The following is a 72,089-nucleotide window of genomic DNA, read 5'->3' on the forward strand; positions in this document are numbered from 1 at the left end:
AGAGAGACCCCCAGAATTTTTTTAGGGGGGGGCTCACGACGTCGGGGCAGCAGGAGGCCGCGATAGAGCGGTCCAGCGGGTTGGCAGAGGAGGCCGCCAGGTTACGGGGGCCACTGGTCGAAGAGGGGATAGAAGGTGTAGAGGCACGGCGAGAGGTACTGGGGTGTGTTACCAGTCCGGTCCGGCCCGTTCCAGATCCCGGTGTAGGGCCAGTGGTGTGTGTCCCCAGTACGGTCCGGTCTGTTCCTGCTCCCCGCACCAAGTCAGTGGTGCGCTTCGTCAGCCCGGCTCGGCCCGTTCCTGCTCTCCGCACCAAGTCAGTGGTGCGTCCGTCAGCCCGGCTCGGCCCGTTCCTGCTCCCGCACCAAGTCAGTGGTGCGCCGTCCAGCCCGGCTCGGCCCGTTCCTGCTCCCCGCACTAAGTCAGTGGTGCGCCCGTCAGCCCGGCTCGGCCCGTTCCTGCTCCCGCACCAAGTCAGTGGTGCGCCGTCAGCTCGGCTCGGCCCGTTCCTGCTCCCCGCACCAAGTCAGTGGTGCGTTTCGTCAGCCCGGTTCGGCTCACTCCTGCTCCTCACACCAAGCCAGTGGTGTGCGTTGTCAGTCCAGCACGGCCCGTGCCTGTTCTCCACACCAAGCCAGTGGTGGGCGTCGTCAGTCCGGCACGGCCCGTGCCTGTTCCACTGGTGCCTGGTTCGGCACTGGTCAGATGTTTTACGCCGGAGCTAGAGCAATCCGCTCCATCAGTGTGCAGTCCAGCTCCGGCCAGCGGGGCCAGACCGGACCAGGGGTACTTTGGGGGGTTGGAGAGGGAGCGGGGATCAGGCCCGGAGCCAGATCCGCCGCCTAGGCGGAGTGCCCACCCGGTCCCTCCCCTGTGGTATTTGGTTGACGCGGTCGGAGTCCGCGCCTTTAGGGGGGGGTACTGTCACGCCCTGGCTCTGGGGACACTGTTATGTTGAGCCAGGGTGTGTAGATCAATGTGTTTTGTTTCTATGGGTGCTATTTCTATGTTGGCCAGAGTGGCTCCCAATCAGAGGCAACGAGTGTCAGGTGTTGCTGGTTGTCTCTGATTGGGAGCCATATTTAAACAGTCTGTTTTTCATTCGTGTTTGTGGGATTTTGTTTCTAGTCGGTTGTGTTAGACCGTGAACTGTCACGTTATCGTTTTGTTGTTTTTTGATCGTGTCTCTAATAAAGAGTATGTTTGCCTGCAACGCTGCGCCTTGGTCCTCATCTGTTCCTGACGATCGTGACAGACATGCTCAACTGGAAGGCCTTGGACTTCCAGACTACAAGCAGAACAGGCAGTCAGACTGTAACCATTATCACTCAAACAAATAATAATCAAGTCTCTATTATGCTATCTGGTAACTTTCCATAATTGTGTAAATTGAAAAGGCCACATCACTATATGTCTTTCAGTTTTGCTGACAGTATACCATAAGAAACTGACAATGTAAATAAACAGTGAGTTTACAGTACGTACTGTGTCGGTTGCGTGATTTTGCTGTCAGTGGTTCTATTATACTAGGATAAATATAACCTTGTTTCGGATGTCAGGGCTGCTCTAAGGCGTGAAATTAAACATTAGTGCTGAGGCAGGATGTAAGCCAGTGTGTTTCACAGTATTACTGGTGTTATTACAACTTAATGCCTTCCTGAAGATATGCACTGATATCTCATTTTGTAGATCAGCGTTCACCAATGCCCTACACACACACACACACACACACACAGAGAGAGAGAGAGAAATCAGAACCATTGACAGCCACATCATATTTAGCTTACTTTGATTGGACTAAATAGTTTTTGGTATCTTTTAGTTGTCACTGTTTTAGACTAAGCAGAGGTGATTTGATGATGTTGAAACGTTGAAGTTGAAATGGTGCTGGAATAGTGGAGGCAGCTCCTGTTTTCTTTGCAACTTGCGGTAACTCTCTGTGGTTCTAAATCAATAGTAGTTTAGTAATCCGAAAATATCGGAAACATTAACTTACTTGACCATGCTTTAGGCCACGTAACTGTTTGTTACATATGCTTTGTGGACTTAACCAGACAGAGGTTGCTCTCCGGTTTTGTGATGAAACAAAGGTGTGGTTGAATTTATTCTGCCACTGTGTCATCTTATTGTCTCGGCCTCAGGCCTATATATCACGGTCGCAAGGCATATGACCTAACAGGTTAGAGAACAAACAACACAAATATTACAACACATACAGTGGGGAGAACAAGTATTTGATACACTGCTGATTTTGCAGGTTTTCCTACTTGCAAAGCATGTAGTGGTCTGTAATTTTTATCATAGGTACACTTCAACTGTGAGAGACGGAATCTAAAACAAAAATCAAAAAAAATCACATGGTTTGATTTTTAAATAATTAATTTGCATTTTATTGCATGACATAAGTATTTGATCACCTACCAACCAGTAAGAATTCCGGCTCTCACAGACCTGTTAGTTTTTCTTTAAGAAGCCCTCCTGTTCTCCACTCATTACCTGTGTTAACTGCACCTGTTTGAACTCGTTACCTGTATAAAAGACACCTGTCCACACACTCAATCAAACAGACTCCAACCTCTACACAATGGCCAAGACCAGAGAGCTGTGTAAGGACATCAGGGATAAAATTGTAGACCTGCACAAGGCTGGGATGGGCTACAGGACAATAGGTAAGCAGCTTGGTGAGAAGGCAACAACTGTTGGCGCAATTATTATAAAATGGAAGAAGTTCAAGATGACGGTCAATCACCCTCGGTCTGGGGCTCCATGCAAGATCTCACCTCGTGGGGCATCAATGATCATGAGGAAGGTGAGGGATCAGCCCAGAACTACACGGCAGGACCTGGTCAATGACCTGAAGAGAGCTGGGACCACAGTCTCGAAGAAAATCATTAGTAACACACTACGCCGTCATGGATTAAAATCCTGCAGCGCACGCAAGGTCCCCCTGCTCAAGCCAGAGCATGTCCAGGCCCGTCTGAAGTTTGCCAATGACCATCTGGGTGATCCAGAGGAGGAATGGGAGAAGGTCATGTGGTCTGATGAGACAAAAATAGAGCTTTTTGGTCTAAACTCCACTCGCCGTGTTTGGAGGAAGAAGATGGATGAGTACAACCCCAAGAACACCATCCCAACCGTGAAGAATGGAGGTGGAAACATAATTCTTTGGGGATGCTTTTCTGCAAAGGGGAGAGGACGACTGCACCGTATTGAGGGGAGGATGGATGGGGCCATGTATCGCGAGATCTTGGCCAACAACCTCCTTCCCTCAGTAAGAGCATTGAAGATGGGTCGTGGCTGGGTCTTCCAGCATGACAACGACCCGAAACACACAGCCAGGGCAACTAAGGAGTGGCTCCGTAAGAAGCATCTCAAGGTCCTGGAGTGGACTAGCCAGTCTCCAGACCTGAACCCAATAGAAAATCTTTGGAGGGAGCTGAAAGTCCGTATTGCCCAGCGACAGCCCCGAAACCTGAAGGATCTGGAGAAGGTCTGTATGGAGGAGTGGGCCAAAATCTCTGCTGCAGTGTGTGCAAACCTGGTCAAGAACTACAGGAAACGTATGATCTCTGTAATTGCAAACAAAGGTTTCTGTACCAAATATTAAGTTCTGCTTTTCTGATGTATCAAATACTTATGTCATGCAATAAAATGCAAATGAATTACTTAAAAATCATACAATGTGATTTTCTGGATTTTTGTTTTAGATTCCGTCTCTCACAGTTGAAGTGTACCTATGATAAAAATGACAGACCTCTACTGTCACACCCTGGCTATGGGACTCTAGTTGTTGAGCCAGGGTGTGTTTGTTCTATGTGGTGTGTTTCTATGTTGGGGGTTCTAGTTCGTCTATTTCTATGTTTTGCCTGAGTGACTCCCAATCAGAGGCAACGAGTGTCAGCTGTTGGCTGGTTGTCTCTGATTGGGAGCCATATTTAAACTGTCTGTTTTCCCTTTGTGTTTGTGGGTTTTTGTTCCAGTGTGGTTTTGTGTTAGACCGTGGACATCACGTTATCGTTTATTGTTTTGTTAGTATTCACTATCGCTAAATAAAGAATATGTTTGCCTTCAACGCTGCGCCTTGGTCTCTCCCTGACGATCGTGACAGAAAAACCCACCAAAACTGGACCAAGCAGCGTGAAGAGGAGAGAGGAAGGACTTGGGATCGATGGAGTAGGGGTCTCGACTGGGCTAAGCCGAGTGAAGAGCAGAGAGGGTGGACTTGGGAACAGTGGAGGAAGAGTCTCGACTGGGTCAAGCCTAATGAAGAGCAGAATGGCTGGAGTTGGAGGCAGAAGAGCGAGAGTTGGGCGAAAACTATAGAGGCCTGGCCCACGGGGAGGAGAGACCCCCAGAAAAATTTTAGGGGGGGGCTCACGACGTCGGGGCAGCAGGAGGCCGCGATAGAGCGGTCCAGCGGGTTGGCAGAGGAGGCCGCCATGTTAAGGTCACTAAGGGGAAGGAAAGTGTGGAGGCACGGCGAGAGGTACTGGGGTGTGTTACCAGTCCGGTCCGGCCCGTTCCTGATCCCCGCGTAGGGCCAGGGGTGTGTGTCCCCAGTGCGGTCCGGTCTGTTCCTGTTCCTCGCATCGAGCCTGTGGTGCGCGTCGCCAGCCCGGTCCGGCCTGTTCCTGCTCCCCGCATCGAGCCTGTGGTACGCTTCGCCAGCCCGGTCCGGTCCGTTCCTGCTCCCCGCACCAAGTCAGTAGTGCGCTTCGTCAGCCCGGTCCGGCCCGTTCCTGCTCCCCGCACCAAGTCAGTGGTGCGCTTCGTCAGTCCGGCACGGCCCGTGCCTGCTCCCCGCACCAAGCCTACGGTGTGCGTCGCCAGCCCGGCCCGGCCTGTTCCTGCCCCCTGCCCCTCGCACCAAGCCTACGGTGCGCATCGCCAGCCCGGTAAGGCCCGTTGCTGCTCCACGCACCAAGCCTACGGTGCACGTCGCCAGCCCGGCCCGGCCTGTTCCTGCCACTCGCACCAAGTCTACGGTGCGCGTCGCCGGCCCGGCCTGTTCCTGCCACTCGCACCAAATCTACGGTGCGAGTCGTCAGCCTGGTCCAGCCCGTTCCTGCGACTCGCACCAAGCCAGGGGTGCGAGTCGTCAGCCTGGTCCAGCCCGTTCCGGCCACTCGCACCAAGCCAGGGGTGCGAGTCGTCAGTCCAGTGAGGCCCGTTGCTGCTCCACGCACCAAGCCAGGGGTGCGACGTCAGCCAGGTCCGGTCCTTTCCTGCCTCACGCACCAAGCCAGGGGTGCGCGTCGTCTGTCCGGCACAACCCGTGCCTGGGTCACCGGTGCCTAACCAGGTACCGGTCCACGGCTCCACTACGGAGTTGAAGCTAACCGCTCCTGCTACGTCCAGTCCAGCTCTAGCCAGCGGGGCCAGACCGGACCAGGGGCGCTATGGGGGGTTTGTTGGAGGGTGGTGGGCAAGCCCGGAGCCAGAACCGCCGCCGAGGAGGTATGCCCACCCAGCCCTCCCCTGTTTTGCTCTTTTTGAGGCGCGGTCACAGTCCGCGCCTTTAGGGGGGGGTACTGTCACACCCTGGCTATGGGACTCTAGTTGTTGAGCCAGGGTGTGTTTGTTCTATGTGGTGTGTTTCTATGTTGGGGGTTCTAGTTCGTCTATTTCTATGTTTTGCCTGAGTGACTCCCAATCAGAGGCAACGAGTGTCAGCTGTTGGCTGGTTGTCTCTGATTGGGAGCCATATTTAAACTGTCTGTTTTCCCTTTGTGTTTGTGGGTTTTTGTTCCAGTGTGGTTTTGTGTTAGACCGTGGACATCACGTTATCGTTTATTGTTTTGTTAGTATTCACTATCGCTAAATAAAGAATATGTTTGCCTTCAACGCTGCGCCTTGGTCTCTCCCTGACGATCGTGACATCTACATGCTTTGTAAGTAGGAAAACCTGCAAAATCGGCAGTGTATCAAATACTTGTTCTCCCCACTGTAGGTTGTAATATGGCTTTTTTTCTGGCTTAGCTTCCCCAGTGATTTTACCCATGCAGTTACTGGTTTACTGTAAACTAAGCCCAGTCTAGAGCTTGGGTTCACTAATTCTACTGTGCTCTGACACCAATTCAAGCATTTAGATTTTTCTTGCCTTGATGAAACCAGTGTTTCAAGCCACATTTAACCTGCTGTATTTGGGAAACACTGTTCATGGTGATGTGACACATTTCTTCTGGTATTTCACATTCTGTGCTTTGTGGAGTTACAAGCTTATTGTTGCACACAATGGAATGTTGTCACATCTTTGAGCAAAAGCCATCTGAGGTAAGGCAGCTTATGAAGACGGTAGTATTACAACAAACCAAAGTGCAGCTGCTGTTGTGTTATTGTCCTGAACTGTGAAAGGACCTGTGCTTGTGTGAACCCAGAAAGACCACAGTGATCTGGCATCTCTCCCGGTCTGGTATTCCACTATTATGTAATTCCCTGCTTCCCAGAAACCACTGACCTCTCCTCAGAGACACTACAGAGTGAGTGCCATGGGCTTTCCTGCACACACACACACACACACACACACACACACACACAAATGCACAAGCAAAAACACACCCTTCCTCTTCGAACAGAGTTTCCAGCTTGGCAGAGAGACTACTTCCTTCCCTCCTCCCTCCAGGAGCGTGCCCAGACATAAATAGACAGTCAGTAGTGTCTCAGTCAGACATTCATCTTGATAACTCAGAGGAGCTGCTCCAACTCTGAAGACTATTGTTTTGGGACATGTAATGCAGAGAACCTTTCATTGCAGGAGTTCAACTACAGTAAGCTGTCCTAGCATTGATTGACAGTGCTCTGTCTGGACTGTAAGACTCCGTCTAGAGGAGGTGTCTGCTGAAAAACTTTGCGAAGTGAAAGGGACATTCATCCTGTGAGCTCCATTTATGTGGATGTGCTTTTTCTGTAATTGCAACTTCAGGAAGGTATTTTAAACTCTTTGGTCTTTCTGACACTTTCTGTTGACTCTACCTACGACTCAAGGAGATCTTTGCCTGTCTCTGTTCAGGCATGACGGGTCAGGAGAGGAGTGAGAAGAGTGAGTGTGTGTCCCTGTCACTGATGAGGGAGGCTGTCCCTGCCCCACCGGAGTATGAGAGGGTGTGTGTGTTTGGGACGGGGGACATGGGGCGCTCTCTGGGCCTGCGTCTGCTGCAGGCGGGGTATGGGTTGGTGTTCGGCAGCCGACGGCCCCACAGCAGCAGCCTCCTACCACACGGAGCACAGGTACAAAATAAAGTAGATCTGGTTTCATATGATATGTTAAATGTGGATATGTGTTTTTACTGAGTTGTAAATGTATTTGAATATGTTTGTTTATGTTTGAAGGAGTATATGTGAATATACTGTATGTGTGTTTGTGTGTATCAATATGTTGATGATGTATATGCAGGTCCTGGGCCATGCTGCAGCTGCCCAGTCAGCCCGTCTGATCTTCATCGCTGTCCAGAGAGAACACTACGACTTCCTGGTACCACTGGCCAATCAGCTAAAGGGGAAGGTAGCATATATATTTTATTACTTCTGCTATATGTATGAATGTCTGCTTTGTCAATATGTAACTGTATAGTTGAATTGCAGGTGTTGGTGGACCTCAGTAATAACCTGAGGAAGAATCAGTACCCAGAGGCCAATGCGGAGTACCTGCAAAGGTGAGAACTATACAGTGTGTTGTTGTTATTATGTGTATGTTTTTTTGTTAATTAGAAATGTTTTTATATGTTGATGTGTATCTACAGTATGTGTATGTTGCTGTACTGTAAATGTGGTTATATGTACCTGAGCAGTCTGGTCCCTGGAGCTGAGGTGGTTAAAGGATTCAACACCCTGTCTGCCTGGGCTTTGCAGAATGGACCTTCAGATGCCAACAGACAGGTACACAAATGAGGTTCAAGCCATGTCCATGAAACCAATTGACTACTAGATTAAAGTATATATACACTTCATGAACAAAAGTATGTGGACACCTGCTCGTTGAACATCTGATTCCAAAATCATGGGCATTAATATGGAGTTGGTCCCCCCCTTTGCTGCTATAACAGCCTCCACTCTTCTGGGAAGGCTTTCCACTAGATGTTGGAACATTGCAGCGGGGACTTGCTAACATTCAGCCACAAGAGCATTAGTGAGGTCGGACACTGATGTTGGGCAATTAGGCCTGGCTCGCAGTCGGTGTTCCAATTCACCCCAAAGGTGTTCAATGGGGTTAAGGTCAGGGCTCTGTGCAGGCCAGTCATGTTCTTCCACACTGATCTCCACAAACCATTTCTGTATGGACCTCGCTTTGTGCACAGGGACATTGTCATCCTGAAACAGGAAAGGGCCACAAAGTTGGAAGCACAGAATCGGTTGGAATGTCATTGTATGCTGTAGCGTTAAGAATTCCCTTCACTGGATCTAAGGGGCCTAGCGCGAACCGTGAAAAACAGCCCCAGACCATTATTCCTCCTCCACCAAACTTTACAGTTGGAACTATGCATTGGGGCAGGTAGCATTTTCCTGGCATCCGCCAAACCCAGATTTGTTTGTCGGACTGCCAGATGGTGAAGCGTGATTCATCACTCCAGAGAACGCTCCAGAGTCCAATCGCAGCAAGGTTTACACCACTCCAGCCGACGCTTGGCATTGCGCATGATGATCTTAGGCATTTGTGCGGCTGCTCGGCCATGAAAACCCATTTCATAAAGCTCCCGACGAACAGTTATTATGCTGATGTTGCTTCCAGAGGCAGTTTGCAACCGAAGACAGATGATTTTTACGCGCTACGCACTTCAGCACTCAGTGGTCCCATTCTGTGAGCTTGTGTGGCCTACCACGTTGCGGCAGCTCTAGCTGGGCAGACATTTCACGAACTGACTTGTTGGATAGATGGCATCCAAACGCGGTGCCACTTTGAGAGTCACTGAGCTCTTCAGTAAGGCCATTCTACTGCCAATGTTTGTCTATGGAGATTGCATGGCTGTGTGCTCGATTTTATACGCCTGTCAGCAATGGGTGAGGCTGAAATAGCCGAATCCACTCATTTGAAGGGGTGTCCACATACTTTTGTATATGTCGTTTATACACAGTGCCTTCAGAAAGTATTCACAAACCTTGACTTTTTCCACATTTTGTTGTGTTACAGCCTGAATGTAAAATGTATTACATTTAGATTCTCTCACACTGGCCTACACACAATACCCCATAATGTCAAAGTGGAATTATGTTTTTCAAACATTTTACAAATTAATAAAAAATGAAAAGCTTAAATATCTTGAGTCAATAAGTATGTAGGGACTGGGTGTATTTATACACCATCCAAAGTGTAATTAATAACTTCACCATGCTCAAAGGGATATTCAATATCTGCTTTTTTTTAACCCATCTACCAACAGGTGCCCTTCTTTGCGAGGCATTGGAAAACCTCCCTGGTCTTTGTGGTTGAATCTGTGTTTGAAATTCACTGCTCGACTCAGGGACCTGACAGATAATTGTATGTGTGTGGTACAGAGATGAGGTAGTAATTCAAAAATCATGTTAAACACTATTATTGAGTCCATGCAACCTATTATGTGACTTGTTAAGCATATTTTTACTTGTTTAGGGTTGCCATAACAAAGGGGTTGAATACTTATTGACTCAACACATTTCAGCTTTTCAATTTGTATAAACTTTTTAACATTTCTAAAAAACATAATTCTACTTTGACATTATGGGGTTTTGTGTGTAGGCCAGTGACACATAATCTCCATTTAATCCATTATAAATGTAGGTTGTAACACAACAAAATGGGGTCAAAGTCAAGGGGTGTGAATACATTCTGAATCCACTGTACATGTTGACTGTCAACATGTTGATTTTACTTTCTTTCCTCTGTGCTGAATAAGAACAGCTTCATTCTGGAGCTACAAACCTGTACTGTGCATCCTCTGTAAAGAGAAGCATATAAAAGCATGCACACACACACACACACACACACACACACCAGACCTGAGCAAATGTTTTTGTATTTTATTTGAAAATACCAACTTTTCAAATACTTTGTAGTTGAATATTGAGTTTTCAAACTTTCGTTATTGACCAAATACTTATTTTCCACCATAATTTGCAAATAAATTCATTAAAAATCCTACAATGTGATTTTCTGGATATTTTTTCCTCATTTTGTCTGTCATAGTTGACGTGTACAGTGGGGGAAAAAAGTATTTAGTCAGCCAACAATTGTGCAAGGTCTCCCACTTAAAAAGATGAGAGAGGCCTGTAATTTTCATCATAGGTACACGTCAACTATGACAGACAAAATGAGAATTTATTTTCCAGACAATCACATTGTAGGATTTGTAATGAATTTATTTGCAAATTATGGTGGAAAATAAGTATTTGGTCAATAACAAAAGTTTCTCAATACTTTGTTATATACCCTTTGTTGGCAATGACACAGGTCAAACGTTTTCTGTAAGTCTTCACAAGGTTTTCACACACTGTTGCTGGTATTTTGGCCCATTCCTCCATGCAGATCTCCTCTAGAGCAGTGATGTTTTGGGGCTGTCGCTGGGCAGCACGGACTTTCAACTCCCTCCAAAGATTTTCTATGGGGTTGAGATCTGGAGACTGGCTAGGCCACTCCAGGACCTTGAAATGCTTCTTACGAAGCCACTCCTTCGTTGCCCGGGCGGTGTGTTTGGGATCATTGTCATGCTGAAAGACCCAGCCACGTTTAATCTTCAATGCCCTTGCGGATGGAAGGAGGTTTTCACTCAATCTCACGATACATGGCCCCATTCATTCTTTCCTTTACACGGATCAGTCGTCCTGGTCCCTTTGCAGAAAAACAGCCCCAAAGCATGATGTTTCCACCCCCATGCTTCACAGTAGGTATGGTGTTCTTTGGATGCAACTCAGCATTCTTTGTCCTCCAAACACGACGAGTTGAGTTTTTACCAAAAAGTTATATTTTGGTTTCATCTGACCATATGACATTCTCCCAATCCTCTTCTGGATCATCCAAATGCACTCTAGCAAACTTCAGACGGGCCTGGACATGTACTGGCTTAAGCAGGGGGACACGTCTGGCACTGCAGGATTTGAGTCCCTGGCGGCGTAGTGTGTTACTGATGGTAGGCTTTGTTACTTTGGTCCCAGCTCTCTGCAGGTCATTCACTAGGTCCCCCCGTGTGATTCTGGGATTTTTGCTCACCGTTCTTGTGATCATTTTGACCCCACGGGGTGAGATCTTGCGTGGAGCCCCAGATCGAGGGAGATTATCAGTGGTCTTGTATGTCTTCCATTTCCTAATAATTGCTCCCACAGTTGATTTCTTCAAACCAAGCTGCTTACCTATTGCAGATTCAGTCTTCCCAGCCTGGTGCAGGTCTACAATTTTGTTTCTGGTGTCCTTTGACAGCTCTTTGGTCTTGGCCATAGTGGAGTTTGGAGTGTGACTGTTTGAGGTTGTGGACAGGTGTCTTTTATACTGATAACAAGTTCAAACAGGTGCCATTAATACAGGTAACGAGTGGAGGACAGAGGAGCCTCTTAAAGAAGAAGTTACAGGTCTGTGAGAGCCAGAAATCTTGCTTGTTTGTAGGTGACCAAATACTTATTTTCCACCATAATTTGCAATTAAATTCATTAAAAATCCTACAATGTGATTTTCTGGGCGGGATTTTTTTTCTCAATTTGTCTGTCATAGTTGACGTGTACCTATGATGAAAATTACAGGCCTCTCTCATCTTTAAGTGGGAGAACTTGCACAATTGGTGGCTGACTAAATACTTTTTTCCCCCACTTTACCTATGGTGAAAATTACAGGCCTCTCATTTTTTTAAGTGGGAGAACTTGCACAATTGGTGGCTGACTAAATACTTTTTTCCCCCACTTTACCTATGGTGAAAATTACAGGCCTCTCATCTTTTTAAGTGGGAGAACTTGCACAATTGGTGGCTGACTAAATACTTTTTTTCCCCACTGTAGCTGGCTAGCCAGTTCAAATAATGACCATATCATATACAGTGCCTTGCAAAAGTATTTTATTTTTTCCTATTTTGTTGCATTATAACCTGTAATTTTAATGGATTTTTATTTGGATTTCATGTAATGGACATACACAAAATAGTCCAAATTGGTGAAGTGAAAATAAATAAATAACTTGTTTCAAAAAATTAATAACGGAAAAGTGGTGCGTGATTATGTATTCACCCCCTTTGCTATGAAGCCCCTAAATAAGATCTGGTGCAACCAATTACCTTCAGAAGTCACATAATTAGTTAAATAAAGTCCACCTGTGTGCAATCTAAGTGTCACATGATCTGTCACATGATCTCAGTATATATACACACCTGTTCTGAAAGGCCCCAGAGTCTGCAACACCACTAAGCAAGGGGCACCACCAAGCAAGCGGCACCATGAAGACCAAGGAGCTCTCCAAACAGGTCAGGGACAAAGATGTGGAGAAGTATAGATCAGGGCAGGGTTATAAAAAAATATCCTTAACTTTGAACATCCCACAGAGCACCATTAAATCCATTATTAAAAAATTGAAAGAATATGGCACCGCAACAAATCTGCCAAGAGAGGGCCGCCCACCAAAACTCACGGACCAGGCAAGGAGGGCATTAATCAGAGAGGCAACAAAGAGACCAAAGATAACCCTGAAGGAACTGCAAAGCTCCACAGCGGAGATTGGAGTATCTGTCCATAGGACCACATTAAGCCGTACACTCCACAGAGCTGGGCTTTACAGAAGAGTAGCCAGAAAAAAGCCATTGCTTAAAGAAATAAATAAGCAAACACATTTGGTGTTCGCCAAAAGGAATGTGGGAGACTCCCCAAACATATGGAAGAAGGTACTCTGGTCTGATTAGACTAAAATTTAGCTTTTTGGCCATCAAGGAAAACGCTATGTCATCACCCCGAGAACACCATCCCCACAGTGAAGCATGGTGGTGGCAGCATCATGCTGTGGGGATGTTTTTCCATCGGCAGGGACTGGGAAACTGGTCAGAATTGAAGGAATGATTGATGGCGCTAAATACAGGGAAATTCTTGAGGGAAACCTGTTTCAGTCTTCCAGAGATTTGAGACTGTGACAGAGGTTCTCCTTCCAGCAGGACAATGACCCTAAGCATACTGCTAAAGCAACACTCGAGTGGTTTAAGGGGAAACATTTAAATGCCTTGGAATGGCCTAGTCAAAGCCCAGACCTCAATCCAATTGAGAATCTGTGGTATGACTTAAAGATTGTTGTACACCAGCGGAACACCAGCGGAACCCATTCAACTTGAAGGAGCTGGAGCAGTTTTGCCTTGAAGAATGGCCAAAAATCCCAGTGGCTAGATGTGCCAAGCTTATAGAGACATACCCCAAGAGACTTACAGCTGTAATTGCTGCAAAAGGTGGCTCTAAAAATAATTGACTTTTGGGGGGGTGAATAGTTATGCATGCTCAAGTTCTGATTTTTTGTCTTATTTCTTGTTTGTTTCACCCCAAAAAATATTTAGCATCTTCAAAGTGGTATGCATGTTGTGTAAATCAAATGATACAAACCCAAAAAAAATCCATTTTAATTCCAGGTTGTAAGGCAACAAAATAGGAAAAATGCCAAGGGGGGTGAATACTTTCGCAAGCCGCTGTAGCTGACAACATCTTCACTTTAGCTCATTTGTCTTCATTATTACAGGAAAATAAACTCACAACAAGATCTTTATTTACAAGTTAATGGTGAGCCAATTACAGAAAATAGCTCACGGTTGTGAGTGTGACTAAATAAAAGCAGGGCATTCTACCGGAGCATTTTAGAACTTCGACAATGTCTCGTTGGCCTAACATTATACCCTAAGTTGACTTTGGTGTAGGTCATGTTCTTCACATTACCGTCTCTGGTAAACACATACTATATCAAATAAAATCAAAGTTTATTTGTCACATGCACAGGATACAGAAGGTGTAGTGAAATGTTTACTTGCATAGTGGAGTCTTTTGTTTAGACATGTAGCTAGCTAACTAAACATTGAACCATAATCCCAACTCATAACGTCACTACCCTGCATGAATCTGCAGGTAGCTAACCAACCAGGTTCAATGTTAGCTAGCTAGCTAACGTTAGGCTATAACTAGCAATGCAAATGGATCTGAGATACGAATAATATTACTACACAGATCATACACGTAACGTTAGCTAGCTAGCGAGGCAGCCAGCTAACGTTAGCTAGCTATCTAACAGTACACTTTAACTTGAAATAAAAACGACTTTCTGACAGGCCCTGTAGCCCCCAGTATCACTCCCACTCCCCAGGCGCTATCAATTGTTGACTTCTGTAACCGTAAAAGCCTTGGTTTCTTGCATGTTAACATCAGAAGCCTCCTCCCTAAGTTTGAGTTACTCACTGCGTTAGCACACTCCGCCAACCCTGATGTTCTAGCAGTGTCTGAATCCTGGCTTAGGAAGGTGACCAAAAATTCAGAAATGTGCATACCCAACTACAATATTTTCCATCTAGATAGAACTGCCAAAGGGGGTGGAGTTGCAATCTACTGTAGAGATAGCCTGCAGAGCTCTATCATACTATCCAGGTCTGTGCCCAAACAGTTTGAGCTTCTACTTCTAATAATCCACCAAGTCTCTCACTGTTGTCACTTGCTACAGCCCCCCCTCAGCCCCCAGCTGTGCCCTGGACACCATATGTGAATTGATTGCCCCCCATCTATCCTCAGAGTTCGTACTGCTTGGTGACCTAAACTGGGATATGCTTAACACCCCGGACGTCCTACAATCTAAACTAGATGCCCTCAATCTCACACAAATTATCAAGGAACCTACCAGGTACAACCCTAAATCCGTAAACATGGGCAACCTCATAGATATTATCCTGACTAATTTACCCTCTAAATACACCTCCGCTGTCTTCAACCAGGATCTCAGCGATCACTGCCTCATTGCCTGCATCCGTAATGGGTCCGCGGTCAAACGACCAACCCTCATCACTGTCAAACGCTTCCTAAAACACTTTAGCGAGCAGGCCTTTCTAATTGACCTGGCCCGGGTATCCTGGATGGATATTGACCTCATTCCGTCAGTAGAGGATGCCTGGTTGTTCTTTAAAAGTGCTTTCCTCTCCATCTTGAATAAGCATGCCCCATTCAAAAAAGTCAGAACTAAGAACAGATATAGCCCCTGGTTCACCCCAGACTTGACTGCCCTTGACCAGCACAAAAACATCCTGTGGCGTACTGCATTAGCATCGAACAGCCCCCGCGATATGCAACTTTTCAGGGAAATCAGGAACCAATATACACAATCAGTTAGGAAAGCAAAGGCTAGCTTTTTCAAACAGAAATGTGCATCCTGTAGCACTAACTCCAAAAAGTTTTGGGACACTAATGTCCATGGAGAATAAGAGCACCTCCTCCCAGCTGCCCACTGCACTGAGGCTAGGAAACACTGTCACCACTGATAAATCTACGATAATCGAGAATTTCAACAAGCATTTTGCTACAGCTGGCCATGCTTTCCACCTGGCTACCCCTCCCCGGCCACCAACTCTGCACCCTGTGCTGCAACTTGCCAATGCCCCCCGCTTCTCCTTCACCCAAATTCAGACAGCTGATGTTCTGAAAGTGCTGAAAAATCTGGACCCCTACAAATCAGCTGGGCTAGACAATCTGGACCCTTTCTTTCTAAAATTAGCCGCCGAAATTGTCGCAGCCCCTATTACTAGCCTGTTCAATCTCTCTTTCGTATCGTCTGAGATCCCCAGAGATTGGAAAGCTGCCGCGGTTATCCCCCTCTTCAAAGGGGGTGACACTCTAGATCCAAACTGTTACAGACCAATATCCATCCTGCCCTGCCTTTCGAAAGTATTTGAAAGCCAAGTTAACAAACAGATCACCGACCATTTCGAATCCCACCGTACCTTCTCCGCTATGCAATCTGGTTTCCGAGCTGGTCATGGGTGCACCTCAGCCACGCTCAAGGTCCTAAGCGATATTATAACCGCAATCGATCAAAAAAACTGTACTGTGCAGCCGTCTGCATCGACCTGGCCAAGGCTTTCGACTCTGTCAATCACCACATTCTTGTTGGCATACTAGATAGCCTTGGTTTCTCAAATGACTGCCTCGCCTGGTTCACCAACTACTTCTCAGATAGAGTTCAATGTGTCAAATTGGAGGGCCTGTTTTCTGGACCTATGGCAGTCTCTATGGGGGTGCCACAGGGTTCAATTCTCGGGCCGACTCTATTCTCTGTATATATTAATGATGTTGCTCTTGCTGCTGGTGACTCTCAGATCCACCTCTATGCAGACGACACCATTTTGTATACATCTGGCACTTCATTGGACACGGTGTTAACAAACCTCCAAACAAGCTTCAATGCCATACAACACTCCTTCTGTGGCCTCCAACTGCTCTTATACGCTAGTAAAACTAAATGCATACTCTTCAATCGAACGCTGCTTGCACCCGCCTGCCCGACTAGAATCACTACTCTCGGCGGGTCTGACTTGTGTGGACAACTACAAATACCTAGGTGTCTGGTTAGACCATAAACTCTCCTTCCAGACTCACATTAAGCATCTCCAATCCAAAGTTAAATCTAGAATCTGCTTCCTATTTCGCAACAAAGCCTCCTTCACTCATGCTGCCAAACATGCCCTCGTAAAACCGACTATCCTACCGATCCTTGACTTCGGCGATGTCATTTACAAAATAGCCTTCAACACTCTACTCAGCAATTTGGATGTAGTCTATCACAGTGCCATCCGTTTTGTCACCAAAGCCCCATATACTACCCACCATTGTGACCGGTACACTCTCGTTGGCTGGCCCTCACTACATATTAGTCGCCAAACCCACTGGCTCCAGGTCATCTCTAAATCACTGCTAGGCAAATCCCAGCCTTATCTTAGCTCATTGGTCACCATAGCAACACCCATCCGTAGTATGCGCTCTAGCAGGTATATCTCACTGGTCATCCCCAAAGCCAACACCTCCTTTGGTCGCCATTCCTTACAGTTCTCTGCTGCCAATGACTGGAACAAACTGCAAAAATCTCTGAAGCTGGAGACTTATCTCCCTTTCTAACTTTAAGCATCAGTTGTCATAGCAGCTTACCGATCACTGCAGCTGTACACAGCCCATCTGTAATTAGCCCACCCAACTACCTCATCCCCATATTGTTATTTATTTTGCTTATTTGCACTCCAGTATCTCTATTTGCACATCATCTTCTGCACATCTATCACTCCAGTGTTAATACTAAATTGTAATTATTTTGCACTATGGCCTATTTATTGCCTTACCTCCATAACTTACTACATTTGCACACACTGTATATAGGTTTTCTAATGTGTTTTTGACTGTACGTTTTGTTTATCCCATATGTAACTCGTTGTTGTTGTTTTTAATCGCACTGCTTTGCTTTATCTTGGCCAGGTCGCAGTTGTAAATGAGAACTTGTTCTCAACTGGCTTACCTGGTTAAATAAAGGTTAAAAAAAAGAAAGAAAAAAAAGAAACGTATAACATCTGAAAATGTAGCTAGCTAGACTATCTTACCCGTATACATGGATGGACGCTTCTCCCTGTCTGTCACGGATGCCATGGTTGTCCTTAGTTTGAAGATGTAATCCGGAGACAGGTGTTTTATACAACAGCCTTCTGGGTGTTCTCTTTTCGACTCCCTCTGCATATTTGCAATCAAACGCCAGAATTTCTTCTTAGCTATCATTATTTAATTCCACCAGGCACATTCCACTGATTTCAAAACTCAGTCCTCCAGAAAGGAGAAAACAACACTTTTGCAGTTCTACTACGTGATATATTTCAAAAAAGCAGCGTTAGAAAGGATTACCTACACATACTGGCCAGCTCATGTTATAGACAGAAGCGTGCTACATGGCAACCAATCCGAACTCATCTCTCGGCATGTCCAGCCCATCCATTATCTCAGCCAATCATGGCTAGCGGGAAGGTTCCTGTCTTTTTCCGTACCTAAACCAACTTGGCTCGTAATTTAACAATTGTATTTGTATTTACAGATGGCATACAAGTTTGTTATTAAGGCACATGAAAGTTCACATGTTCCAGAAGGCATTTCTGCCAGAAAACTAATATTATTTATTTATTTTTGTTTACATTCAAATGCCTCTCCTGTGAAGTAGTGACGTATGCCTAGTGTCCTGAAACGAGTCAAATATTTAACAGTGGATTTTAAGTACTTTTCTGCATATGCTTCTGTTTTTCAACACCAAATCTACAACTGGCGTGCTCTATTTTCATGTCATCTGACAAAAGCACCTGTACCAATCAAAGTGCCAATGCCATTTTGCAAACTCCAGGCATTTACATTTTTCTAAAATGTTAGAAAAAGGCTGTGTCGTTATCCTCGCAAAGTGAGGTATTGAAAGGTATTGAAAACGGGGGTGTCAATAATTTTGACCCCTACCTTTTAAAGATTTTTGTATTACTTGTTGAATAAAATATATTTCTCTGGGCACTTGTATTAGTATAAAATAATATAATTTCCCAAATTTCTGGAGCATACAATATAGCTCAGTATTTTAAAAATATTATTTTATACAGGCATTTTTGCTCATCTTTATCAAGGGTGTCAATAATTTCAGACCCCACTGTATGTGCATGCATATACAGTGGGGAGAACAAGTATTTGATACACTGCCGATTTTGCAGGTTTTCCTACTTACAAAAATCCAGAAAATCACATTGTATGATTTTTAAGTAATTAATTTGCATTTTATTGCATGACATACGTATTTGATCACCTACCAACCAGTAAGAATTCTCACAGACCTGTTAGTTTTTCTTTAAGAAGCCCTCCTGTTCTCCACTCATTACCTATATTAACTGCACCTGTTTGAACTCGTTACCTGTATAAAAGACACCTGTCCACACACTCAATCAAACAGACTCCAACCTCTCCACAACGGCCAAGACCAGAGAGCTGTGTAAGGACATCAGGGATAAAATTGTAGACCTGCACAAGGCTGGGATGGGCTACAGGACAATAGGCAAGCAGCTTGGTGAGAAGGCAACAACTGTTGGCGCAATTATTAGAAAATGGAAGAAGTTCAAGATGACGGTCAATCACCCTCGGTCTGGGGCTCCATGCAAGATCTCACCTCGTGGGGCATCAATGATCATGAGGAAGGTGAGGGATCAGCCCAGAACTACACGGCAGGACCTGGTCAATGACCTGAAGAGAGCTGGGACCACAGTCTCAAAGAAAACCATTAGTAACACCCTACGCCGTCATGGATTAAAATCCTGCAGCGCACGCAAGGTCCCCCTGCTCAAGCCAGCGCATGTCCAGGCCTGTCTGAAGTTTGCCAATGACCATCTGGATGATCCAGAGGAGGAATGGGAGAAGGTAATGTGGTCTGATGAGACAAAAATAGAGCTTTTTGGTCTAAACTCCACTCGCCGTGTTAGGAGGAAGAAGAAGGATGAGTACAACCCCAAGAACACCATCCCAACCGTGAAGCATGGAGGTGGAAACATCCTTCTTTGGGGATGCTTTTCTGCAAAGGGGATAGGACGACTGCACCGTATTGAGGGGAGGATGGATGGGGCCATATATCGCGAGATCTTGGCCAACAACCTCCTTCCCTCAGTAAGAGCATTGAAGATGGGTCGTGGCTGGGTCTTCCAGCATGACAACGACCCGAAACACACAGCCAGGGCAACTAAGGAGTGGCTCCGTAAGAAGCATCTCAAGGTCCTGGAGTGGCCTAGCCAGTCTCCAGACCTGAACCCAATAGAAAATCTTTGGAGGGAGCTGAAAGTCTGTATTGCCCAGCGACAGCCCCCGAAACCTGAAGGATCTGGAGAAGGTCTGTATGGAGGAGTGGGCCAAAATCCCTGCTGCAGTGTGTGCAAACCTGGTCAAGACCTACAGGAAACGTATGATCTCTGTAATTGCAAACAAAGGTTTCTGTACCAAATATTAAGTTCTGCTTTTCTGATGTATCAAATACTTATGTCATGCAATAAAATGCAAATGAATTACTTAAAAATCATACAATGTGATTTTCTGGATTTTTTTTTTAGATTCCGTCTCTCACAGTTGAAGTGTACCTATGATAAAAATTACAGACCTCTACATGCTTTGTAAGTAGGAAAACCTGCAAAATCGGCAGTGTATCAAATACTTGTTCTCCCCACTGTATGTCAGGTGTATATCTGCGGGGAAAGTGCAGAGGCCAAGCAGGTGGTGATGGTGGTAGCCACCAAGCTGGGTTTCAGTGCCCTGGACCGGGGCTCTCTCTCAGCAGCCCGGGAACTGGAGGACTTCCCCTTGCAGCTGTTCCCCCAGTGGAGGCTCCCACTGCGCATCGCCATCGGCCTCAGTGCTGCCTTCTTCTTCTACTTGCTGATCAGAGACATCATCTACTCATACGTCACCCAGGGCAAAGACATTTCCTTCAGAATCATGGTCTCACTGGCAAACAAGGTACTGGCCCACAGGCCCTCTGAGTGTTTGTGTTCTGTTTGTTTCTGTGTGTGTTACCAGCTGTTCAAGGTGTGTGTGTGTGTGTGTTCTCTCCAGGTGTGTCCCATCGTGTCTCTGATCATGCTGTCTCTCTGTTACCTGCCTAGTGTCCTGGCTTCCTTCCTGCAGCTCTACAGGGGCACCAAGTACAGGTCAGACGTGTGTGTGTGTGTGTGTATGTATGGGAGTGTGTTTGCATACAATGTTGCGTACGTATGTACACTACATGACCAAATTTATGTGGAAACCTGCTTGTTGAACATCTCAATCCAAAATCATGGTCATTAATATGGAGTTGGTCCCACCTATGCTGCTATAACAGCCTCCAATCTTCTGGGAAGGCTTTCCACTAGATGTTGGAACATTGCTGCGGGGACTTGCTTCCATTCAGCCACAAGAGCATTAGTGAGGTCGTCACTGATGTTGGGCGATTAGGCCTGGCTAGCAGTCAGCGTTCCAATTCATCCCAAAGGTGTTCCATGAGGTTAAGATCAGGGCTCTGTGCAGGCCAGTCAAGTTCTTCCACACCGATCTCGACAAACCATTTCTGTATGGACCTCGCTTTGTGCACAGGGGCATTGTCATGCTGAAACAGGAAAGGGCCTTCCCCAAACTGTTGCCACAACGTTGGAAGCAGATGTAATTGTATGCTGTAGCGTTAAGATTTTCCTTCACTGGAACTAAGGGGCCTAGCCCGAACCATGAAAAACAGCCCTAGACCATTATTCCTACTCCACCTAACTTTATAGTTGGCGCTATGCAGTCGGGCAGGTAGCGTTCTCCTGGCATCCGCCAAACCCAGATTTGTTCGTCGGACTGCCAGATGGTAAAGCGTGATTCATCACTCCAGAGAATGCATTTCCACTGCTCCAGAGTTCAATGGCGGCAAGCTTTACACCACTCCAGCCGACGCTTGGCATTGCAAATGGCTTCAGCACTCGGCGGTCCCATACTGTGAGCTTGTGTGGCCTACCATGTCGCGGCTGAGCCATGTTGCTCCTAGACATTTCCAATTCACAATAACAGCACTTAAAGTTGACTGGGGCAGCTCAAGCAGGGCATATATTTGACTAACTGACTTGTTGGAAACGTGGCATCCTATGTAAGTGCCACGTTGAAAGTCACTGAGATCTTCAGTAAGGCCATTCTGCTGCCAATGTTTGTCTATGGAGATTGCATAGCTGTGTGCTCGATTTTATACACCTGTCAGCAAAGGGTGTGGCTGAAATAGCCAAATCCACTAATTTGAAGGGGTGTCCACATACTTTTGTATATATATTGTATTTATGTTGATTATAAGTGTTTGTGTGTTTAACATCAGGCGCTTCCCTGATTGGCTGGACCGCTGGATGCTGTGCAGGAAACAGCTGGGTCTACTGGCGCTGGGGTTCGCCTTTCTGCACGTGCTCTATACACTGATCATACCCATACGGTCAGTGGAGCACATACACAAATGTACACAAACACGCATGCGCGCACACACACAGTGAAATGTATCTTCCTTTGGTTTTAGTAAAGAAAGTATTGATTTTGTTCCCAGGTACTATGTGAGGTTCAAGTCCACTGAACGCACTGTCTCTCTGGTAAGAACACCTACCCAGCTTTAAGGCCAAAGTAAACACTTTCAAAACAGTGAACATTGGATAGACAAAATTGTGTATAAATCTTAATTTGATCGCTCTGTTGTCACTGAAAATGTTCCTGTATTGCAGGATTGACATAAATTCATGCTAATACATGGTTATATTAAAGAGATTCTCCTGAACTTTTGTGTACGTTTTAGGCAGTAGTTCTGAAAGTAGCACTCATCAGCCAAAAGTGGTCCCCGAAAACGCATACTATGTCACATATGTGCAGCTTATCATTGCTTACTCTCTGTCTCTGCTGTGACCACTGAACCATTAGGCCCACCCTGCAACCTCATTGGTTAATGCTGGGCAGGCCACTTGCTAACTGTCACTCAAATCCGAGGGGCTGAAGCTTTTTGGCTAGAACTCAAATTGCTAGGGGGCTGGTCCACATGGGGGAAATGTAGGGAAAATGGTGTGGCACAGCTTCAAGAAAACAGTCACTTTCAAACTAAGTATTTCATGGCTAATCAAGGTAAGAAAGTAATTATTCTCATAGATTATGAATGTATGAACTACACATTGAGATATCCAGCCCAAAGCAGGAGGTTTAAAAAATATTTTCTTAGTCGCCAATGCACCAGAGCATATCTTAACAGTATTGCACTTTTAATGTAGCCTAATTTTGGCCAGCTAATAGCCTAACCACCAATCAAGTAACATTACATCGCCAGAAATGTGTGAATGGACTAAACTTTCAAATGCTGCTGCTGCAGGATTATTTTGCTGTGACACAATACTGGTCATATTAAGATCAAACATCTGTACATTGGACACACACCTACAGTATATAGCAGGATTCAGGCACTGGTTTTGAATATAAACACTGGTTTACACCTCTCTTGCTCTCACTCTCCTTTTCTCTCTCTTTCTCTCTCAGATCAGAGAGAACAGGACCACTGAGTTTGATACCACAATGGCCTGGCGTGGCGACTCCTACTTATCCCTGGGAATTCTGGGATTTGGCCTGTACGTCCTGTTAGGAATCACATCTCTTCCCTCCGTCAGTAACGCTCTCAGCTGGAGGGAGTTCAGCTTCGTACAGGTGGGATCACCAGGACTGGACACACTGATGCTTAGACCAGACACTAATTCTAGGCACTAATTTTCTGCCCATTTTTACTAGCGATGGGGGAATAAATCGATACAGTTACATATCGCAATATTATTTTGGACGATATTATATTGATACTTTGACTCCCAAGTATCGATTTGTAAAAAAAAACGTGTTAAATTTTTTTTGCCAGGTAGCGTTAACTAGCGCTAGTTGGCTGCAGTGGCGGTTCTAGACCATTTCAACTGGGGGGGCCAGGCTGGGGCCAGTTACATTAGACATTATTGTTGTCATATTGTTTTCTTCACTGCATTGCAGGCATTAATAGGCAAAATACCATGTTTATAATCATTCAACAAATGTTTATTTGCATTTACATTATTTTTACATTTGCATTACATATTCAGTATCAGTTACATCAACTGTATTCTACGGTTTTTGTGGTTTCTTGCAAAAAGATCAGCAAATTCATCTAGATTCAAGGCCTTTGCCTTCCTTGACTCAATACACCTAAATTGCTTAATCTCTCATCTGACATTGTGGACCTAAGATACGTTTTCACCAGCTTTAGTGCAGAAAAACTCTTCACAAGAAGCGGTACTAACAGGGATTGAAACAGCTATTTTGCACAGTTTAAAGAGCTCAAAGAAAACTTCTTTATGAGGCTCAATGAATAATGCTAGCTCTACTACACTGGAGGGTCTGCATGCCACTCTGTACTTTCCTTTGTAACAATCTTCTGAATTTATGTAGTTCATGCCCCAAGTCCTCAATATTTGATTCATACATTCTAGCAAATGGAAACAGGGACTTCTCTTTGAGACATGCATCACTTTTGGGGTTTAAAGTTTGGATGCCATTCATTGTCACAGTTTTTGCTAGAGAACCATCTGTTAAGCTCATTGAGCATCTGATCTAAGACAGGGTAGAAAAAGGTTGTAAGAAAACTGTCTTTATCTATTTCTGAATCTGACGACCTGTACTGAGTACACAGTCTCCATTAAATTGAGAGCTTAGCTTTTTTGGTCATTTGCAGGGGGCTGTATTGCAGTATCACATTGCTCAGCTGTGTTCAACACTTTATTCCATAGGTCATTAAAAAATGACTCATCCCTGTAGTCATTCAAAGTTTGAACTAAGGCTTCAACTAAATCAACAGCCTTTGACAGGTCAAGTGATGAAGACTGTAGCATAGCTGATAGAAATGTTGCTTCTCCAAAAACTTGATGGAGCGTAACAAGACACACAATGAATTGTAAATCCATCTGTGCAAGCAGACATCGTGCCTCAACAGATCTGTCACCGTTGTGTTCTTGGACTATGTCTTGCAGGACTCGCTTAATGGCAGGCAATCTATCCATAATAGTATGTAGAGCCATATATTGACATGCCCAGCGAGTGTCACTTAGTCTCTGAAGCTCTCTAGGTGCACCTAGGTACATCTCTCTTTGTACACTAAGCCATTTTTGATGCACATATGACCCAGATGTGAAGACATACAGTCTTTCTAGTAAGGAGAAGAACTGTCCTACCTCAGGGACAGCTTTGACTGTATCCACTAAAACTAAGTTTAGACAGTGTGCACTGCAGTGGATGTAAAAAACATGTGTTGCTTGTTCTTTAATGCGTGCCTGGATGCCTGAATGCTTGCCACTCATAACTGAAGCACCTTCATATGCTTGGCCTACTAGGTTGTTTTTGTATTGAAGACCATGACTTTCTAATATGTGTATGATTTTGTCAGTAAGCCCTGCTGCATCTAGTCGATCAGCCGATTCAAAGTGGAGAAAGCTCTCATGGACAGCTCCACTGAAATAGTACCTGAGTACTAGAGATATCTTCTCCTTTTTTTTTGTCTGCCATTATGCTAAAGATCTCACTGTCTTTCACTTCTTCTATAATTTTTGTTCGAACCATGTCTGCCAAACAACTCAGAACCTCATTCTGAATCCCTTTGCTTGTGTATTTTGCATTTTGCATTGGACCTCCTTGTGGGGGCCACAAGGAGGTCCAAGCTTGTTGTCACAGGGGCACTGGCCCCCCCAAAACCGCTAGTGGTCGGCTGTGCCTCTGGTATTTTTCATCCTATAGCTTGTTCTCCATCTTCTTTTTAAATAGTGAGCCAATGTTTTCAGCACTTTTATTTTCATGACTGATAAAAAAAACTATTTTTCTCATGCTCTCTCTTGTCTCTCTGCAGCAGACATACTGTATAGTTGAACAATATTTTTGGAACATCAAATCCCAATAAAATCAAAGTATCAAATCACAATACATATAGAATCGTGGGAATTGCCATACATACCGTATCGCACCTAAGTATCGTGATAATATCGTATTGTGAGGTCCCTGGCCATTCCCAGCCCTAATTTGTACACTTATCTCCTTCAGTGTTTCCCCTACTGACATATTCATGCGGGTTGCAGAGCCAACATCCAGGACAGAATGCAATAATACTCCAGGAAAGTAATCAGATTTTCAGCAGACAAGCCAGAGGTTATGCGCTGGGGATATGAAGCTTTATTCCCATCACTACAGGGAGCACACACACTCATTCATAAATGTAACTGGGTCAGGAGAAACTCCGGCTCATTCTCTAATTCATTCATTACCCTCAAATTGATGCAGTGATTTAAATGTTAAGTTATTCATCAGATGTAATTTAGAAGGAATATATTAGAACAGGCCAGGAGAATTCACCTAGAGATCCTGTGTGTGTGTGTGTGTGTGTGTGTGTGCAAGGGCGTCATGCACCCTAAAAAATATGGGGGCACAAGGTACGTGAGGATGGCTGGGTGATGGCTAGGCCCCCCGTCTGGAAGTTGGAGAATTTGGCATTTGTCAAACACCTTAATTATATGTAAAAAAAAAATATATATATATATATACAGTGGGGGAAAAAAGTATTTAGTCAGCCACCAATTGTGCAAGTTCTCCCACTTAAAAAGATGAGAGAGGCCTGTAATTTTCATCATGGTACACGTCAACTATGACAGACAAATTGAGAAAAAAAAATCCCGCCCAGAAAATCACATTGTAGGATTTTTTATGAATTTATTTGCAAATTATGGTGGAAAATAAGTATTTGGTCACCTACAAACAAGCAAGATTTCTGGCTCTCACAGACCTGTAACTTCTTCTTTAAGAGGCTCCTCTGTCCTCCACTCGTTACCTGTATTAATGGCACCTGTTTGAACTTGTTATCAGTATAAAAGACACCTGTCCACAACCTCAAACAGTCACACTCCAAACTCCACTATGGCCAAGACCAAAGAGCTGTCAAAGGACACCAGAAACAAAATTGTAGACCTGCACCAGGCTGGGAAGACTGAATCTGCAATAGGTAAGCAGCTTGGTTTGAAGAAATCAACTGTGGGAGCAATTATTAGGAAATGGAAGACATACAAGACCACTGATAATCTCCTTCGATCTGGGGCTCCACGCAAGATCTCACCCCGTGGGGTCAAAATGATCACAAGAATGGTGAGCAAAAATCCCAGAACCACACGGGGGACCTAGTGAATGACCTGCAGAGAGCTGGGACCAAAGTAACAAAGCCTACCATCAGTAACACACTACGCCGCCAGGGACTCAAATCCTGCAGTGCCAGACGTGTCCCCCTGCTTAAGCCAGTACATGTCCAGGCCCGTCTGAAGTTTGCTAGAGTGCATTTGGATGATCCAGAAGAGGATTGGGAGAATGTCATATGGTCAGATGAAACCAAAATATAACTTTTTTGGTAAAAACTCAACTCGTCGTGTTTGGAGGACAAAGAATGCTGAGTTGCATCCAAAGAACACCATACCTACTGTGAAGCATGGGGGTGGAAACATCATGCTTTGGGGCTGTTTTTCTGCAAAGGGACCAGGACGACTGATCCGTGTAAAGGAAAGAATGAATGGGGCCATGTATCGTGAGATTTTGAGTGAAAACCTTCTTCCATCAGCAAGGGCATTGAAGATTAAACGTGGCTGGGTCTTTCAGCATGACAATGATCCCAAACACACCGCCAGGGCAACGAAGGAGTGGCTTCGTAAGAAGCATTTCAAGGTCCTGGAGTGGCCTAGCCAGTCTCCAGATCTCAACCCCATAGAAAATCTTTGGAGGGAGTTGAAAGTCCGTGTTGCCCAGCGACAGCCCCAAAACATCACTGCTCTAGAGGAGATCTGCATGGAGGAATGGGCCAAAATACCAGCAACAGTGTGTGAAAACCTTGTGAAGACTTACAGAAAACGTTTGACCTGTGTCATTGCCAACAAAGGGTATATAACAAAGTATTGAGAAACTTTTGTTATTGACCAAATACTTATTTTCCACCATAATTTGCAAATAAATTCATTACAAATCCTACAATGTGATTTTCTGGATTTTTTTTTCTCATTTTGTCTGTCATAGTTGACGTGTACCTATGATGAAAATTACAGGCCTCTCTCATTTTAAGTGGGAGACCTTGCACAATTGGTGGCTGACTAAATACTTTTTTTTCCCCCACTGTGTATATATATATATATATATTGTGATGCCACGAGAGGCTACACAGCTTCCAGCGGGATTGCCCAAGTAGTGCAAGGAGACCAGGTTCAACCAAAACAAGGATTTTATTCAAGGTCTTCGGCAACTAACGAAATTATAACACAATTCTCTTCTTCCCAGAGCCCACCCTCCAGACCGTGTCTCTTCCCTTCAAACCAACTCCAGCCCATCAGCCCCTCATTGGTTTCAGCTGCGTGGGAAGATTGGCCACAGAGGGTTGGAGTTCCCGACCATACCAGCAGATGGAGCCATAGCTGTCTGGGTTTGCAGCCATCTCAGGGGGATGTAACGTCCCTCCAGGACACAGCCTCTCGTGACATCACACATCCCCCTCCTCGGGACCGACGTCCTCGTCGGGGTAAAGGCAGCGAAGAAGGCATCACGCCGGGCGAGGGCGTCCGCATTGCCGTGGTGCTTGCCAGCCTGCTCTCTCTTCAACTCCTCCACCTCTAGGACCAGGGACTCAGCCTCCTGTTGTCTCTCCCTGAGTTTCTTACTGAACGCATCAGCCTTGGTTTTAGCAGAGTTTAGCTTCTGTTGAGCAGCTTTCAGTTCCTTCTCTCTCTCTGCCTCCGCATTCTTCATCTTGTTCTCCAACACCTTGTACTTCTCCTCTGCCTTCTTCTGGACCTCCTTACTACTGCGCAGGGTCTCCTCACACTCCTCGATGGTCCTGCGCAGCCTCTCCAGCTCCTCCTGTTGCTTAGGGAAGGAGCTCTGTTGGAGTTTAGCCTGGAGGATATCTAACTCTTCTGTCTTCATGTCTAACTGTTGCTTTAACAAACGATACCTCTCAGCGGTCCCCTTCAGACCAGACAGTTCTTTGTCCAGATTCTGTAGCTCCGTCTCTGTGTCGGTCTGGGCACCTGCCATCCCTATCAGAGCCCGGGCGGGAGTGAGTAACTCAGAGGATTTCACCGGAGCCTTCCCAGGATGAGTCTTGCCTCTCCGTTTCCGAGGTACTCGGGTTATCCTCTCCTGAGACTCTCTCCAGAGTGGGTAAAAGGCTGGGCAGTCTCGTCCAATTAGGACAGGGACGGGGAGGGAATCAACCACCCCCGCCGTCGTGTGTATGGTTCCCCGTGTGCTGGTCATTGTAAGTTCAGTAATGGGGTATTCTCTGGTGTCCCCATGGACACAGGAAACTGGGAGGACTTTCCCCGGGGTCAGACACGTTGGGCCCACCAAATCCTTACGCACCAGGGTGGCCCGGCTACCAGAATCCAGTAAGGCCTCCACATCATGGTGATTCACAGTTACCGGGCAGGTGGGGGGGGTCGATCTGGGCCGCCATCTACGACTCCCAAGAGCGAGGCAAAACGGTGTGTGGGTGCTGAGCTGGAGGACTCCGCAGTGGGCATAGGTTCATCGGCTGGTTTCCCACACTGCCAGGGAGATATGTCCCATCTCCCCACACCGGTAACACTGTCGAGTTTCCCCCCTCCTGGTGTACTCTTCTTGGACCCGCCTGGTTTCTGGCTCCCCCTGGAGCCGGGATAAGTCCTGACGTGGCTGGGTTCGAGACCTTGGGGTCCTTTGGACGGGTCCTTCCCATTTGTGGTGGGGCCGCACTCCTGGGGTCTTTTTCGGGAAGCATTCAGCATCTCCGCTGTGGCCTGGTACTTTTCCACAGCTTCCACGGTCAGATCAGCCGTGGTCAAGGCCTGTTGACTGATGAACCGTTTTGCCTCATAAGGCAGGGCGCGTAGGTAACGATCCACCACAACGGCCTCCACCACCGCCGCTGCTGTATTCCTCTGCGGATCCAGCCATTTCCTTGCGATTCGGACAAGTTCATGCATCTGCGCCCGAGGAGGTTGGTCTGGTTGGAAGGTCCAGCTGTGAAAGCGCTGGGCCATACCAAGCTTTGTGAGTCCATATCTGCTGAGGATCTCAGACTTCAGGGCATCATAGTCAGTAACCTGGTCAGGGCCCAGGTCCCGGACAGCATTCAGCGATTCCCCGGTTAGAAAGGGGGCTAACAGACCAACCCACTGTTGCTTGGGCCAGGCTTCCCTAGTGGCCGTGGCCTCAAATGCATGCAGGTATGCCTCAATGTCATCGGTAGCTCCCATCTTAGATATAAAGTCACTTGCCTTTATTGGGCGGGTATTTTGGACCACCCTCTGTCTCTGCAACTGCAATTCCTCTGCCTTCAGAAGGTTGGCTTTCTTTTGCTCCTCCAAGAGAGCCACGTTTGCTTGCATCTGGGCTTGCTGGCCAGCAACAAGGGCTTTCAATATGTCCTCCATATCAGTCGACGGGGAGCCTACGGCCAACTTGGAAAACTGGGTGATCAAACCTTCGGTATCCTCCTCCGACATGCACTATCAACGCTTGAGCGTGCCTGTATTCTCCACCATCTGTGATGCCACGAGAGGCTACACAGCTTCCAGCGGGATTGCCCAAGTAGTGCAAGGAGACCAGGTTCAACCAAAACAAGGATTTTATTCAAGGTCTTCGGCAACTAACGAAATTATAACACAATTCTCTTCTTCCCAGAGCCCACCCTCCAGACCGTGTCTCTTCCCTTCAAACCAACTCCAGCCCATCAGCCCCTCATTGGTTTCAGCTGCGTGGGAAGATTGGCCACAGAGGGTTGGAGTTCCCGACCATACCAGCAGATGGAGCCATAGCTGTCTGGGTTTGCAGCCATCTCAGGGGGATGTAACGTCCCTCCAGGACACAGCCTCTCGTGACATCACAATATATATATATATATATATATATATACACTATTTTTCTGCATATCTAAGCAAACCTCTTGAGCTGTCTGTATCCTCCTGACTGGTGGTTCTTTTTTAAAGAAACTAAATATTATTCTCTGCATCTCTGCTAAAATCTGGGTAAAAGATTGAAAGGAATGTGAGTCTTATTTAGTACATTTCGTTATTGCTTGCTTTTCTAAAGTCTACCAACCTTGCCAGCAGGCATGCCAGCTAAGACAGTTCAATAAGCTAGCTACTCTAACTTGATTGATAGCCTGACATGGCTTCTTGGCAGCTAGGGAGGGGAAACTTTCCAATATATATTTTTTAGAAATTAGCTAGTTTGATGGGCAATTAATTTAAATAACAATAGAGAAAATAGACACATTGTAACAAAGAAGTTTCATTTCTCATAGGAGGGCAAAAGGGCAGGTGCTCAGGCACCCTTAGACCTCTATCTGTGCATGAGACTGGCGCGTGTGCGTGGTTCATGTGTTTATGTGTTATTTTCTCCCCCACCAGTCCAAGCTGGGTCACCTGACTCTGCTGTTGTGTACGGCTCACACCTACCTGTATGGCTGGAACAGGTTCCTGCGTTCCTCCACCTACAAGTGGTACACCCCACCGGGCTACATGCTGTGTCTGGTGCTTCCCTCTGTGGTGCTGCTGCTCAAGCTGCTGCTCATCACCCCCTGTGTGGACCGAACCATCACCCGCATACGCCAGGGCTGGGAGAGGGGGGCAGACTGGAGGAACCCTAAAGACAGCCAACCACTGATCCCTTAGAGGACACAAATACACACACAGACACACACACAGAGACACACACACACAGACACAAAATAACACCCTCAGTGTGATGACAGCTTTGTCATCGAGGCATGAACTCTTGTTTCTTTGTTCTGGCTATTATACCCTCAGATGTTGGCTACCATTCAATCATCGGTTGCCATGTTTCTGGGATCAAAAACCAACAATATAATTTAATTGATATGCATTTGTATTTCTTTTTGTATTACACTGTAAACATTGTTGCATTTTAATAGAAATATTTTCAACCGTACGTAAACCAGACACTAGTTTTCACTTGGTGAAACAAGTTGTCTCTCTTATGTAAAGAGAATGGTGAAAACTCTCTCTCTCTCTCTCTCTCTCTCTCTCTCTCTCTCTCTCTCTCTCTCTCTCTCTCTCTCTCTCTCTCTCTCTCTCTCTCTCTCTTCTTTGACTGACTGTATAGTTATCCCTGGATGAAATACAGGTTTCATATATTTTGTGTCTGTCTGATACATCTCCAGGGGCAGGTCAGACACATAAAAACATATATTATATCAATGTGATCCTCTCTGGGGCAGAGTGTTGATATTTCCTCCAGAAAACAGACTCTCTGAATCCCACCAACAGGCTTCCCTTTCATCACTAGATAGACAGAGTGGCCCACAGTGTCTTCTGTTATGGGGAGCACTTCCATTTGTTCATGTGGCAAAAGTGACACACCATCAGTGGCGACCCATCATTCAGGGCAGAGCCCCACCCGTTTTTTGTTGTTGCCTGTTTTGCATGTTATTTTGGCATTTATACGTGTCACATATCAGTTTGAGTTAATAAAGCCACATACAAACATGGTCTCTTTTTTGCTTTCTTGAATAAGGCAGCTCCAAAATGTAGGTGTTTCAGCCTAGCTCAGTGCTTTCTGTGGTGGTGGGGCAGCCAGCGGAAAATACGGAGTGTAGGGGTTGGTAATGTTCTCTAGTTGCACCGTGATTGGCTCAGTGTTCTGTCACTCATGGGGACACTACGTCACCGCAAAATATATGGGGAGAGCTCGAAAATTCAAGCCCCTTGGGTGCTGTCATAGATTTACATTAGATGTGCCCATCCAAGAAGCCTCAAGGTCATCCTCACTTATCCTCTGCAGCAGAGGTAACTCTGGGTCTTCCTTTCCTGTGGTGGTCCTCATGAGAGCCAGTTTCATCATAGAGCTTGATGGTTATTGCAACTGCACTTGAAGAAACTTTTAAAGTTCTTGAAATGTTCCGTATTGACTGACCTTCATGTCTTAAAGTAATAATGGACTGTTGTTTCTCTTTGCTTATTTGAGCTGTTCTTGCCATAATATGGACATGGTCTTTTACCAAATAGGGCTATCTTCTGTATAGCCCCCCTCCCTACCTTGTCACAACACAACTGATTGGCTCAAACGCATTAAGAAGGAAAGAAATTCCACAAATTAACTTTTAAGAAGGCAATCCTATTAATTGAAATGCATTCCAGGTGACTATCTCATGAAGCTGGATGAGAGAATGCCAAGAGTGTGCAAAGCTGTCATCAAGGCAAAGGGTGGCTTTTTGAAGAATCTCAAATATAAAATATGTTTTGATTTGTTTAACACTTTTTTGGTTACTACATGATTCTATGTGTGTTATTTTGTAGTTTTGATGTCTTCACTATTATTCTACAATGTAGAAAATAGTAAAAATAAAGAAAAACCCTTGAATGAGTAGATGTGTCCAAACTTTTGACTGGTACTGTATACTTTACTTGCATAAAAAGGTTGGATGGAAACCTGGTTTATGAGGAAACAAAAAATGCACAGGTGAATAATGCAGGCTATTTAAATGTTTAAAATGGACCATACTGTTTAAATTTACCTTTTAATTTGTTGATGCTCAAAAAAGTTTGTTTCCACATTGTAGTGGGTGATGAGGACAGAGTCAGGCACAGGAGGTGTGAATCACAGAATATGGTTTATTCGTCCAATGCAGCAGTTCGCAGCAATGCGAAAACCAAATACAGTGCCACTTCAATGCGCACTGGGAAAACAAAACACATGGGTGAATATCCCGGCGACAAAAGTAACATGAATGCTCAACCGAGCTAGCCACACCTCCACACCTCCACATAGAAACAATAACATACAAAGACATTGGGAGCAGAGGGAATACTTATACAGAGACTGATGAGGGGATATGAACCAGGTGTTTGTGAAAAACAAGACAAAACAAATGGAATGATGAAAAGAGGAGCGGCTGTGGCTAGAAGGCCAGTGAAGACAAAAGCCGAAGCCTGCCCGAACAAGGAGAGGAGGCAGCTTCGGAGGAAGTCGTGACAGTAAACCCCCCCCCCGACGAGCAGCTCAAGGAGCGTGCCGACACCGGCCTCGGGGACGGCCTCGGGGACGGCCAGGAGGACGCGGAGCAGGGCGATCCGGATGGCAATGGTGGAAATTCCGCAACAGGGAGGGATCGAGGACATCCTTCACCGGGACTCAGCACCGCTCCTCCGGACCGTGCCCCTCCCACTCCACGAGGTACTGAAGGCCCCCCACCCGATGCCTCGAATCCAGGATGGGACGGAGTATGCCGGGGCCCCCTCGATGTCCAAAGGGGGCGGAGGGACCTCCCGCACCTCAGACTCCTGGAGCGGACCAGCCACCACCGGCCTGAGGAGAGACACATGAAACGAGGGGTTAATACGGTAATCAGGAGGGAGCAGCAACCTACACGTAACCTTGTTCACTCTCCTCAGGACTTTGAACGGCCCCACAAACCGCGGGCTCAGCTTCCGGCAGGGCAGGCGGAGGGGCAGGTTCCGGGTCGAGAGCCAAACCCGATCCCCCGTTACAAAGACCGGGGCCTCACTGCGGTGGCGGTCAGCGTTGGCCTTCTGGCGACGCACGGTGCGCTGGAGGTGGACGTTGGCGGCGTTCCACATCTCCTTCATGCGCCAAAATTAGTCGTCCACCGCAGGAGCTTCAGTTTGGCTCTGATGCCACGGTGCCAGGACCGGCTGATACCCAAAACACATTGAAAGGGTGACAGGTTAGTGGAGGAGTGGCGGAGAGAGTCCTGGGCATATTCGGCCCATGGCAAGAACACCGACCACTCCCCCGGCAGGTCCTGGCAGTAGGACCGCAGGAACCTACCCACATCCTGATTCACCCGTTCCACCTGCCCATTAGATTCGGAGTGAAACCCAGAGGTCAGGCTGACCGAGACAACTAGACGTCCCATGAATGCCTTCCAGACCCTAGATGTAAACTGGGGACCCCGGTCAGACACTATGTCCTCTGGCACACCGTAGTGCTGGAAGATGTGAGTAAAGAGGGCTTCCGCAGTTTGCAGGGCCGTGGGGAGACCAGGAAGAGGAAGGAGGCGGCAGGCTTTAGAGAAGCGGTCCACAACGACCAGGATGGTGGTGTTACCCTGAGAGAGGGTAAGATCAGTTAGAAAATCGATCGATAAGTGGGACCATGACCGTTGTGGTACTGGTAAGGGATATAACTTACCCGCTGGAAGGTGCCTAGGTGCCTTACTCTGGGGGCGCACACCGAGCAGGAGGAGACATACACCCTCACGTCCTTAGCCAAGGTAGGCCACCAGTACTTCCTGGTCTGGCAGCACACTGTAAGCCCGATGCCTGGGTGACCAGAGGATGGGGACGTGTGTGCCCAATAGATAAGATGATCACGGACAATAGACGGCACTTATAGAAGCCCAGCTGGCCACTGAGGTGGAGAGGGCTCTGTGCGTTAGGCCCGCTCTATGTCCGCGTCCATCGTCCACACCACCGGCGCCACAATGCAAGAGGCCGGGAGTATGGGGGTGTTGTCAATGGGCCTCTCCTCTGTGTCATACAGCCGTGACAGTACGTCTGCCTTCACGTTCTTAGTGCCTGGTATATAGGACAGCGTGAAATCAAACCGGGTGAAGAACAAGGCCCACCTGGCCTGGCGAGGGTTCAGCCTCCTCGCTGCCCGGATGTATTCCAGGTTACGGCCAGTACCGGGGCTGAGGTGAACAGAGCCCTCAGGTTACTGAAAGACCTGTCAGCCTCAGCAGACCAGTGGAGCCGGAACGGCTCACCCTTCAACAGAGAGGTGATGGGGGCTGTGACCTTGCCAAAGCCCTGGATAAACCTCTGATAGTAATTGGCAAAGCCAATGAAGCGCTGCACCTCCTTTACCGAGGTTGGAGTCGGCCAATTACGAACGGCTGAAATGTGGTCTCCCGCCATCTCCACACCTGAGGTGGTGATGTCGTATCCGTGGAAGGAGACTGATTGTTGGAAGAACAGAAATGTTTCTGCCTTGGCATACAGGTCATACTCCAGCAGTCGGCCAAGCACTCTGCGAACCAGGGACACATGCTCGGCATGCGTGGTGGAATACACCAAGATGTCATCGATGTAGACCACCACACCGCGACCAAGCATGTCCCGAAACACCTCTTTCACAAAGGACTGGAAGACTGGTGGAGCATTCATCAACATGTACGGCATCACCAGGTATTCATAATGGCCCGTGGTTGTGCTAACTGCTGTCTTCCATTCGTCCCCTTCCCGGACACGCACCAGGTTGTACGCACTCCTGAGATCTAATTTCGGGAAGAAGCGCGCCCCATGCATTAATTCGATCACAGAGGAAATTAGGGGTAGCTATAGCGAATGGTAGTTTTATTAAGTGCACGGTAATCAATGCAAGGGCACAGACCCCAGTCTTTCTTCTTCACGAAAAATAAACTAGAGGAGGCGGGTGAAGTGGAGGGACATATGAACCCCTGACGTAGGGACTTGGAGACGTATGTCTCCATAGCCTCCGTTTCAGCCTGCGACAGGGGATATACATGACTCCTGGGCGGCACAGCGTCTAACCTGAGGTTTATCACGCAATCCCCCACCCGTTGGGGTGGTAATTTGGTCATCTGCGTTTTGGAAAAAGCGTACGCCAAGTCGAGGTATTCGGGGGGAATGCACACAGTGGAGGCAGTGTTTGTACTTTTCCACCGTGGTCGCACCAACGGAAACAGCTAGACACCTACCCTGACACTCTCGCGACCACCCCGTGAGAACCCTCTGCGGCCATGAAAAGGTGGGGTCGTGTAGTGCTAGCCAGGGAAGGCTCAACACAACAGGGAAATCAGGGGACTCAATAATATGAAAGGTGATTTGCTCTTTATGGGTCTTCTGCGTAATCATAGTGACTGGTGCTGTAACCTCCCTAACAAAACCTGACCCTAATGGTCGACTGTCAAGTGCTTTGATGGGCAATGGAATGGACAGGGGAACCAATGTAATACGTAGACTAAGAGCTAACGACCTGTCCATAAAGTTCCCAGCTGCGCCTGAATCTACCAGCACCTTACACTGGGGACCTACCGTGTAATCAGGGAAGTTGACGTGGATGGTTAAATGTGCAGCAGAGGGCTCTGAACGAGTGTGGGTTTGCACTACCTGGGGTGACGCGAGAGTGCCCTGCCTGCTGCCTCCAGAACCAGAAGAACTCTGATGACATTGTGCAGCAGAATGTCTTCTTGTGTCACAAGAGTGACACTGGATCTGTCGTCCTCCGTTCTCCCGGAACGCTGCACCACCCAGCTCCATCGGAACGTGAGCCAAGGTGAGAGGGGGGGGTGAAACGGGCAGGCCCCTTCCAGGACGTCCTCTCGAAGCCAGCAGGTTGTCCAACTGGATGGCCATGTCCACCAGTTGGTTGAAGGTCAGAGTGGTATCCCGGCAGGCTATCTCCCTTCAGATGTCCTCACGCAGGCTGCATCGGAAATGGTCGATGAGGGACCGAACTCCGAAGCCTGCCCGAACAAGGAGAAGAGGCAGCATCGGAGGAAGTCGTGACACATATTTTAAATGTTCTGTCGATTTGTTTGATTCCTTTTCTGTTGTTTTAGCCTCATCTCCCTTTCTTTCATTGTATGTACTTGGTATAATGCTATTTTTATGAATGTGTTTTGTTAGTGCTTGTAAAGTACTTAGGGCTGCACGTTTATCAATGTTATATCAAAACTGGTCACTGCTATTGTTCATCTGGGTCAAATAAATGTTTATATTTTTATGTTCTTCAATACATATCTACAGTATTAATGAAAACCATGATGTGGAATTCACTGTTTAGGAATAATTTCTAGAAGAAATCAAAAAATGGTAAGAACTTTTCAAGTTGCAAAAGTCTCTATTATGCTGATGTTTCCTCATGTGTCAGTATTTCTATGAGGAAGGGAACTGGTAAATAATAATACCTGTTTTTGTCAATAATACCTGTCATGTTTGTATAATATACCTGTTTCCTTTTTGTGTCATAACTGCTGATGATAGAAATGAATGAGGAAACAAGTAGAAGATAAATATTCAGCTCTCTCCCTCACATACACCAACAAGGCACTCTGACAACCCACAAGGTAAGATAATATATTTTTACAAATTGATGTTAAACCATTGCCCTGTGTAGGGTGCCATCTTTCGGATGGGACGTCAAACCTATGTGAGAATACTATTCATTGACTACAGCTCAGTGTTCAACAACATAGTGCCCTCAAAGCTCATCACTAAGCTAAGGACCCTTGGACTAAACACCTCCCTCTGCAACTGGATCCTGGACTTCCTGACTGGCCGCCCCCAGGTGGTAAGGGTAGGTAACAACACATCCGCCACGCTGATCCTCAACACGGATGCCCCTCAGGGGTGCGTGCTCAATCCCCTCCTGTACTCCTGTCTGCATGGCCAGGTAGGTACGACTCCAACACCATCATTAAGTTTGCCAATGACACAACAGTGGTAGACCTGATCACCGACAACAACGAGACAGCCTATAGGGAGGAGGTCAGAGACCTGGCCGTGTGGTGCCAGGACAACAACCTTTCCCTCAATGTGATCAAGACAAAGGAGATGATTGTGGACTACAGGAAAAAGAAGAGGACCGAGCACGCCCCCATTCTCATCGACGGGGCTGTAGTGGAGCAGGTTGAGAGCTTCAAGTTCCTTGGTGTCCACATTACCAACAAACTAACATGGTCCAAGCACACCAAGACAGTTGTGAAGAGGGCATGACAAAACCTATTCCCCCTAAGGAGACTGAAAAGGGCAAGGGTCCTCAGATCCTCAAAAGGTTCCACAGCTGCACCATTGAGAGCATCCTGACTGGTTGCATCACTGCCTGGTACAGCAACTGCTCGGCCTCCGACCGCAAGGCACTACAGAGGGTAGTGCGTACGGCCCAGTACATCACTGGGGCCAAGCTTCCTGCCATCCAGGACCTCTATACCAGGCGGTGTCAGAGGAAGACCCTAAAAATGGTCAAAGACTCCAGCCACCCTAGTCATAGACTGTTCTCTCTGCTACCGCACAGCAAGCGGTACCGGAGCGCCAAGTCTAGGTCCAAGAGGCTTCTAAACAGCTTCTACCCCCAAGCCATAAGACTCCTGAACATCTAATCAAATGGCTACCCAGACTATTTGAATTGCCCCCCCCGTCTTTTACACTGATGCTACTCTCTGTTTATTATCTACGCATAGTTAAGAACTCTACCTACATGTACATATTACCTCAATTACATTGACTAACCAGTGCCCCCGCACATTGACTCTGCACCGGTACCCCCTTTATATAGCCTCACTATTGTTATTTTTACGGCTGCTCTTTAATTCTTTGTTACCTTTATTTCGTATTATTTTATATTGTATTCTTTCTTAAAACTGCATTGTTGGTTAAGGGCTTGTAAGTAAGCATTTCACTGTAAGGTTGTTGTATTCGGCGCATGTGACATAACATTTGATTTGATTTGATTTTAAATGGGTGTCCTGACTCTCTGTGGTCACTAAAGAGCCCATGGCACTTATCGTAAAAGTAGGGGTGTTAACCCCAGTGTCCTGGCTAAATTCCCAATCTGGCCCTCATACCATCATGGCCACCTAATCATCCCCAGCTTCCAATTGGCTCATTCATCCCCTCTCTTCCCCCATGTAACTATTCCCCAGGTCGTTGCTGTAAATGAGAATGTGCTCTCAGTCAACTTACCTGGTAAAATAAGGGTAAAAAAATAAATTAAAAAAATACATAAACAGCACCTTGAATCTAACTAAAGTGGTCTGCTTATTAGCATACACAGCAAATGTTTTTCATCACAGCTATGCTAAATGGTGTATTACTGTTCTGCTCAGTAGCATACAGGGCAGATGTTTTTCATATGCATTAGAAAAAGTTAATTGATTAAGACAAAATAACAATTTTTTTATTCTTACCGGATGGAGAAATTCCTACTAGTACTTGTGGTGATTACAACATCCTGTGCTGTAACTCAAGGTAAGATAGTCACTGTTATAACTGCAATGAAATATGTAGATAGTAAAACGTATTTTGTTTTGACATGTTTTGAGGTTTTGTGTTTGCTCACTACTATTTAAACTTTTGCACAATTTGCACCTATTTGTTTTTCCAAGTCAAATGAAATGTAAGTTGAAAAATGCAGATAGTGTTTACTGCTTGAAAATAAAGCGTCCAACATTGAAAAGAACAAGAAATCATTCCATTACAGAACACAACATGTTGTTGTTTCCTGTTTCAGGATCAGGATTCGTTCAGCGGGCGTTTCGACCAGCAGCAGTCATTTGTTGGCCTGCTGACAGACATCCACATGTGGGACTACATGCTGTCTCCCTGTGAGATCCAGAGGTGCACCAACCAGATTAACTTCACCCCCGGCGACATGCTCAACTGGAAGGCCTTGGACTTCCAGACTACAGGCAGAACAGGCAGTCAGACTGTAAACATTATCACTCAAACAAATAATAATCAAGTATCTATTATGCTATCTGGTAACTTTCCATAATTGTGTAAATTGAAAAGGCCACATCACTATATGTCTTTCAGTTTTGCTGACAGTATACCATAAGAAACTGACAATGTAAATAAACAGTGAATTTACGGTACGTACTGTGTCAGTTGCATGATTTAGCTGTCAGTGGTTCTATCATGCTAGGATAAATATAACCTTGTTACGGATGTCAGGGCTGCACTAAGGTGTGAAATTAAACATTAGTGCAAAAGCAGGATGTAAGCCAGTGTGTTTCACAGTGTTACTGGTGTTGTTACAACTTAATACCATCCTGAAGATATGCACTGATATCTCATTTTGTAGATCAGCGTTCACCCATGCCCTACACACACACACACACACAACCTGCTGCACCCTGCAGCAAAAAATAACAAATCTAAAATTAACACCAGCAATCTGATAATATGAGAATAAAATGTGCACACACACACACACACACACACACACACACACACACACACACACACACACACACACACACACACACACACACACACGCGATATGGTAATATGAGAGTAATGTGAAAACTGTTGCCCAAAGCAGAACGTTTCACAGGAGGCATCCTATTATCCAACATCTAACAGCATCTGCAATCTCAGATAACGTATATGTGTGTGTATGGATAGGATTGGTTTTCAACATCTGAGACCATACTAAGATAATGTTTGTTGCCAAACATTCTTATCTGAGAAGAAGCCATGTAAACCCTAGCTTTAACTAATCGTTTGTTAGGAAGGTTTAACAGTAGAAAAACAACAACCACAGGTCATATCCCAATACTCACCTTTTATTCCCAGATGTTGATACAGAAACACAACTGAGGATTCAAATACTACACACAAAGTTTAGAGAACATTCATCCCTCATCATTTTCTTATCAAATCCTAAATTGTGTTTTCTGCCTATTTAATTGATTAAACTGCAGTTATTCATGTTCTGTGGCAGTATTTGGCTTGATGGGAATTAATTCCACAGACAAACTGGATCTCGGCAGTCCCCTGCAGCACTGGCCAGACGAAAGTCATTGTGAGTACCTCAGGCCACTGGAGTCTGTCTGGCTGGAGTGAAGTTGGTGGGTGTAGGGACTGCACTCCCTGCGCATGCTTTTTGCTCCCCCCCTTTCCCCATCCACACAGAATGCCAGCCCTCATGGCCCATGAACACAACGACCGTAGGAGCACCATCGAGAGCATACTGTCGCCACAGACCACAAGGCTCTTCAGAGGTTGATACGTGCAGCCGAACACACCATTGGGTGCACACTGCCTGTCCTACAGGATACCTACAACAACACCAGGTGTCGCAGGAATGCCAAGATGATCATCAGGGACCCCAGCCATCCAAGCCATGCCCTGTTCTCCCCGCTTCAATCACTCAGACGCGGGCAGTACAGGAGCATCATGGCAAAAACTGAAAGACTGGCCAATAGTTTCTACCCTCAGACAATCAGGCTGCTGAATAAACACAACTAGTCAGCTATCTGCTCCCCCCCCCCCCTGATACTCCCCCTATGGGCATCCCCCCACTACTCCTCCCCATGGACATTCCCCCCCCCCCCCAACTGACATTTTACTCTGCCCCCACCCCCAATGACATTCATCACTGTTGCAGATTATTACTTTTAAAAAATTGTTTTATTAAAATGTTTCTTGTTTTTATTTCACTCAATGGTCATGCTGCTGCTCCCCCTATGGTCGTTCCACCCCACCCCCTCAACATTCTTTACTCTGCCTCCACCCCAATGGACATGTATTTATTCCTCACTGCCACAGTTGGTATTATGTATATAGTGCTTTTTCTATTTCTATTGTTGTTTTTTATGACTATTTTTGTTATTTTATTTTACTAAGTCCTGTATGTTGGAGCTCGAACCCTAAGATTTTCACTGTACCCTGCAATCACACCGTCAACCCTGTACATGTGACTATTAAACACTGAATCTCTGAATCTGAATCTGAACTCAGGAAGTACAACATCGACATTGCAGCGCTCAGTGAAAACTGCCCACATGGATAAGACTCTCACAGAGGTTGGTGAGTGCTACACTTTCTTCTTGAAGGATGTTCTGGAAGATGTTCGCTGTGAAAAACCTCACTCCTCCAGCGCATCACTGAATCCCCTGTTGGCACTGGACGCAGACAATGAAGCAAAGAAGGCCCTCTATAAAGCTCTCGACACTGCCATTCAAAACACACCACACACAGACAACTACTCCTCATGGGAGACTTCAATGCCAGGGTGGATTCCGAACACCAGATCTGGGACTAAATCAAATCCAATCAAAGTTTATTGGTCGCGTACACAGTTTAGAAGATGTTAGCGAGTGCAGCGAAATGCTTGTGTTACTTGGTCCTAACAGTGCAGCAAAAATGTCAAATAAGTACACAAATAATAATCAAAAACAAGAAACAAGAAATCACGAACTAGGCCGGCATGGGGTGGGTAAGATGAACAGCAACGGGCTGAGGCTACTCTCCCTATGCTCCGAAAACCACCTGGTGATCACCAACACCATGTTCTAGTTGAAGGACAAATACAAGACCTCTTGGTAACACCCTTGCGCCAAACACTGGCACCTCCTAGATTACATCATTGTCCGTTAGTGCTACCTAAAGGAGGTGCTAGTGACCCGAGCCATGCGTGGGGCGGAATGCTGGACTGATCACCGTATGATCAAATCCAAGCTCCGCATTGAGATCCGTCCACGCCATCCAAGTAAGGCCCTAAATAAGAGACTCAACTGTAATGCGAACAAACATTTTGAGAACAGCGGAAGCGCTATGGGTGAGTAAAGGCACTATTTGTCAATTAATTTGTAATTAAACACTAGCGAATGTTGAATGTTGTTAGTTATGATATTTTATTGTGTTGATCAATTTACTTTTTTCGTATTTAGCAGAGAAACTAGCTAGCTATGTTAGCTAACTAGAAACTTAAGCAGCCGCGTTTCACTAGCTAGCTAGCTAGCTAGCTTAGCTGACGTTAGCTAACCTAGCTAGGCGAACTGTTATCTAATGTAGTTTATTTTGTTGTATTTCAGGATTTAAATGGACCTACTCATCTGTAATGCTGCTGATCGATACATGGAGAAATTCTAAAGACAAATTTGAGAGCCCTGTGATCAAGAAGAGAGAGGCCTGGGAAATTGTAGCTCGAATGCTGCAAGAGAAAAGTTATACTGTGACCTGGGAGACATGCAATGCGAAGTGGAGGAGTCTGAAGCACAGGTGTGTGTTGTTATGTCTCAACCTCTCTTTGACTTTCTCCTCTTTCTTTCCTTTGTCCTCTTTCTTTTATATTGCTTGCTTGTTCTCTCACTATTTCAATTACTTACACACACACGGAAAAAAAGAGAGCAGCAGCTGCTGCTTAGTGTCATGTAACTATTGTTAATGATCATTCATGATGCCAAATTGTGTGTCACACGGGTACAAGGCCATCCTTGATGGTCATCAGAAGACGGGGCAAGGGAGAAGGAAGTGGGAGTTCTACTCCATCATGGAGGAGGTCCTCTCTGGTGATCCTGCGGTGACCCCCGCAGTCATTATATAATTTTTTTCCCACTCGCAACACTCACACTGCATCCCACATCAACATAATAATAATAATATAATATGCCATTTAGCAGACGCTTTTATCCAAAGCGACTTACAGTCATGCGTGCATACATTTTAGTGTATGGGTGGTCCCGGGGATCGAACCCACTACCTTGGCGTTACAAGCGCCGTGCTCTACCAGCTGAGCTACAGAGGACCACACATCACTACACACACACAACATACAGCACACAATACTAATTACACTGTCACTCAACCCAGCACCTCCGCAGACACCCCACACACAGCACGCTACAGTAACACTGATACCCTCTCACCCTCTCCCTCTACTACAACACCTTATAACCCTCATGCCAACACCACTCCCCTCAACCCAAAAAGAAGACCAAAGGAGATGCCTGAGGCAAAACTTCAGAAACAAACACTTCAAGCACAGAGTGAGAGGAACGATATTCTTCAACAGTTTACTGCTGCACTCCAGAATTTCAAAGAACAGTAGCAAAATCTATTTATTTATTTATTGTTTAATTGTACACTAATAATGAATTCTCCTGAGATTTTCCTTGACTGTATGTTTAACTGAAATTGTTTTGGAACATGTTTAATTCAAATAGAAACTGAAATAACACAAATGCAAATATTTTTCTAATATATTCCAATAATAATTTATTGATTAAATGTGGTTATGTACTATACTGTTTTTGGTAGGTGGACGTCAGTGATGGGTGGGTGAATGTGTGTGGTTGGGTATTTATGTCTGTGTTTTTGTAGATGTGTGTTGTAGCTTGGAGCAGCCTCATCAGGTTGTCCCTCTTCAGTATTGCTGCCTGTCGAACAGCTGCCGTTTGGGGGTCTGGGGCAGGGTCAGTGGGGGCCTCCACTGGTATTTCCTCCGTTATCCCTTCATGGATAAGGACCATGTTGTGGAGAACACATGCACTGGCAATCACATGGTACTTTGTTTAGAAGGCACATGTCCAAGTGTAGCAGTCTCCTCCACTTGAGTATCACAAAATAATCTGATAGCTCTGTCTTTCAGCTGAGAACACTCAACAATCTTGAGTACTCTGTTATTCACTGGTGTTGTTGATTTACTGCACAATTGCAATGCAAAATCTGCCAGTAGATGGCGTCAGTAGCCTATTGACAGGCAGTTTACAAAGGTTAACAGTGCACAGTATCTTTAATAGTAGGATATAACATATGAGGATGGTGTTACTAAATTAATTAATGATTGGTAAATTATTGGTAAATCATTACTTTTTACATCTGGACAGTGAAATATCATGTATTGGCCTATGTTTTGATATGGAAATCTATATTTTTCCCCCCTTCTTTTAATTCAGTTGCATAAGAGGCAATTCTACTGACCAAACAACGCAAATGGAGACTGCAAAGCTGGGGTTGGCAAGCTAGCTAGATCATTGAGGCTGGGCTTGTTTGTATTATTAAAGAGGAGTATGCACATATCATAAATAATACATCTGACACAAAATATTATATGCGAATGTATTGCAAATTACCTGGAAGGTCTCCTGACCCATGCGAAAGTGAGACCGAAAGGAGTGGTCACTGTATGTCGGGATCACCTCCTCCACATAATTCAGTATTCTACCGGACTCACCTTCAATCCCATATATAGCAACTGCTAGTAGGGGAAACAGTGCTTCAATAGGATCGGGAACAAAATCTACAAAATCTTCAACAATTGTTCAAGCTGCAGCAAGCACAGCTACTCTTCCTGCCACATCCATTTCAGTTTGCCAAGACTAACAGAAATGGAACGTTAAACACGTTCAACAAACTCTGTTGAAAACAAACATCGTTTGCAGCGAGCATTCGCAAATTAAATCCTTGTTGAACATACCTCTGGTCTCCTCTTACCTCTCTGTCGGCCTCCAAGTCAATACCCAGAAGACAAAAATAATTGCTCAACTCTCATCTGCATTCTCCAGCGTTCCCCTCAAAGTGGTACCCCATTTCATCTACCTCGGTGCTGCCCTCTCAACTATGCCCTCTCCCCTATGTGCTCCCTTGGCAACAAAATCCACACTATTTAGAATCCAGGGCCAACCTGGGAGGACAGAGTACCCAACATCGAGATCTTCGCCAACACCAAGTAGTCCTGCATTGAGGCAAGCATGGTTAAACGACACCTTTACTGGCTCGGCCACGTGATCCACATGCCTGATCACCGCCTCCCCCGCTGAGTTCTCTACTGTCAACTCAACACAGCCAAACGCTCCGCTGGAGGACATGCTGAAGCGCTGCGACATACATCCCTCTAGCCTGGAAACCCTAGCACTGGTCAGGTGCACCTGGCAGTACACCTGTGCCAGAGGGGTTCAGCGCCTGGAAGACACTATCTTACAAAGGAGATGCAAGAGACACACCCAAAGGACTCATCATGGATGTAACCCGTTTCTGTATGGATATTGCCATTTGGGGCTTCCACCACCAATATTAGCTTTATGCTTTTTTTCAAATACAAAAGCAGAAGAAAATGGACTACTTTAAAATGGAGATGGCCTCAATGGCACTTCCCTTGTTCTCACAGACGCCAAACTGAAATATACAAAGATGGGTCCTCTAACTAACTCTATGGACCAGACTTGAACATAACTCTTTCAATTAGCTGCCTTGAACGCAGCTCCTCTATTAACTCAACGTGCACCAGCTGCTACTCATTGCCAATCAGCCTCCACACCTGTCCTCACTCTCCTTAATCACCACTGCCACCACTACTTATATCTGACCAAACTAACATTATTTCTCTCTATTCTGCAGTGCATGATGCTGTAACAGAAATCGTTAATTGATTGAAAAAAAATATATGTATCCTTACCAATGGAGAAATTCCTACGAGTACTTGTGGTGATTACAACATGCTGTGCTGTACCTCAAGGTAAGATAGTCACTGTGTTAACGGTAATGAAAGTAAATAACCAACTTATTTTGTTTGGTCAGTATTTAAACTCCTGCCAGAGTGTGAAATTTGTAGCAACTTTTCTAAGTTGGGTGAAATGTAAATATTTAAGACTACATAGACCTAAAGGCGGAATTTAATAAAGCTGTTTTGATCAGGTAACTTTTTCACTACAATCTGTCTGCAGACCTCTCAGGTAAGACGTTGACCTTTCCACAAGAGACCAACACAGCTCATGTGCAACTAATGACCTCTCGAGAGATGTTCACTGCCATGACCGTTTGTCTTCGGTAAACACTACCATCTCACACACTGAATGGATGGCAAACCCAGCACCAGGAAATTCCTCCAATCTGAAGCCATCAAAGGAAAAACCATCGTCCTTGGACAGGTAAGATTAGTACAAAACCATGGCTGTTTTTAAATGAAACCCTATTCCCCAAACAGTGTTACTTTGGCCACATACGGTAGTGCTCTAGTGAAATAAAGCATTTAACACTGAACAGAACAAGCAAGCATTCTATTACTGAACAAATGTTTCCTGTTTCAGGAGCAGGTTAAGTTTGGCAGGTTTTTTGCCCGGCAGCAGTCGTTCGTTGGCACGCTGACTGATGTCCACATGTGGGACAACATGCTGTCTCCCTGTGAGATCCAGAGGTACACTAACCAGACAAATTTCACCCCAGGAAATGTTCTCAGCTAGGGGGCCCTGGACTTCCAGACTTCAGATCGAGTACTGCTGGAGAACAAGCAGTCCGACTGTAACCATTCAAACTGTTAATAAACCAAATCAATTTTCTATCATGCTGTCTGGTAATTCACAATTGCAATGCCATACTGGTCTTTCTGGACTGGCCCTATCTGTTGTGTGTACAGTATACCATAAGGAACTGACATTCTCCCTACAGTAGACTACAATTAACACCAGCAATTGGATGAGCGTAACACACCCACCAGCAATATGTTAGAGTAATATACAAACTCTTGCCCAAAGCAGAACATTAAACCAGAGGCATTGTTTTATCAGCATCTACAGCATTATTTACAAACTACCTGCAATTTTAGGTGGCTAGGGTTGGTTTTCAACATTTGAGATCATACTAAGATTGTTGGCGCAGCTAAATTTTGTCCCCATAATGCAACACGCTTTGAAAGGCGGTGGCCAAAGAAATGAGTTCACGAAGGCTGTTTACCATTAGGTTTCCTGTCTGCTAAATGGGGTGGCTCGCCCATAGACCCCAATGTGATCGCCGCTGGGTCTGGTACTTAATTAATAATATGCCATTGAGCAGACACGTTTATCCAAAGCGACTTAGTCATGTGTGCATACATTTTTACGTATCGGGGATCGAACAAACTACCCTGGCGTTACAAGTGCCATGCTCTACCAATTGAACCAGCGCGGTGACAACTATGGTCGTCACCGCCTTTCAAAGTGTTACATTATTGATACAAATCTTCAGACTTGCGCCTACATGTCGACTTGCGTGAACTTCACAAAAACCATGTGATGAAAGGTCATGCAGTTAGTCTCCAAGTCGCTGCTGCTTTTCAGCAACATGGAGCCATCTGCATTGTGGGAGGCACTATTTGTCAACCAATCAATGAGTTTTTTTTTGGTTTGAGAACGCGACTGACAAACGGGAACCAACTTTGCTGCGATTTTAAAGCTACAGGGAATACAAATTAGTGATGAGACTAACTGATTTTAATTGTACATACGGTTTCAGTGAAGTTCACTTAACCATTTAGAAACAATAGCGACATTGACATTGCCATGTTGATCTGAGCCTTGTGGTTGGAAAACCATTATGGTGTCTGACTTGTCTGCAGATACACCTCCCTCCACTTTACTCGCTGACTTCCGTCTACTTCATTAACCTTAATGTTGGAACACAGAAATGTAACCCCACTTACTGCATTGCCAAAGAGGGCCTTTATCAAATTCAGACCAATGTTACGCACCCAGAAAAAGAATGGATTACAAATCAACCCGGCTTATGGAAACAAGGTGTCTTGTGCAAACAATGGCACCATCGCGGACACTATCCTGGAAGAAACTGCAGCTGAACTGTCTGCCTCAACTTACATATCCATGATTGACGTTGAAACAAATGTTAAAGGAATGTGAAACTGTTTATGCCCATTTTTTTTATTATTTTGTGGGACGTCCAGCAAACATTCTCGTTGGACATGTCGAGGTTGAGCACTCAAATGCAGAAGGTAAGCAAGTTATTAGCTAGATTCTAGATAAATTGATTATTGTGAGGAGACTGAACATTTATTTCATTAGCCAAGTATCAGTTCATAGTCAGCATGTTGCCTTAATACAACGTAAATATTATTACATACCTATCTGAAAGCCGTAATGGATAAGGTTGTAGTTGCACTTTCAAATACAATAAATGTTTCGTATCACGTTTGTCCAAAACAAATCACCTATAATTACTTTGTTTGCTGTTACACCTGCCAATACACTCTAGTGATGTGTTCTACTTCATCAATGTAAAAACTGATGACAATTAAGAATGACAGGACAGTCATTTGCAGTTCTATAAAATCATTTTTTCTGGTGCTCCTAAATTGCTGAGGAGAAACACTCAGGAAAAAATTATAATAATACCGCTTGTCATGTTAACCAAAGAGATCTATCTGGGGACCAGCACCACAGCGGGAAGGACCAGACACTGCATGTAGCCCGGTGGGGTGTACCACTTGTAGGTGGAGGAGCACAGGAACTTGTTCTAGCCATACAGTAAGCCTTGGGCTGTATACAACCGCAGAATCAGGTGGCCCAGCTTGGACTGGTGGGGGAGATCACATGTCAAATGATGACGTATTGATTTAACAACCATTTTTACAGCTCTGATAGTTGAAGCAATGTTAACTACAGCGCCATGACTCAGCGGGAAATTCTCAGAGAAACACGTTCTCAGAAGTGAATGAGTGCTAATTTTTTTTTTTTTTACCTTTTATTTAACCAGGTAAGCCAGTTGAGAACGAGTTCTCATTTACAACTGCAACCTGGCCAAGATAAAGCAAAGCAGTGCGATTAAAAACAGCACAGTTACATATGGAATAAACAAAACGTACAGTCAATAACACAATAGAAAATGTATATACAGTGTGTGCAAATGTAGTAAGTTATGGAGGTAAGGCAATAAATAGGCCATAGTGCAAAATAATTACAAATTAGTACTAACACTGGAGTGATAGATGTGCAAATAGAGATACTGGGGTGCAAATGAGCAAAGTAAATAACAATATGGGGATGAGGTAGATGGGTGGGCTAATTAGAGATGGGCTGTGTACAGCTGCAGTGATCGGTAAGCTGCTCTGACAACTGATGCTTAAAGTTAGTGAGGGAGATAAGTGTCTCCAAGAACTGGAAGGAATGGCGGCAAAAGGAGGTGTTGGCTTTGGGGATGACCAGTGAGATATACCTGCTGGAACGCGAACTACGGGTGGGTGTTGCTATGGTGACCAATAATCTAAGATAAGGCAGGGATTTGCCTAGAAGTGATTTATAGATGACCTGGAGCCAGTGGGTTTGGCGACGAATATGTAGTGAGGGCCAGCCAACGAGAGCGTACAGGTCACAATGGTGGGTAGTATATGGGGCTTTGGTGACAAAACGGATGGCACTGTCATAGACTACATCCAATTTGCTGAGTAGAGTGTTGGAAGCTATTTTGTAAATGACATCGCCGAAATCAAGGATCGGTAGGATAGTCAGTTTTACAAGGGCATGTTTAGCAGCATGAGTGAAGGAGGCTTTGTTGCGAAATAGGAAGCAGATTCTAGATTTACAGTGGGGAAAAAAAGTATTTAGTCAGCCAACAATTGTGCAAGTTCTCCCACTTAAAAAGATGAGAGAGGCCTGTAATTTTCATCATAGGTACACGTCAACTATGACAGACAAAATGAGAATTTATTTTCCAGACAATCACATTGTAGGATTTGTAATGAATTTATTTGCAAATTATGGTGGAAAATAAGTATTTGGTCAATAACAAAAGTTTCTCAATACTTTGTTATATACCCTTTGTTGGTAATGACACAGGTCAAACTTTTTCTGTAAGTCTTCACAAGGTTTTCACACACTGTTGCTGGTATTTTGGCCCATTCCTCCATGCAGATCTCCTCTAGAGCAGTGATGTTTTGGGGCTGTCGCTGGGCAACACAGACTTTCAACTCCCTCCAAAGATGTTCTATGGGGTTGAGATCTGGAGACTGGCTAGGCCACTCCAGGACCTTGAAATGCTTCTTACGAAGCCACTCCTTCGTTGCCCGGGCGGTGTGTTTGGGATCATTGTCATGCTGAAAGACCCAGCCACGTTTAATCTTCAATGTCCTTGCTGATGGAAGGAGGTTTTCACTCAAAAACTCACGATACATGGCCCCATTCATTCTTTCCTTTACACGGATCAGTCGTCCTGGTCCCTTTGCAGAAAAACAGCCCCAAAGCATGATGTTTCCACCCCCATGCTTCACAGTAGGTATGGTGTTTTTTGGATGCAACTCAGCATTCTTTGTCCTCCAAACACGACGAGTTGAGTTTTTACCAAAAAGTTACATTTTGGTTTCATCTGACCATATGACATTCTCCCAATCCTCTTCTGGATCATCCAAATGCACTCTAGCAAACTTCAGACGGGCCTGGACATGTACTGGCTTAAGCAGGGGGACACGTCTGGCACTGCAGGATTTGAGTCCCTGGCGGCGTAGTGTGTTACTGATGGTAGGCTTTGTTACTTTGGTCCCAGCTCTCTGCAGGTCATTCACTAGGTCCCCCGTGTGGTTCTGGGATTTTTGCTCACTGTTCTTGTGATCATTTTGACCCCACGGGGTGAGATCTTGCGTGGAGCCCCAGATCGAGGGAGATTATCAGTGGTCTTGTATGTCTTCCATTTCCTAATAATTGCCCCCACAGTTGATTTCTTCAAACCAAGCTGCTTACCTATTGCAGATTCAGTCTTCCCAGCCTGGTGCAGGTCTACAATTTTGTTTCTGGTGTCCTTTGACAGCTCTTTGGTCTTGGCCATAGTGGAGTTTGGAGTGTGACTGTTTGAGGTTGTGGACAGGTGTCTTTTATACTGATCACAAGTTCAAACAGGTGCCATTAATACAGGTAACGAGTGGAGGACAGAGGAGCCTCTTAAAGAAGAAGTTACAGGTCTGTGAGAGCCAGACATCTTGCTTGTTTGTAGGTGACCAAATACTTATTTTCCACCATAATTTGGAAATGAATTCATTAAAAATCCTACAATGTGATTTTCTGGATTATTTTTTTCTCAATTTGTCTGTCATAGTTGACGTGTACCTATGATGAAAATGACAGGCCTCTCTCATCTTTTAAGTGGGAGAACTTGCACAATTGGTGGCTGACTAAATACTTTTTTTCCCCCACTGTAACTTTGGATTGGAGATGCTTAATGTGAGTCTGGAAGGAGAGTTTATGGTCTAACCAGACACCTAGGTATTTGTAGTTGTCCACATATTCTAAGTCAGACCCGCCGAGAGTAGTGATTCTAGTCGGGTGGGCGGTTGCAAGCAGCGTTCGATTGAAGAGTATGCATTTAGTTTTACTAGCGTATAAGAGCAGTTGGAGGCCACAGAAGGAGTGTTGTGTGGCATTGAAGCTCGTTTGGAGGGTTGTTAACACAGTGTCCAATGAAGGGCTAGATGTATACAAAATGGTGTCGTCTGCGTAGAGGTGGATCTGAGCGTCACCAGCAGCAAGAGCGACATCATTGATATACACAGAGAATAGAGTCTGCCCGAGAATTGAACCCTGTGGCACCCCCATAGAGACTGCTAGAGGTCCAGGGGGCATGGGCAAGTTGCAGCGGAGGGTGCAGAGTTGGTGGCCAGGGTAGGGGTAGCCAGGTGGAAAGCATGGCTAGCCGTAGCAAAATGCTTATTGAAATTCTCGATCATCGTAGATTTATCGGTGGTGACAGTGTTTCCTAGCCTCAGTGCAGTGGGTAGCTGGGAGGAGGTGCTCTTATTCTCCATGGACTTTAGTGTCCCAAAACGTTTTGGAGTTAGTGCTACAGGATGCTAATTTCTGTTTGAACAAGCTAGCCTTTGCTTTCCTAACTGATTGTATATATTGGTTCCTGATTTCCCTGAAAAGTTGCATATCGCGGGGGCTGTTCGATGCTAATGCAGTACGCCACAGGATGTTTTTGTGCTGGTCAAGGGCAGTCAAGTCTGGGGTGAACCAGGGCCTATATCTGTTCTTAGTTCTTAGTAATTTTGGGTAACTATGAAAGAGAGAGCATCACTGGAGGTACCAATTGAGCTGGTCTCCGCGTGTAATGGGTGGTGGGACAAAGGATCTCTCTGAGGCTGGTTGAGCTGAACTTGGGGCTCTACAGTGAAATTGTATAATAAGAACTAACCCAATCAGCAATAGGCTAGGCATATTGACATGGGAGAGAGGCATAACGCAATCACAGGTGTTATTCGAGAGGGCTAAGACAACCACTGGTAATGGCGTTGAAAGTTTGGGCTGAGGCTAAACAGATAAACAGGATAGGGTACCGTGTAAAGGGACAGTCTAGCAGGCATTAGCTGTGTAGCTGAGTGATCATAAGGTCCAGTGAACAGCACTAAGTAAGTCCGGGAGCAGATCGTAGGCTGCTAAAGCACAGGCGAGCAGGAGGCACGGCTGTTGATTGCGCGTGCTAGCGGGCTGGGGCTAGCAGATGGATCTTCGTGGTCGTCGCAACGGGAAGCCTGTTGAAACCACATCAGACGATTACGTCGGCAGACCAGTCGTGATGGATCGGCGGGGCTCCGTGTCGACACTAGGAGGTCCCGTCCGGTTGACAGAGTGGTAGATAGCTGGGAGATGGGCTTGGCTCGAGGCTAGCTCAAGGCTAACTGGTACATCGGGAAGTGGTGCTTAGCAAACAACAGCCATTCGGTTGCAGCTAGCTAGTTGCGATCAAATCAAATCAAATTTTATTGGTCACATGCGCCGAATACAACAGGTGCAGACATTGCAGTGAAATGCTTACTTACAGCCCTTAACCAACAGTGCATTTATTTTAAACAAAAAAAGTAAGAATAAAACAACAACAAAAAAGTGTTGAGAAAAAAAGAGCAGAAGTAAAATAAAGTGACAGTAGGGAGGCTATATATACAGTAAAATAAAGTGACAGTAGGGAGGCTATATATACAGGGGGGTACCGTTGCAGAGTCAATGTGCGGGGGCACCGGCTATTTGAGGTAGTTGAGGTAATATGTACATGTGGGTAGAGTTAAAGTGACTATGCATAAATACTTAACAGAGTAGCAGCAGCGTAAAAAGGATGGGGTGGGGGGGCAGTGCAAATAGTCCGGGTAGCCATGATTAGCTGTTCAGGAGTCTTATGGCTTGGGGGTAGAAGCTGTTGAGAAGTCTTTTGGACCTAGACTTGGCACTCCGGTACCGCTTGCCGTGCGGTAGCAGAGAGAACAGTCTATGACTAGGGTGGCTGGAGTCTTTGACAATTTTGAGGGCCTTCCTCTGACACCGCCTGGTATAGAGGTCCTGGATGGCAGGGAGCTTTGCCCCAGTGATGTACTGGGCCGTACGCACTACCCTCTGTAGTGCCTTGCGGTCAGAGGCCAAGCAGTTGCCATACCAGGCGGTGATGCAACCAGTCAGGATGCTCTCGATGGTGCAGCTGTAGAATTTTTTGAGGATCTGAGGACCCATGCCAAATCTTTTTAGTCTCCTGAGGGGGAATAGGCTTTGTCGTGCCCTCTTCACGACTGTCTTGGTGTGTTTGGACCATGATAGTTCGTTGGTGATGTGGACACCAAGGAACTTGAAGCTCTCAACCTGTTCCACTACAGCCCCGTCGATGAGAATGGGGGCGTGCTCAGTCCTCTTTTTTTTCCTGTAGTCCACAATCATCTCCTTTGTCTTGGTCACGTTGAGGGAGAGGTTGTTGTCCTGGCACCACACGGCCAGATCTCTGACCTCCTCCCTATAGGCTGTCTCATCGTTGTCGGTGATCAGGCCTACCACTGTTGTGTCGTCGGCAAACTTAATGATGGTGTTGGAGTCGTGCCTGGCCATGCAGTCATGGGTGAACAGAGAGTACAGGAGGGGGACTGAGCACGCACCCCCTGAGGGGCCCCCCGTGTTGAGGATCAGTGTGGCAGATGTGTTGTTACCTACCCTTACCACCTGGGGGCGGCCCGTCAGGAAGTCCAGGATCCAGTTGCAGAGGGAGGTGTTTAGTCCCAGGATCCTTAGCTTAGTGATGAGCTTAGAGGGCACTATGGTGTTGAATGCTGAGCTGTAGTCAATGAATAGCATTCTCACGTAGGTGTTCCTCTTGTCCAGGTGGGAAAGGGCAGTGTGGAGTGCGATAGAGATTGCATCATCTGTGGATCTGTTGGGGCGGTATGCAAATTGGAGTGGGTCTAGGGTTTCTGGGATTATGCTGTTGATGTGAGCCATGACCAGTCTTTCAAAGCACTTCATGGCTACAGACGTCAGTGCTACGGGTCGGTAGTCATTTAGGCAGGTTATCTTAGAGTTCTTGGGCACGGGGACTATGGTGGTCTGCTTGAAACATGTTGGTATTACAGACTCAGTCAGGGACATGTTGAAAATGTCAGTGAAGACACTTGCCAGTTGGTCAGCACATGCTCGGAGTACACGTCCTGGTAATCCGTCTGGCCCTGCGGCCTTGTGAATGTTGACCTGCTTAAAAGTCTTACTCACATCGGCTACGGAGAGCGTGATCACATAGTCGTCCGGAACAGCTGGTGCTCTCATGCATGCTTCAGTGTTGCTTGCCTCGAAGCCGAGCATAGAAGTGGTTTAGCTCGTCTGGTAGGCTTGTGTCACTGGGCAGCTCGCGGCTGTGCTTCCCTTTGTAGTCTGTAATAGTTTTCAAGCCCTGCCACATCCGACGAGCGTCAGAGCCAGTGTAGTATGATTCAATCTTAGACCTGTATTGACTCTTTGCCTGTTTGATGGTTCGTCGGAGGTCATAGCGGGATTTCTTATAAGCGTCCGGGTTAGAGTCCCGTTCCTTGAAAGCGGCAGCTCTACCCTTTAGCTCAGTGCGGATGTTTCCTGTAATCCATGGCTTCTGGTTGGGGTATGTACGTACGGTCACTGTGGGGGACGACATCATCGATGCACTTATTGATGAAGCCAGTGACTGATGTGGTGTACTCCTCAATGCTGTCTGAAGAATCCCGGAACATGTTCCAGTCTGTGCTAGCAAAACAGTCCTGTAGCTTAGCATCTGCGTCATCTGACCACTTCTTTATTAACCGAATCACTGGTGCTTCCTGCTTCAGTTTTTGCTTATAAGCAGGAATCAGGAGGATAGAGTTATGGTCAGATTTGCCAAATGGAGGGCGAGGGAGAGCTTTGTATGCGTCTCTGTGTGTGGAGTAAAGGTGGTCTAGAGTTTTTTTTCCCTCTGGTTGCACATTTAACATGCTGGTAGAAATTAGGTAGAACGGATTTAAGTTTCCCTGCATTAAAGTCCCCGGCTACTAGGAGCGCTGCATCTGGATGGTCCGGTGATAAGGTCCAGTGATACAGTGATTCCGGTAGAAAATCCGATATGCTCTGGGTCGATAGCACGCTGTGCAGACTGGCCGATAATTGTCCAGGCTAGAGCTGGCTGGTAGGTAGTGCAGGCCAAGGACAGTGGTGAAGACCGCTAACGGTGGCTAATAGCAAGTAGCTAGTTAGCTGGCTACTTTCAGCCGTAGGTTCTTGATAAAAATAAAGAAATAATAGAATCCGTTCCACATTGGGTGAGGCGGGTTGCAGGAAAGTGTGTGTTGTACGGAGCAGCATATGGGTATGATCAGTGTATAGAGCATGTGCATAACAACGAACCCCAGTGCCAGAAGACCCAGCTGTTTCCTGCACAGCGTCTAGCCAATCAGGGAAGCGCCTGATGTTAAACATACATAAACACTTATAATCAACATAAATAAATACGCAACATTGTATGAACATACATGTATGCAAACACACAGAGGTCTGACCTGTACTTGGTGCCTCTGTAGAGCTGCAGGAAGGAAGCCAGGACACCAGGCAGGTAACAGAGAAACAGCATGATCAGAGACATGATGGGACACACCTGGAGAGAACACACACACACACCTTGAACACCTGCAGAGGTTACAAACACACACACACAGAGGGCCTGTGGGCCAGTACCTCGTCTTTCTCTCGAACGTGGCCTCTACCACTGGCAGCTGCTCTACAGAAGGCCACTTCACATATTCAGGCACCATCTGGGTGAGGCCTGTGACCACTTGAATGAAGTGGTGATGCAATGTTCCTTTGCTGAGGTTGAACTGGTCCACCACTCCCCTAAAACATTCCTGGTTGGCCATCAGCCACAGGGAGGCCAACACCCTATTTTCAATGGGTCCACCTCTGAGACACTAGAGGAGCCAGGTCCTCACACAGTATCTGGAACAAAGCAAAATAAGAATCTGATAGATCTGTCTTTCAGCTGAGAACACTCAACAATCTTGAGTAATCTGTTATTCATTGGTGTTGTTGATTTACTGCACAATTGCAATGCAAAATCTGCCAGTAGATGGAGACAGTAGCCTATTGATAGGCAGCTTACAAAGTTTTACAGTGCAGAGTATCTTTAATAGTAGGATATAACATATGAGGATGGTGTTACTAAATTAATTAATCATTGGTAAATCATTACTTTTTACATCTGGATGGTGAAACATCATGTATTGGCCTATGTTTTGATATGGAAATATACTTTTTTTCCCCTATTTGTAATTCAGTTGCATAAGAGGCAATTCTACTGACCAAACAACGCAAATGGAGACTGCAAAGCTGTGGTTGGCAAGCTAGCTAGATCATTGAGGCTGGGCTTGTTTGTATTATTAAAGAGGAGTATGCACATATCATAAATAATACATCTGATACAAAATATAATATGCGAATGTATTGCAAATTACCTGGAAGGTCTCCTGACCCATCCGAAAGTGAGACCGAAAGGAGTGGTCACTTTATGTCGGGATCACCTCCTACACATAATTCAGTATTCAACCGGACTCCTCTTCAATCCCATATATAGCAACTGCTAGTAGGGGAAACAGTGCTTCAATAGGATTGGGAACTAAATCTAAAAAATCTTCCACAATTGCTGCAGCAAGCACAGCTGCTCTTCCTGCCACATCCATTTCAGTTTGCCAAGACTAACAGAAATGGAACGTTAAACACGTTCAACAAACTCTGTTGAAAACAAACATCATTTGCAGCGAGCATTCGCAAACCAAATCCTTGTTGAACACACCTCTGGTCTCCTCCTACCTCTCTGTCGGCCTCCAAGTCAAAACCTCTCCAGTGTTCCCCTCAAAGTGGTACCCCATTTTATCTACCTCGGTGCTGCCCTCTCAACTATGCCCTCTCCCCTATGTGCTCCCTTGGCAACAAAATCCACACTCTATTTAGAATCCTGGGCTAACCTGGGAGGACAGAGTACCCAACATCGAGATCTTCGCAAACACCAAGTAGTCCTGCATTGAGGCAAGCATGGTTAAACGACACCTTTACTGGCTCGGCCACGTGATCCACATGCCTGATCACGCCTCCCCCGTTAAGTTCTCTACCGTCAACTCAACACAGCCAAACACTCCGCTGGAGGACATGCTGAAGCGCTGCGACATACATCCCTCTAGCCTGGAAATCCTAGCACTGGTCAGGTGCACCTGGCAGTACACCTGTGCCAGAGGGGTTCAGCGCCTGGAAGACACTATCTTACAAAGGAGATTCAAGAGACACACCCAGAGACACCAATACGCAGCCGGGATAATGCAATTCGACGGCCAACACAGCTGCACCAGTGTTGTTCTCGCATCGGCCTCCACAAGCCAGATAAAGGGGCACAAGCGGCAAAAGATCTAACCCACCCATCCCCAAGGGGAGCGTCGTCATCATCGTCTTCGAGGGACAACCAATATGGTGTTTGTGTGTGTTTGTTTATGTGCGTGATACTAATTTAAAAATCAACGACGTATGTTTTATAGTGTGTGAATTTTTGAAAATCAATTATGGTTTAAATGCCAGGATGTTATACTCCTTTCGGCTCTTCATCTAGTAGAATTCAATGCACACTATTCCTATTCCACAATGTATTTGAAGAGGTGGGCTGTGATTTGCGGTTGTGGCATACTGCATGCTTTTTACTAAACGGTACTTGCTAAATAGTATGCCACGATGAGTACATAGTAGGCAGTTTAAGTATGTAGTACGCTAGTATCTGTATTTGGACACGGCAAATCTCAGGAAACAGAAAAGCTCTGTCCATGTTTTTCAAAACTATCTATCTCATCCGAGGATAGCTGTCCATTTCCTCTGCAGTCAGTGAAACAGGATCAGAGACATGACACCCAATACCTATATAGTGCACTACTTTCACTGCACCAAATACCCTAGTTTCACTCCTAATAATAACTAAAGTATTTTATCTCTGAACACTCCCCCCTCCCATACACCCAATGGGTCGTGGTCAAAAGTAGTGCACTAATAAGGGAATAGGGTCCCATTTGGGATGCAGACACAATATGCCTTCAGGACAAATGAACGTTTGAAACCATTAACTTCATCCAGGGAGAACCTGTGTCTGTTATCCATCTACAGAGATGTTGCCTAACAGGAAACAATATATCCCCAAGAGCAGGATGAAATGTATCCTAGACACTGAAGCCAGTTTAGCATTTTTCGCCCTAGTGTTTAAAGTTAGGATTTGGGAATGGTAAACTAATCCTAGATATGCACCGGTTCTACGGTAAGTAGAAGATTAATAGCATACAGGGCAAGCCATGCGACAGAAAAAAGTAATTGATGGAGTTAATAATGAATTTAGAGGACTCATCATGGATGTAACCCGTTTCTGTATGGACATTGCCATTGGGGGCTTCCACCACCAATATTAGCTTTATGCTTTTTTTCAAATACAAAAGCAGAAGAAAATTGACTACTTTAAAATGGAGATGGCCTCAATGGCACTTCCCTTGTTCTCACAGACGCCAAACTGAAATATACAAAGATGGGTCCTCTAACTAACTCTATGGACCAGACTTGAACATAACTCTTTCAATTAGCTGCCTTGAACAAAGCTCCTCTATTAACTCAACGTGCACCAGCTGCTACTCATTGCCAATCAGCCTCCACACCTGTCCTCACTCTGCTTCATCACCACTGCCACCACTACTTATATCTGATCAAACTAACATTCTTTCTCTCTGTTCTGCAGTGCATGACACTGTTATAGAAGCAGTTAATTGATTAAGAAAAAAATAATGTATCCTATCCAATGGAGAAATTCCTACTAGTACTTGTGGTGATTACAACATGCTGTGCTGTACCTCAAGGTAAGATAGTCACTGTGTTAACGGTAATGAAAGTAAATAACCAACTTATTTTGTCATGTTGGGGATTTAGTTTGGTCAGTATTTAAACTCCCGCCAGAGTGTGAAATTTGTAGCAATTTTTCTAAGTTGGGTGAAATGTAAATATTTAAGACTACATAGACCTAAAGGCGGAATTTAATAAAGCTGTTTTGATCAGGTAACTTTTTCACTACAATCTGTCTGCAGACCTCTCAGGTAAGATGTTGACCTTTCCACAAGAGACCAACACAGCTCACGTGAGACTAATGACCTCTCGAGAGAAGTTCATTGCCATCACCGTTTGTCTCCGGTAAACACTGCCATCTCACACACTGAAACTGAAGTTTTTTTATTTTTATTGATGAATGTTTAACTTGTTAAAACAAATGGCTGGTATGTGAACTTTTTGCTAACTGTATGATATCCATGAACCTTAACAGTTTCTCCCTGTCTCTCCAGGTTCTTCACGGATCTTAGAAGGAACCACATCCTGTTCTCTCTTGCCACCTACTAAAGATGACGCTTTTGTCATCTTCAAGAGGACCGCGGCAGGCGAACTCGAACAACGTTCCAAGAACGGCGTAGCAATCTTCAATGGCCAGGACTACACCCTCAACAGCTGGCACTCTATCTGGGCCTCTGAGACAGGCCTTGGACAGCTGTGGCTGGATGGCAAACCCAGCACCAGGAAATTCCTCCAATCTGAAGCATCAAAGGAAAAACCATCGTCCTTGGACAGGTAGGATTAGTACAAAACCATGGCTGTTTTAAACGAAACCCTATTCCCCATACAGTGTTACTTTTTGCCACATACAGTAGTGCTCTAGTGAAATAAAGCATGTAACTCTGAACAAGCAAGCATTCTATTACTGAACAAATGATTCCTGTTTCAGGAGTAGGTTAAGTTTGGCAGGTTTTTTGCCCGGCAGCAGTTGTTCGTTGGCACGCTGACTGATGTCCACATGTGGGACAACATGCTGTCTGTGAGATCCAGAGGTACACTAACCAGACAAATTTCACCCCTGGAAATGTTCTCAGCTGGGGGGCCCTGGACTTCCAGACTTCAGATCGAGTACTGCTGGAGAACAAGCAGTCCGACTGTAACCATTCAAACTTTTAATAAACCAAATCAATTTTCTATCATGCTGTCTGGTAATTCACAATTGCAATGCCATACTGGTCTTTCCGGACTGGCCCTATCTGTTGTGTGTACAGTATACCATAAGGAACTGACATTCTCCCTACAGTAGACAGCAATTGGATGAGCGTAACACACCCACCAGCAATATGTTAGAGTAATATACAAACTCTTGCCCAAAGCAGAACATTAAACCAGAGGCATCGTATTATCCAGCATCTATAGCATTATTTACAAACTATCTGTAATTTTAGGTGGGTAGGGTTGGTTTTCAACATTTGAGATCATACTAAGATAATTGGTGTGTTGGCGCAGCTAAATTTTGTCCCCATAATGCAACACGCTTTGAAAGGCGGTGGCCAAAGAAATGAGTTCACGCAGGCTGTTTACCATTAGATTTCCTGTCTGCTAAATGGGGTGGCTCTCACATAGACCCCAATGTGATCGCCGCTGGGTCTGGTCTACTTAGTTAATCGACTTCAATTGAACCAGCGTGTGGGATGTCTCGATTCCTCTTCGGTCTCTGGCGGTGACCAACCATGGTCGTCACTGCCTTTCAAAGTGTTACATTATGGATAAAAATCTTCAGACTTGCGCCTACATGTAGACTTGCATGAACTTCACAAAAACCATGTGATGAAAGGTCATGCAGTTTGATAGTCTCCTTCAAGCCGCTGCAGTTGCTTTTCAGCAACATGGAGGGAGCCATCTGCATTGTGGGAGGCACTATTTGTCAACCAATCAATTAGTTTTTTTTTGGTTTGAGAACGCAACTGTGACTAACAGGAACCAACTTTGCCGCGATTCTAAAGCTACAGGGAATACAATTTAGTGAAATTAGAGACTTTAACTGACTTAATTGTACATACGGTTTCAGTGACGTTCATTTAACCATTCAAAAACTTTTAGTCCTGTGTGAGAGCAGACCGATCAATAACTTTCTAAATCACGTAACCACAGACTGGAATACCAGTGGTGAGGAGAAACTCTCAGGAAAAAATTATAATAATACCGCTGTCCATGTTTACCAAAGAGATCTATCTGGGGACCAGCACCACAGCGGGAAGGACCAGACACTGCATGTAGCCCGGTGGGGTGTACCACTTGTAGGTGGAGGAGCACAGGAACTTGTTCTAGCCATACAGTAAGCCTTGGGCTGTATACAACCGCAGAGTCAGGTGGCCCAGCTTGGACTGGTGGGGGAGAGCGCACACACTATAAGTGTCTCCAGTGATCAAATTATGACTTATTGATTTAACAACCATTTTTACAGCTCTGATAGTTGAAGCAATGTTATCTACAGCGCCATGACTCAGCAGGAAATTCTCAGAGAAACACGTTCTCAGAAGTGAATGAGTGATAACAGAGGGGGTTAGATCATGACATACATACACGCAAGCACACAAACACACGTTCCTTGTACCTGAACGAAGCTGAACTCCCTCCAGCTGAGCGCTGCTCCTACAGATGGCAGGGAGGTGATCACCAGCAGGATGTAGAGACAGAAGCCCAGGATCCCCAGGACAAAGGAGTCTGTGCCCCAGGCCTCTGTGTTGTCGAACTCAAATGGAGTGGCCTTATTGGCCTTCGTCTGAGAGACAACGAGAGGCTGGTAAAAACGAGTTACATTAGATACAGTATTATCTTTATCCCTGTCACAGGAACACACATACTCGTCCCGAGTTCTCCTACCTCATTGACAACCTGTGAGATAAGTGTGTGTTGTATGGAGCAGCATATGGGTATGATCAGTGTATAGAGCACGTGCATATCAACGAACCCCAGTGCCAGAAGACCCAGCTGTTTCCTGCACATCGTCCAGACAATCAGGGAAGCGCCCGATGTTAAACATACATACACACTTATAATCAACATAAATGTATGCACAAACACACAGAGGTCTGACCTGTACTTTGTGCCTCTGTAGAGCTGCAGGAAGGAAGCCAGGACACAAGGCAGGTAACAGAGACCTCATGATCAGAGACACGATGGGACACTCCTGCAGAGGTTACAAACACACACAGAGGGCCTGTGGGCCTGTACCTTGTTTGCCAGCGAGACCATGATTCTGAAGGAGATGTCATTGCCCTGGGTGACGTATGCGTAGATGATGTCTCTGATCAGCAGGTAGAAGAAGGCAGTGCTGAGGCTGATGGCGATGCGCAGGGGGAGCCTCCACTGGGGGAACAGCTGCAAGGGGAAGTCCTCCAGCTCCCGGGCTGCTGAGAGAGAGCCCCTGTCCAGGGCACTGAAACCCAGCTTGGTGGCTATTGCCATCACCACCTGCTTGGCCTCCACACTGTCTCTGCAGATACACACCTGACATATACAGTACCAGTCAAAAGTTTGGACACACCTACTCATTCAAGGGTTACCTCTGCTGCAGAGGATAAGTTCATTGGAGTTACCAGCCTCAGAAATTGCAGCCCAAATAAATGCTTCACAGAATTCAAGTCCCAGACATATCTCAACATCAACTGTTCAGAGGGGACTGTGTGAATCAGGCCTTCGTGGTCGAATTGCTGCAAAGAAACCACTACTAAAGGACACCAATAAGAAGAAGAGACCTGCTTGGGCCAACAAACAAGAGCAATGGACATTAGACCGGTGGAAATCTGTCCTTTGGTCCAAATTGGAGATTTTTGGTTCGAACCGCCGTGTCTTTGTGAGACGCGGAATGGGTTAATGGATGATCTCCGCATGTGTAGTTCCCACCGTAAAGCATGGAGGAGGAGGTGTGATGGTGTGGGGGTGCTCTGTGGGGGTGCTCACTGTCAGTGATTTATTTAGAATTCAAGGCACACTTAACCAGCATGGCTACCACAGCATTCTACAGCGATACGCCATCCCATCTGGTGTGGGCTTAGTGGGACTATAATTTGCTTTTCAAAAGGACAATGACCCAACACACCTCCAGGCTGTGTAAGGGCTATTTTACCAAGAAGGAGAGTGATGGAGTGCTACATCAGATGACCTGGCATCCACAATCCCCCGACCTCAACCCAATTGAGATGGTTTGGGGTGAGTCGGACCGCAGAGTGAAGGATAAGCAGCCAACAAGTGCTCAGCATATGTGGGAACTCCTTCAAAACTGTTGGAAAAGCATTCCAGGTGAAGCTGATTGACAGAATGCCAAGAGTGTGCAAAGCTGTCATCAAGGCAAAGAGTTCGAAGAATCTCAAATATAAAATATATTTAGATGTTTAACACTTTTTTTGGTTACTACATGATTCCATACATATTATTTCATAGTTGTGATATCTTCACTACTATTCTACAATGTAGAAAATAGTGAAAAATAAAGAAAAACCCTTGAATGAGTAGGTGTGTCCAAACTTTGACTGGTACTGTATATACAGTTGAAGTCGGAAGTTTACATACACCTTAGCCAAATACATTTAAACTCAGTTCTTCACAATTCCTGACATTTAATCCTAGTAAATATTCCCTGTTTTAGGTCAGTTAGGATCACCACTTTATTTTAAGAATGTGAAATGTCAGAATAATAGTAGAGAATTATTTATTTCAGCTTCTATTTCTTTCATCACATTCCCAGTGGGTCAGAAGTTTACATACACTCAATTAGTATTTGGTAGCATTGCCTTTAAATTGTTTAACTCGGGTCAAACGTTTCGGGTAGCCTTCCACAAGCTTCCCACAATATGTTAGGTGAATTCTGGCCCATTCCTCCTGACAGAGCTGGTGTAACTGAGTCAGGTTTGTAGGCCTCCTTGCTCGTACACGCTTTTTCAGTTCTGCCCACACATTTTCTATAGGATTGCGGTCAGGGCTTTGTGATGGCCACTCCAATACCTTGACTTTGTTGTCCTTAAGCCATTTTGCCACAACTTTGGAAGTATGCTTGGGGTCATTGTCCATTTGGAAGACCCATTTGTGACCAAGCTTTAACTTCCTGACTGATGTCTTGAGATGTTGCTTCAATATATCCACATACTTTTCCTTCCTCATGATGCCATCTATTTTGTGAAGTGCACCAGTTCCTCCTGCAGCAAAGCACCCCCACAGTATGATGCTACCACCCCCATGCTTCACGGTTGGGATGGTGTTCTTTGGCTTGCAAGCATCCCCTTTTTCCTCCAAACATAACGATGGTCATTATGGCCAAACAGTTCTATTTTTGTTTCATCAGACCAGAGGACATTTCTCCAAAAAGTATGATCTTTGTCCCCATGTGCAGTTGCAAACCGTAGTCTGGCATTTTTTGGCGGTTTTGGAGCAGTGGCATCTTACTTGCTGAGCGGCCTTTCAGGTTATGTCGATATAGGACTTGTTTTACTGTGGATATAGATACTTTTGTACCTGTTTCCTCCAGCATCTTCACAAGGTCCTTTGCTGTTGTTCTGGGATTGATTTGCACTTTTCGGCCCAAAGTACGTTCATCTCTAGGAGACAGAATGTGTCTCCTTCCTGAGCAGTATGACGGCTGCGTGGTCCCATGGTGTTTATACTTGCGTACTACTGTTTGTACAGATAAACGTGGTACCTTCAGGCATTTGGAAATTGCTCCCAAGGATGAACCAGACTTGTGGAGGTCTATAATTTTTTTGACTGATTTCTTTAAATTTTCCCATGATGTCAAGCAAAGAGGCACTGGGTTTGAAGGTAGGCCTTGAAATACATCCACAGGTACACCTCCAATTGACTCAAATGATGTCAATTAGCCTATCAGAAGCTTCTAAATCCATGACATCATTTTCTGGAATTTTCCAAGCTGTTTAAAGGCACAGTCAACTTAGTGTATGTAAACTTCTGACCCACTGGAATTGTGATACAGTGAATTATAAGTGAAATAATCTGTCTGTAAACAATTGTTGGAAAAACTAGTCCTAACCGACTTGCCAAAACTATAGTTTGTTAACAAGAAATTTGTGGTGGTTGAAAAACGAGTTTTAATGACTCCTACCTAAGTGTACAGTCGTGGTCAAAAGTTTTGAGAATGACACAAGTATTGGTCTTCACAAAGTTTGCTGCTTCAGTGTTTTTAGATATTTTTGTCAGATGTTACTATGGTATACTGAAGTATAATTACAAGCATTCCATAAGTGTCAAAGGCTTTTATTGACAATTACATTAAGTTTATGCAAAGAGTCAATATTTGCAGTGTTGACCCTTCTTTTTCAAGACCTCTGCAATCCGCCCTGGCATGCTGTCAATTAACTTCTGGGCCACATCCTGACTGATGGCAGCCCATTCTTGCATAATCAATGCTTGGAGTTTGTCAGAATTTGTGGGTTTTTGTTTGTCCATCCGCCTCTTGAGGATTGACCACAAGTTCTCAATGGGATTAAGGTCTGGGAGTTTCCTGGCCATGGACCCAAAATGTCGGTGTTTTGTTCCCTGAGCCACTTAGTTATCACTTTTGCCTTATGGCAAGGTGCTCCATCATGCTGGAAAAGGCATTGTTCGTCACCAAACTGTTCTTGGATGGTTGGGAGAAGTTGCTCTCGGAGGATATGTTGGTACCATTCTTTATTCATGGCTGTGTTCTTAAGCAAAATTGTGAGTGAGCTCACTCCCTTGGCTGAGAAGAAACCCCACACATGAATGGTCTCAGGATGCTTTACTGTTGGCATGACACAGGACTGATGGTAGTGCTCACCTTGTCTTCTCCGGACAAGCTTTTTTCCTGATGCCCCAAACAATCGGAAAGGGGATTCATCAGAGAAAATGAGTTTACCCCAGTCCTCAGCAGTCCAATCCCTGTACCTTTTGCAGAATATCAGTCTGTCCCTGATGTTTTTCCTGGAGAGAAGTGGCTTCCTCGCTGCCCTTCTTGACACCAGGCCATCCTCCAAAAGTCTTCGCCTCACTGTGCATGCAGATGCACTCACACCTGCCTGCTGCCATTCCTGAGCAAGCTCTACACTGGTGGTGCCCCGATCCCGCAGCTGAATCAACTTTAGGAGACGGTCCTGGCGCTTGCTGGACTTTCTTAGGCGCCCTGAAGCCTTCTTCACAACAATTGAACCTCTCTCCTTAAAGTTCTTGATGACCCGATAAATGGTTGATTTAGGTGCAATCTTCCTAGCAGCAATATCCTTGCCTGTGAAGCCCTTTTTGTGCAAAGCAATGATGACGGCACGTGTTTCCTTGCAGGTAACCATGGTTAACAGAGGAAGAACAATGATTTCAAGCACCACCCTCCTTTTAAAGCTTCCAGTCTGTTATTCTAACTCAATCAGCATGACAGAGTGACCTCCAGCATTGTCCTCGCCAACACTCTCACCTGTGTTAACGAGAGAATCACTGACATGATGTCAGCTGGTCCTTTAGTGGCAGGGCTGAAATGCAGTGGAAATGTTTTTTGGGGATTAAGTTCATTTTCATGGCAAAGAGGGACTTTGCAATTAATTGCAATTCATCTGATCACTCTTCATAACATTCTGGAGTATATGCAAATTGCCATCATAAAAACTGAGGCAGCAGACTTTGTGAAAATTAATATTTGTGTCATTCTCAAAAGTTTTGACCACGACTGTATGTAAACTTCCGACTTCAACTGTATATACACATATATCAGCAATAAAGAAACATATATCAGCAAATATACATCTGACATATATATGTATACGGTACATAGACAGTGTATTAGTTATATGTGCACACATATTACACTCATACAGAACTGTCCCCATGTAGACCTGACATACTGTATATAAACACATATCAGAGATAGAAAGCAGTTTGACAGACATATACACCACATGACCAAGAGTATGTGGACACCTGCTTGTCGAACAACTCATTCCAAAATCATTGGCATTAATATGGAGGTGGTCCCCCCTTTGCTGCTATAACAGCCTCCACTCTTCTGGGAAGTTGGAAATTGCTGCGGGGACTTGCTTCCATTTAGCCACAAGAGCATTAGTGAGGTCGGGCACTGATGTTGGGCGATTAGGCCTGGCTCACAGTCGGCGTTCCAATTAATCCCAAAGGTGATCGATGGGGTTGAGGTCAGGGCTCTGTGCAGGCCAGTCAAGTTCTTCCACACCGATCTCGACAAACTATTTCTGTATGGACATCGCTTTGTGCACGGGGGCAGGTAGCGTTCTCCTGGCATCCGTCAAACCCAGATTTGTCCGTCAGACTGCCAGATGGTGAAGCGTGATACATCATTCCAGAGAACGCGTTTCCACTGCTCTAGAGTCCAATGGCGGCGAGCTTTACACCACTCCAGTCGACGCTTGGCATTGCGCATGGTGATCTTAGTCTTGTGTGCGGCTGCTCAGCCATGGAAACCTATTTCATGAAGCTCCCGACTAACAGTTTTTGTGCTGACAATGCTTCCAGAGGCAGTTTGGAACTCGGTAGTGAGTGTTGCAACCGAGGACAGACGATTTTTACACGTTACGCGCTTCAGCACTCGTCGGTCCCGTTCTGTGTGCTTATGTAGCCTACAACTTCGCGGCTGAGCCGTTGTTGCTCCTAGTCGTTTCTACTTCACAATAACAGCACTTACAGTTGACCGGGGCAGCTCTAGCAGGGCAGAAATGTTACAAACTGACTTGTTGGAAAGGTGGCATCCTATGAAGGTGCCACGTTGGCCAATCTACTGCCACGGTTTGTCTATGGAGATTGCATGGCTGTGTGCTCGATTTTTATACACCTGTCAGCAACGGGTTTGGCTGAAATAGCCGAATCCACTCATTTGAAGGGATGTCCATATACAGTGAGGGAAAAAAGTATTTGATCCCTTGCTGATTTTGTACGTTTGCCCACTGACAAAGAAATTATCAGTCTATAATTTTAATGGTAGGTATATTTGAACAGTGAGAAACAGAATAACAACAAAAAAATCCAGAAAAACGCATGTCAAAATTTTTATAAATTGATTTGCATTTTAATGAGGGAAATAAGTATTTGACCCCTCTCAATCAGAATGATTTCTGGCTCCCAGGTGTCTTTTATACAGGTAACGAGCTGAGATTAGGAGCACACTCTTAAAGGGAGTGCTCCTAATCTCAGTTTTTTACGTGTATAAAAGACACCTGTCCACAGAAGCAATCAATCAATCAGATTCCAAATTCTCCACCATGGCCAAGACCAAAGAGCTCTCCAAGGATGTCAGGGACAAGATTGTAGACCTACACAAGGCTGGAATGGGCTACAAGACCATCACCAAGCAGCTTGGTGAGAAGGTGACAACAGTTGGTGCGATTATTCGCAAATGGAAGAAACACAAAAGAACTGTCAATCTTCCTCGGCCTGGGGCTCCATGCAAGATCTCACCTCGTGGAGTTGCAATGATCATGAGAACGGTGAGGAATCAGCCCAGAACTACACGGGAGGATCTTGTCAATGATCTCAAGGCAGCTAGGACCATAGTCACCAAGAAAACAATTGGTAACACACTATGCCGTGAAGGACTGAAATCCTGCAGCGCCCGCAAGGTCCCCCTGCTCAAGAAAGCACATATACAGGCCCATCTGAAGTTTGCCAATGAACATCTGAATGATTCAGAGGAGAACTGGGTGAAAGTGTTGTGGTCAGATGAGACCAAAATCGAGCTCTTTGGCATCAACTCAACTCGCCGTGTTTGGAGGAGGAGGAATGCTGCCTATGACCCCAAGAACACCATCCCCACCGTCAAACATGGAGGTGGAAACATTATGCTTTGGTGGTGTTTTTCTGCTAAGGGGACAGGACAACTTCACCGCATCAAAGGGGAGATGGACGGGGCCATGTACCGTCAAATCTTGGGTGAGAACCTCCTTCCCTCAGCCAGGGCATTGAAAATGGGTCGTGGATGGGTATTCCAGCATGACAATGACCCAAAACACATGGCCAAGGCAACAAAGGAGTGGCTCAAGAAGAAGCATATTAAGGTCCTGGAGTGGCCAAGCCAGTCTCCAGACCTTAATCCCATAGAAAATCTGTGGCGGGAGCTGAAGGTTCGAGTTGCCAAATGTCAGCCTCGAAACCATAATGACTTGGAGAAGATCTGCAAAGAGGAGTGGGACAAAATCCCTCCTGAGATGTGTGCAAACCTGGTGGCCAACTACAAAAAAATGTCTGAACTCTGTGATTGCCAACAAGGGTTTTGCCACCAAGTACTAAGTCATGTTTTGCAGAGGGGTCAAATACTTATTTCCCTCATTAAAATGCAAATCAATTTATAACATTTTTGACATGCGTTTTTCTGGATTTTGTTGTTGTTATTCTGTCTCTCAATGTTCAAATAAACCTACCATTAAAATTATAGACTGATCATGTCTTTGTCAGTGGGCAAACGTACAAAATCAGCAGGGGATCAAATACTTTTTTCCCTCACTGTACATTTGTATATATAGTGTATTAGGGGTGAGGATTAAGCATAGTTTCACTAGATGTTCTGTGTAAGTGAACCGGGCAGTGAGCCGTGTCTCTGTACATTACCAGTAAAGTAATAGTATGGGGATGAGGGACCAAGGATCTCTATCTGAATATAATTGTGCCACAAGCAGAGCACCCCTGCGGATTTAATCAAACTGCAAGGCAGGGAATGCACATACGCATCCACGCACACACACACACCTCTTTCTCACACACACACACCTCTTTCTCACACACACACACTCCCTCACTATCTCTCTCTTTCTCTGTCGCACACACACACACACAAACAAACACTACTGCAGTACTCTATTTTGTTGAAAAACAGGTAGTTGTGAGGGAAGAGCAGTGTGTGTGTTCAAAGAACCTGTGAGGCAGATTCAGGTTTGCTCTCCAGAGGGTTGAGGTGTTTGTGTTTCTCTCTGAAGCTGAGGCATGAATGCTAGTGCCTCATTTCCACAACATGACTAAGTGCGTGTGTGTGTGTGTGTGTGTGTGTGTGTGTGTGTTTGCATACTATAACAATGTTGTCCTTGTTTCACCAGGAAATTGAAATTCAAAGAAAATCTAAGTAAAACAAACAAAATGCCTCCACACTGGCCCCACAACGCACAGAATACGCCCTGATATTTTCTCAATTATTTTTTATCTTTATTGTCAGGCGTTTATGTGTGTACAGGTACATATAACCACAAAATGAATGTGCATACACATACACACACCGATACACATCAACATATAAAACCTTCCTAATTAACAAAAAAACACACAATAACAACATATACTGTATAGCTCTCACCTTTGCAGTTACTCTGCCTTGGCCTTGTCAAGGGGTGCTGAAGGTGGGTGTGGTGCATGAATCAAGCGCAGGACGCAGAAGCTCAGTCCAAAAGACTTTAGTGCAATATTCACGTAGAAAATAAGCACAATAAGCCCGAAGGCGAAATAACGGCGCACACAGGCGTCAAACAAACGGCGCACTAACGTGCGAAAAACCTCTCCAAAACACTGGAGGGAAGTACGTAGCTCCAACACAAAACAGAAGAGCAATCACACACAAAGACAAACACACACACCGAGAACTAAATAGGACACTAACGAGGACTAACAAGACACAGGTGTACAACATCAAGACAAAACCAAACGAACATGAAACATAGATCGGTGGCAGCTAGTACTCCCGGGACGACGACCGCCGAAGCCTGCCCGAACCAGGAGGAGGAGCAGCCTCAGCCGAAACCGTGACAGTACCCCCCCCCCCCTTGACGCGCGGCTCCAGCCGTGCGCCGACCCCGGCCTCGGGGACGACCAGGAGGACGCGGAGCAGGGCGCGTGGGATGGTCCCGGTGGAACTCCGACAGGAGAGATGGGTCTAGGATGTCCCTCCGCGGCACCCAGCACCGCTCCTCCGGGCCGTACCCCTCCCACTCCACGAGATACTGGAGACCCCCATCCGGCGTCTTGAGTCCAAGATGGACCGAACGGTGTACGCCGGAGCCCCCTCGATGTCCAGTGGGGGCGGAGGAGTCTCCCCTATCTCATTGTCCTGGAGTGGACCAGCTACCACCGGCCTGAGAAGAGACACATGGAATGAGGGGTTAAAATTCTTATACTCAACAGGTAGATGTAACCTATAACACACCTCGTTCAATCTTCTCAGGACTTTAAAGGGCCCCACAAACCGCCGACCCAGCTTCT

At 45.6% G+C, this 72,089-nt stretch overlaps 1 protein-coding gene and 3 pseudogenes across 4 annotated transcripts; 3 read left to right on the plus strand and 1 right to left on the minus strand.

Moving 5' to 3' along the window:
* Positions 1-6,605: 6,605 nt before the first annotated feature.
* LOC121586252 (metalloreductase STEAP4) lies at positions 6,606-31,984 on the plus strand. Of its 4 annotated transcripts, none has more exons than XM_041902802.2 (11): positions 6,606-6,874; positions 7,010-7,227; positions 7,394-7,501; positions 7,582-7,652; positions 7,788-7,875; positions 20,170-20,448; positions 20,545-20,639; positions 21,809-21,919; positions 22,028-22,070; positions 22,996-23,160; positions 30,933-31,984. In XM_041902802.2, exons 2-11 carry the CDS (start codon positions 7,012-7,014, stop codon positions 31,194-31,196), a joined length of 1,440 nt encoding a protein of 479 aa, XP_041758736.1. In that variant the 5' UTR covers positions 6,606-6,874; positions 7,010-7,011; the 3' UTR covers positions 31,197-31,984. The 4 variants fall into 4 exon arrangements, with proteins under 4 accessions (XP_041758736.1, XP_041758737.1, XP_041758734.1 ...); XM_041902803.2 differs by having other exon boundaries at positions 6,606-6,767; XM_041902799.2 differs by having other exon boundaries at positions 6,607-6,926.
* Positions 31,985-46,379: 14,395 nt separating this feature from the next.
* LOC121585393 lies at positions 46,380-47,312 on the plus strand (annotated as a pseudogene).
* Positions 47,313-59,786: 12,474 nt separating this feature from the next.
* LOC121585519 lies at positions 59,787-61,058 on the plus strand (annotated as a pseudogene).
* A 1,037-nt stretch (positions 61,059-62,095) lies between these two features.
* Positions 62,096-72,089, minus strand: part of LOC121585394 — a 14,998-nt pseudogene continuing 5,004 nt past the window's right edge.

Source organism: Coregonus clupeaformis, chromosome 17, assembly GCF_020615455.1.
Source record: "Coregonus clupeaformis isolate EN_2021a chromosome 17, ASM2061545v1, whole genome shotgun sequence".
Classification (NCBI taxonomy): Eukaryota; Metazoa; Chordata; class Actinopteri; order Salmoniformes; family Salmonidae; genus Coregonus; species Coregonus clupeaformis.

Coding starts and splice junctions, on each gene's coding strand:
- LOC121586252 (XM_041902800.2), top strand. CDS start 7,012: ATGACGGGTCAGGAGAGGAGTGAGAAGAGTGAGTGTGTGTCCCTGTCA. Junction 21,920..22,027: donor ACACTGATCATACCCATACG/GTCAGTGGAGCA, acceptor TTTTGTTCCCAG/GTACTATGTGAGGTTCAAGT. Junction 22,071..22,995: donor CTGAACGCACTGTCTCTCTG/GTAAGAACACCT, acceptor TTTCTCTCTCAG/ATCAGAGAGAACAGGACCAC.